The sequence below is a fragment of the Lissotriton vulgaris genome, chromosome 1_1 (genome assembly GCF_964263255.1).
Source record: "Lissotriton vulgaris chromosome 1_1, aLisVul1.2, whole genome shotgun sequence".
In the NCBI taxonomy this organism is placed as follows: Eukaryota; Metazoa; Chordata; class Amphibia; order Caudata; family Salamandridae; genus Lissotriton; species Lissotriton vulgaris.
In genome coordinates, this window is record NC_141685.1 from 774,071,919 (window position 1) to 774,144,007 (window position 72,089).

Consider the following 72,089-nt stretch of genomic DNA (forward strand, 5'->3'; position numbering starts at 1 on the left):
CCGTTCTCCTACAGAACTGTGCATAGAGACCTGGAACCTCGGTGAATTAGGATGGCCCAAAACTCACCTCAGTACCCAAAATCCCCTTACAGAGCTAGCTACAGTGTCTCATTGGTCATAACAAACTCCCAATGCTTAGAAAGACCAGAACATGAACTTAGAATACCTCAGGAATCATGGAACACATGAACACTTTTTCGTTATATAATCATCACAAACCAGAACGTGGAGTCAAAGAGGACACGTGCATGTTTGAAATATTTATTTACTAATGCAAGGTTCTCAAACGCAGTATCTTGTATAATACTAGCAAACATATTATAAGCAACAAAGTTATCAGCATAGTTATTAGTCCATAAAAGGCGAATGGAGACAGCATACTAAGATGCTGGAATGAATAGAAATTAACAACGTCTAATTCACACCCTCCCTATTTAGCATAGTACTTTATATTTATGAAGGTCTCATTTGGGTTTTAGCAGGGCGGGACCATACCTCATAATCTCAGTGGCAGGAGGATCACATCATCTTCCACCAGCTCTCTGCATGCGAAGCATATCAAGTGTGTTTTTGTGCGTTCAGCACAACAATATAAAACTCACCTAGAGCCAGATTTTGGCAACAGCATGTGTGTTATGTCTATAGGGGTGCAATCAGACCTTACAACAACACTGGGTTAAGTTATCCGTGTAGCCTTTAGCACTCACTGTGCAGACAGAGTGCAGAACAAAACTGATATCAGAGCAATAACATATTATTTCTCTAGTAAATCACGAAGCTCTTCTAGGTTGAAAGCTAAAACAACAACTATGTGTTGTGAGCAAAAGTGAAGCAAGAATGAAAACGGCGTGCAAACATTTTAATAAACTCATGCTAACGTAACACAGTATGTAGAAAAGAAGTAGCTATATGACAGAAGAAGTGAGACAGGACTGCCTCTGCACTTCAAGTCTCTTGTCCTCCCAAACCTTAGAGTCTGGCTTATCGCACAGGCTTCAGGAATCCATTGAAGGAGGTCAGCAGTATACATTGCTTGTCTGGTAGGCTACCTTCTTCCTCCAACTTTTACACCATCCCCACAAACACACACCAAATTGGATTTCGCTGTGTGCACAGTCAACCATGAGACACATACTCCTTACTCATTCTGCAACAAACACACAAGTGAAATCCACACACAAAGGGATACAGCTAAGGACACGGTTACAGGAAAGTTACACACTAATTTAGAGGATTGAGGCCAATACAGATCCTCTCTATGCAGGTTCCAGGCAGAGAGGCCTGTGCTTTCATATTAAAACCTCTTTATTCTGCCACCAATGTTAGTCCATTGCAATCAAAGAGGGACCACAAGGCATATAGTGTCTCTCAAGACTACAGAGCCTCTCTCTGGGTCGCATTTCAGGATACACTGGCAGCATATATGCATAATTGTTATGTTCATTGAGACAAAAGAAAAAGTGTAAAAAACACTAGAGCCTTGGGTAATTTACGGTGTAAGTACACGCTCTGATAGTCTTGTCCCAACATTTATCTAATATACATCCTTGACCATCCTCTGCTCTCATTTGTCTTCACTGTGTCCTGTTTTCTCTTCATTCCTTTCTTTAAATCTCTGAAGTAATTGATATTCACGACTCACATTGAGTTCTAGTAATTGTAATCTACTGATCTAGAACATGTGGATGATTAACATAGTCCACTCTTGGAGGTGATGTTTTAAAAAATATCAATGTGCTCTTGAATATTTAAGGTTTAAGAACGACGTGTAATCATAATTATTTTTTGACTCATGAATTCATTCAGATCAAGCTTGCTGTGCACATTAAATTAGTACTTTTAAAAGTTGGTGGGAACTTTGTTCTATACCAGTGCTTCCTAAATCTTTTATGACCACAACCCAATTTTTAAAACAACAACCTTATGCAACCCACCCAGCATTAATGAACATGAGGCGAGGGTGATTTTTTTAAATGCAATAACAGCAACTGTTTCTAAAGATCACAACCTTGACCAATCCCTTCGATATGTGTCTGTAGCCAAGATATTGATCCGCCCATAAAAGTGTCAGATGGTGCGGGCCTGTGACATCCGTTTACTAAAATTACAAGGCTTCTTCAAAATCTTGATGTTGATAGCAGTGATCCTAGGAAATTTGAAAAAAAGCCTTCTGCAGCAGAGTATGCAGTAAGGCCTCATATCCTTTTTTGTGTTAAAATGAGGCCCAGTGGTGCATTTTGGATTCCATAGATATGTAGATATTTACATTTTTTTATAGAACGAACACAGCACAATTGCATTGAAGCACTTTACAGAAGAGTCAACCAATCAATACATTTATAGAGCGCGCTACTCACCCGTGAGGGTCTCAAGGCGCTGAAGGGAGGGGGGTGCTGTCACTGCTCGAATAGCCAGGTCTTGAGGTGCTTCCTGAAGGTGAGGTGGTCTTGAGTCAGTTGTAGGTGTGCGGGGAGGGAGCTCCATGTCTTGGCGGCCAGGTAGGAGAACGATCTTCCTCCGGTTGTGGTTCTGCGGATCTGTGGGACGATGGCGAGGGCGAGGCTGGCGGAGCGGAGCTGGCGGGTGGGAGTGTAGAACGAGAGGCAGTTGTTGAGGTATTCGGGGCCCATGTTGTGGAGCGCTTTGTGTGTGTGGGTGAGGAGCCTGAACATGATCCTCTTGCTGACGGGGAGCCAGTGCAGGTTTCTCAGGTGGGGTGTTATGTGGCTGCGGCGAGGGATGTCGAGGATGAGTCATGCGGAGGCATTCTGTATGTGCTGAAGTTGTTTCTGAAGTTTGGCTGTGGTTCCTGTGTACAGAGCGTTCCCGTGGTCCAGATGGCTAGTGACAAGGGCCTGGGTGACTGTCTTTCTGGTTTCGGTGGGGATCCACCCGAAGATCTTTCGGAGCATGCGCAGGGTGTTGAAGCATGACGATGAGATGGCGTTGACTTGTTTGGTCATCGTGAGGGAGGAGTCCAGGATGAATCCGAGGTTGCAAGCCTGGTCCATGGGTGTCGGTGCGGTGCCCAGCGCCGTGGACCACCAAGAGTCGTCCCAGGCGAATGGGGATTGTCCGAGGATGAGGACCTCCATCTTGTCTGATTTGAGTTTCAGGCGGCTGAGCTTCATCCATTCCGCGACGTCTTTCATTCCTTCCTGGAGGTTGGTTTTGGCCGTGGCTGGGTCTTTGGTGAGGGAGAGTATCAGCTGGATGTTGTCGGCGTAGGAGATGATGTTGAGGTTGTGATTGCGAGCGATGGCGGCGAGGGGGCTTATGTAGATATTAAAGAGGGTTGGGCTGAGCTAGGACCCTTGGGGTACGCCGCAGATGATCTTGGTGGCCGTGGAGCGGAAGGGGGGAGGCGGAGTCTCTGGGATCTGTCGGAGAGGAACGAGGTGATCCAGTCCAGGGCTTTTCCTTGGATCCCAGCGTTGTGGAGGCGGGTTATTAGGGTGCGGTGGCAGACGGTATCGAAGGCGGCCAAGAGGTCTAGGAGGATGAGAGCGGTTGTATCCCCGTTGTCCATCAGGGTCCTGAAGTCGTCGGTGGCTGCGATGAGGGCGGTCTCGGTGCTATGGTTGGCTCGGAATCCGGACTGGGATGGGTCAAGCGAGTTGTTTGCTTCGAGGAATGCAGTCAGTTGTTCGTTGACGGTCTTCTCGATGACTTTAGCGGGGAAGGGAAGGAGAGGGATGGGGCGAAAGTTCTTGAGGTCTTTAGGGTCGGCTGAGGGTTTCTTCAGTAGGGCATTGATCTCTGCGTGCTTCCAGCTTTCAGGGAAGGTGGCTGACGCAAAGGAGTTGTTTATGATGTTCCGGAGGTGGGGTGCGATGATGGCGTCGGCTTTGTTGAAGATGTGGTGAGGGCATGGGTCAGAGGGAGAGCCAGAGTGGATGGTGTTCATGACGTGGGTGGTGTCTTCAGTGCTGACGGGGGTCCAGGCGCTGAGGGTGGTGGGTGTGATTGTTGTTTCGGTGGCTGGAGACGGGGTTTGGGTGCTGAAGCTGTCGTGTTTGTCTGCAATCTTGTGGTAGAAGAACGTGGCGAGGGAGTTGCAGAGGTCTTGCGACGGTGCAATGTCATTGTTGCTGGCCCTGGGGTTGGAGAGTTCTTTCACGATGTTGAAGAGTTGCTTGTTGTTATGGGTGTTGTTGTCCAGCCGGTCTTTGAACAATGTCCTTTCGGTGGTGCGGATCAGCTGGTGGTGTTCGTGAGTGGCGTTCTTGAGGGCTGTCATGTTTTCTGTTGTCCGTTCGTGGCGGCAGGTTTTTTCGAGGGTTTGGCAGGATTTCTTTGAGGCTTTGAGGGCGTGGGTGAACCACGTGGTTTTCCTGTTGCTGGTCTTGCCTGGGGGGGTTCTTGAGAGGAGCGAGTTCGTCGGCGCAGTTGGTGATCCATTGTGCGAGGTTCTGGGCTGCGTTGTTGGTGTCAGGTGTGTCGACTGGTGGGTTTAGGCTCAGCGATGTGGTTAGCTGGTCTGTGGTGACTTTGCTCCAGCATCTGCGGGGGATCTGTTGCGCGTGGTGTTGGGATATAGTCTTCTTGAAAGTGAAGTGGATGCAGCTGTAGTCTGTCCAGTGTAGTCCGGTGGTGTGGCTGAAGGAGACGTGGTTGCTTGTGGAGAAAATGGGGTCGAGCGTGTGGCCGGCGTAGTGGGTGGGGGTGTTCACCGGTTGCTTGAGTCCGAGGTTGGCAAGGTTGTCGAGCAGGGTGGTTGTGTTGCTGTCGTTGTTGTTCTCCAGGTGGAAGTTCAGGTCCCCTAGAAGGATGTATTCGGGTAATGCTAAGGCGTGCGGGCGGATGAAGTCGGCGAAGGTTTCGCTGAATTGTGTGCGCAGGCCCGGGGGTCTGTAGATGAGGGTTCCTCTGAGTGTGGTCTTGGGGTTGGTGTGGATCTGGAAGTGTAGGTGTTCAGCGGCGGAGATTGCATCTTCGGCGTTGGTTGTGACGCTGATGGTGTTCCTGTAGATGATGGCGATTCCTCCTCCGTTTTGGTTGACGCGGTCCTTCCGGGTGATTGTGTAGCCGTCCGGGATGGCTATGGCGATGTGGGAATCGAGGAGGCGTTCATCCAGGTTTCTGTGAGGTAGGCGACGTCAGGTGCTGTAGTATCGAGGAGGTCCCAGAGTTCGATGGCGTGTTTGTGGACGGAGCGGGCGTTGAGGAGGATGCACTTGAGGTTGTTGTTGTTGTTGCTTTGTTCGGTGGGCGGGGTACAGGTTCGGAGGCATGTAAATTTGCAGGTTTGGCAGGCGAAGGGTCCGTGGGTTCGTTTCGGGGTGGCTCGGTCGCAGGCGGGTGAGCGTCCGGTGTTGAGTGCGTTGGGGGTGGCGGTGTCGTATCTCAGTCGTGAGGCCTGGCTCCTGCGGGGGCCAGGGGTTCTGGCGCTGGGCGCGGTCCAGGTGCAGACAGGCGCAGACGGGCTTGCCTTTCCATATAAGGGGCTGTGGGAGGGAGGAGCAGCTGGGAGGCGGGAGTGGGGCGGCGAATGGGAAAAGCGGGGGGCGGGCCGCAGGGACGCAGCGGCGGGAAAGATGGCACAGAGGGAAACCGGGGAAAAGCGGGGAGAGGACAAAGAAGGCAATATGGGGGAAAGGAGGCACAGAAGGCAAAAAGGGGGTACAAAGGGCACAGCAGAAGTGAAATGGGGATTACAAAATATAAAAACAAACTCCAAGGCAACAGTAAAAAAACGAGGGGCAAGACCAGAGGAGACTCACACAGCACCAGGCAGCGGCAGGGGCAAGGTGACAGCGGGGGCAGCGTCACAGGAGGACCGTGTGGCGGCTGGGGGGTGACCTACCTGAGGACAGCGTCAAAGGTCGCTCCCTTCACCGCTGCACTGCATCCATATGAGGGGCTGTGGGAGGAGCAGCTGGGAGGGCGGCGAATGAGAACAGAGGGGGGTAGGGACGCAGCGGCGGGAAAGGTGGCACAGAGGGAAACCGGGGAAAAGCGGGGAGAGGACACAGAAGGCAATACGGGGAAAGGGGACATGGAAGGAAAAAAGGGGGTACAAAGGGCACAGCAGAAGTGAAATGGGGATTACAAAATACAAAAACAAACTCCAAGGCAACAGTGAAAAAACGAGGGGCAAGACCAGAGGAGACTCACACAGCACCAGGCAGCGGCAGGGGCAAGGCGACAGCGGGGGCAGCGTCACAGGAGGATCATGTGGCGGCTGGGGGGCGACCTACCTGAGGACAGGGTCAAAGGTCGCTCCCTTCACCGCCGCGCTGCATCCATATGAGGGGCTGTGGGAGGAGCAGCTGGGAGGCGGGAGTGGGGCGGCGAATAGGAACAGCCGGGGGCAGGGACGCAGCGGCGGGAAATGTGGCACAGAGGGAAACCGGGGAAAAGCGGGTAGAGGACACAGAAGGCAATACGGGGAAAGGGGGCACAGAAGGCAAAAAGGGGGTACAAAGGGCACAGCAGAAGTGAAATGGGGATTACAAAATACAAGCACAAGCTCCAAGGCAACAGTGAAAAAACGAGGGGCAAGACCAGAGGAGACTCACACCCACCAGGCAGCGGCAGGGGCAAGGCGACAGAGGGGGCAGTGTCACAGGAGGACCATGTGGTGGCTGGGGGGCGACCTACCTGAGGACAGGGTCAAAGGGTCAAAGAGTAAGTGGTTTACCCAGAATCAAAGGATGTTCTGCCAAAGGCAATATTTCAACCTGATTCCCCAGATCCAAAGTAAGCAGCACTGGCTGTTAGGCCACATCCATATTTCTCAATTATGTGTGAAAGTCATCAACAAGTGGCATGATGATGCATGTTCAGGTATAGTGACCACATTCTCAATTGAAATGGCTTTGCGACGATAAAAACTCACAGCAGCAATAAATACTCAGTGGTTCACCCGGAGTCTTGCTTTGGAATAGTTGCAAGCGTTTGTTTTAAAATGGGTCTCCGGAACATAGTCCAGCACCTTTGTACTGGTGCACAAACAAGGCTAATCATTTTAAATATTACATATAGACGAAGACGTTCACTACCCACCAAAAATTTGCTTGTGACCCATTAGTGGGTCATGACCCACAGTTTGGGAAATGCTGCTGTATATCCCTTGCACTCCAGGTGATGTTATTTCCTAAATGTGTGAAAATATCTGATTTTTCTGTTTCCTTGTTTTTCATCGCCATTTCCATCACTGTCCGAAATCAAGCCTGTGTTGTCCAAGAAGAAGTCACCAACACAACTAAAAGTTCTGTCTGTTCACATGAATTAACACTCTCTGTATCATAGAAAAAGGTGGAAATGTATATAACCTCTCCTCTCTCCAATTTTGAGGGAAAGCATCCAGCGCTATAACCCTTGGATCTGGGCTCCAACTGATATAGGGCCAAATGTATCAAGCAATTTAGCGAATGCAAAAAAAGCTTTCCAATGTATCAAACCCTATTTTGTGATTTAGTTTTCTGTTACCGAATCGCAAAATTAGTTTTGTGATTCGGTATTTGGAAGGGGCATATTCAGAATGTCCCTTCCAAATACTGAATCGTGATAGTAACGGTATGTATGAATGTTTTGTGACTGTGAATGCTTCAAGGTGGTGGCAACCCATTCGCAAACCGGAAGGGGTCCCCAAATGACCCCTTCCCCTTTGTGAAGGTATGCAAAAACCTTTTTTAAGAGCATTTAAAAATATAAAGAAAACTTTTCATTTTTCTTTTTGTAAAGCCTTTAAGGAAAACAGGCTACTTTACATGCGAAAAAAGGTTGCTTTTTTTAAAAGCAATCACAGGCATGGTGGTCTACTGACCACAGCAGGCAACCATCGCTGTGATTTTTGCGATTCCTAATGGGTCGCAAATTGCGACTCACCTCATTAATATTTAAGAGGTAGATCATTTATGACCCACTGGGAATCGCAGAAAGTGTTTAACACACTTTCATACGTGTCGTTTTGTGATTTAGCATTTTGCGCATCGGAAGGATTCACAATTAGGGAATCACAAAACGCATTCTTAATACATCTGCCCCAAAGTTCTTCAACTGAAAAGTCAATCGAGATGCAAACAGATTAACTCCAAATGGCCCTAAACAACTCTAAAAACCTCTGAAATAAACTTCTCCTTCAATTTCCAATCCCTAAAATCTATTACATTCCTTAAGTTTCACAGCCACTACATTGTTTATCTCAGGAAAATACTGGGCGCCTATACTAGTTTTGTATTCCAAACAGGATTTCCACATCTATAATGCTCAATCTGAAAATGTCTTTGATCTACTTCCTCCCAATTGTGGCAAATAACCCCGCACTCATCTCCAAACAATTTATGTGACCTTTCCTTTCCATCTCACTCCAAGTTCCTCCTGCTTCTTGTCCTGAAAACATCACTCCCCAACTGAGTTCTTTGCATCGGTTTCCAAGACATAACCTGTCCTTGCTTATAAAAATAGCTCGACCATTCCATGCCTCCAAATTTCCCATCCACCTTTTTAACTCCTCCTTTGGTTTCAAAAGCCATTACCATCTTGTCTCCATACCACAGTCCGTTTGAAAGACCAAAAGATTCTGTAGTATAAAGTAAGAGTAGGCAGAACTTGAGGGATTTCACTCAACAGAGTTCCGCAGGGTTACATAAAATCGTTTTGAGGTTCTGCAGATTTCTGCCAACAGACAGAAAATATATATGCATGTGTGTGCTCACACTGCAAATTAGCACCTGCATCGCATTCTGCACTGAAACATTAGCATGAATGGCACCACGCAGTGCGCAAGAGCACAAGGCCATTTGAGTTGATTTTGCTGCTGCTCGGGTAGAACCCTCTAGCGACAGCCCGCTTTAGAAAATCTTTCTGGATGTTTTACGAGCAGCCAGAAATTTCGCTAGGGGGCACCAAATCTTGCTGGCTCATGCTCGCCAGCTCCTATTTCTGGAGCCTTGCAGGAGACAAAATTCGGACACGTGGTGATTGGCAGATTTTGGCCGGAGCTCCGCATTACAAGAGTAACACAGAGTCACCACATTCCACCAATTCAGCAAGCAGAATTACATTTTCCACCCACCCTAGTATAAAGAGCCTGAAACAAAATGCCTGGATTGAGGAAAACAAAAGGCCAATTACATGTGCTTACTCTGTCAACTTCACTTCCTGTTTCCTTAATAAAAGCTTCACTTCCTCTCTTAGCATCCTGATCTTTTTAAAAAAAAAATCTCCTGATCTTTTTCTCTAGTAATAACAACTGTACTATCGTTGTTTTCTTTTACAACATTCATGCTCTGAGAAGGTAATAAAATATACTTTTCCTGATTGATATTGATAATTTAACTGCTATCTCAACACATCCATATTCAGATTCATAATCAGAATGTCATCCAAAGAAATAATTAACCTTATTCCCCTCTCTCTCAAAATCCCACTACTGATCTTATCACCTTTGTAAAACACCAGTGGGCTGCCCATAGTTCTAAGAAAGGCATTGAAACTAATACAACTGAGCCTTCCATCTGAATTGTAGGGAACACTGAAGGGCATATTCACAAGTAGCTATTGCCAAATTAATGGCACTTTACCGCAGCCAAAGTTGTGATAAATTTACCCTCCTATTCACAAGGTGGTGCTAACAGCCCACAGAAGCAATTTTCCCACTATAGCAGCCGCACAAAACATTGCCACAGAGGACCCCCACAACTATCACTAATGAGATGCAGAGTAGGCGTTCCCGTGCAAAAAGCCGCGACAACACCACACCTCAATATTCACAACAACCCACCAGATCGGCGATAAGAACACAAAAACGCGATATGGCGCGTTAACAGCAGGAAAGTAACACCTGCTCTGACATGGTGTAAAGTCGGACCACAGCCTGCACCACAGAAGGGAGCCCAGCCCACAGCCACATCTGAAGACAAACAGATGCCATGGAGCAACTGAACATGCAGAACAGACACCCAGAGGGCACGGACACCACCCCCAGGGACCACCCCTTCCTGGGAACCCCAACCAAAGACATGCCACATCAGCTACACCTAACCTTCTACATAATAATAATCTGCCTGATGTCACACAATCACAACTGGTGACATGCATGTGTCATCACAGAAATGAGCATCACACATTCACTTTCGAAGCAAACAACAAAACTTTATTGAAATTGACACAGAAATGAAATGAAGACACATGGCGGGTCCCCTCGGGACAATCCGTAGGTCACAGCCTGCATGACAAAAACATGATGAGAAGGTGTGTCCTGCGCACATCAAAGGACGGAGAGAGGGCGAAGGAGAGAGAGAGAGAGAAGAGAGGGGTAGAGAGAGAAGAAAACAGGAGGAGAGAGAGAGAGAGTAGAAGAGAGGGGGAAAAAGAGAAAGAGAGAGAAGAAGAGAGGGGGGGAGAGAGAGAGAGAGAGAGAGAGAAGACGAGAGGGAGAGAGAGACAGTGCCGACCCTGTGCACCCACGCCCCCCTGCTCTCCTGCTGCCACCGGTTTGTCTCCAACCACTTGCCGGTATGTATGACAGTACACCAAGTCACACATCAGAGTCAGAGCCGTCATCTGAAACAGAGTACAGATACATGACCGGCACAGTACACACACTTGCACAAGACAACGTCGCCCACCCATGCACACCAAGGCAGAGACATCCCAGCCCCACGTGTCGCTGCAAGCCACAAGCCTGGGCCCTCGGACATGGCACCCTCCACACCATGCAGCCAGGCAGTGCAGGCCACCAGGTCTCATGTCTGGTGCTGGGACTTGATTAAACCATGGCATAGGACATACCAGGGCTCCCGGCAACATCGCTGCTTGCACAGCCGCTCAGCCCAATGGGTGCCACTAACACTGTGATCCCGGAAGCGATGCTACGTGGTGGTAGGCCCGCACAGTCCGCTGGCTCGGCCTGCACTGCGGTCCAGCAAGGCACACAAATCCTGAGCAGTCCGGAGCACCGGGACGGGGCATCATCGCAGGCTGCACACCTGCTCAGCAGCCCAAGGTGCCAATGACTGAGTGCACCCAAAGTCACCGACCTGTTCAACCCCAGTCAACGACCCGTGGTGGTAGGCCTGTGCCAGCCTCAAGGCCTTGGGTGCCACAAATCCTGTTCAACCCCAGTCAGCAAAACGTGGTGGTAGGCCCGTGCAGGACTCAAGGCCTCGGGTACATCATCCAGTCATCACCGGCAGAGGCGTATGTGACGTCGTCGGCCTCTTATATTAGCGGGGTCACATGGCCTGTGATGCTTGCGCCGGATGGGTGTGGCTTGCATGCAAACCTGCCCTCAGGGAGTGGCTGTGACATGCTGACAACTAGACCAGTCACCTGCACACCACCGGCGAGTATGCCTGCGACAGGTAGCAATGAGGCCACCCTGGGAGCGTTAGCGGAGTGGTCTGGCCTGCCGTATGCCGTAAACAGTGCAAGGCTTGCAAAAATGACTCGTGGGCACTGGGCGTGGTTCAGTCCATGTCCAGACAAGAAAGTGGCGGATGTGTGCGCCCCTGTTGTCCACTCTGATTGGCATCCCACAGGATGAGCATCATTGACGCAAGGGAAATCACTGTACCTACATTCATCCATACATACATTCATGAATGATGAAAGACATGACACATCAGTGCGTCACTGGATGTTTATTGGACATCCAGTGCAGATCTGCAGCTGGAGCGGTACAGGGCACTGCCGAACACACCACACAATATGGGCCCATGGAGGGCCAGCCAGAGACCATCCGTGGAAGACAAGTACTGCGGAAGAGGAGGGGTGCAGTCCGCAGTCTGGTTGCCGTGACATTGGTCATCAAACAGGATGTGGCAGTCCATGTCATTGTCCAAGGTGAGTGCATCTGAGTGAATCAGGGGTCAGTGGAAGGTCATGAGGCCATCTGCTGGACCAAGCAGGAACAGGACAGGTGGCGGAAATGAATGCTACTAAGACCTTCTGATCACAGGCCCATCCACGTCCTCGACCTCGGATGTGTGTTCTGCCCCACCTGTGTGTGTTGCTGCATCGGCTGCGGCACTGTATGCCACTGACACTTCAGGGGCCAGAGGTGGATTGTCGGCCACACTGTATGCCACTGATACAATAGGTGCCAGAGTGGATAGGTCTGGCACACTGGAAAGCACTGACACACCAGGGCGCGGAGATGTAGGTGGTGTGGGGCCAGCAGCATTCATCATCGCCATGATGAGGATCTGCAGGGCATGGTAGATCCCAGCTACATTCCGCTGATGTGCAGTGGTGGCTGCCATCCTTTCTGCATCCATCCGCACCCTGTCCTCCATGAGCCCCCGCGTGAGTGCCAGCTGACGGCTGGTATCGCTGGAGCCACTCTGAGGGGACAGGTGTTCTTCTCTACATTTCATGACACCAGCGATGTCAGTCAGGGCTCATTGGATACCATGGAGCGGGGCTACACACCCAAGGGTGGCGTCAAGTTTGGTAGCCATGAGGTCGAACCCCACCCGCACCTGCTCAGCCGTCTCCTTCTGACCCTCCAGCACACGACGTTGTAAGGTCATGTGCTGTTCCTGGGGGTCTTGGGAGAGTGCCAGGCTGTGGGTGCCCCCTGCTGGGTGGTTTGGGTAGTGGGTGGGGTCTCCTAGATGCAGCTGGCCTGCCCTGAGTGGCGGATGAGGTCAATGATGTCTTGGATGGTTTGAGTGTTGATGCTGGTGTTGTCCTCCTCATCATCAGTAAAGAGTGGCTAGGACTGCTCTGCAGGAGGTGTTGATGGTGCCCTTGGTGCCCCTGCGATGTGAAGGGGAGATGGTGTATTACAATGGGTTCACATGTATGTAGCCGCATGGTACATGTTGACATTCAGACAGCATGGCATTGTACATTGTGACAGTCAGTAGATCTTGGTGAGGACCCAGAGACATTGTGGGTGTGCACTGTGCTCTGCTTGATTATACATGTGTGCCATTGTGCCCATCTCCACCCGTCCCCCCAGTACCTGGTGGTCAATCACCCTGCTGCGGTTGTGTTGTGTCCTGTCGAGCACTGTCCGATCCCCCGACTCCTGCCACAGTCTCCATAACTGATGACTGTCGACACCAGCTCCTCCATGTCATCCAGCATGAGCTGTGGCGCTGGACCACCACCTCCAGTCCGCATTGCTGCCTTCTGGTTGGCAGAGAGTTTCTCTTTGGTCCTCCGCTTGATTTCATTCCATTGGCTCTTGGCCTCGTCCATTGTCCTCTTGTGCTCTCCGATGGCATTCACCTTGTCCACGATGTCCTGCCATATTCCATTTTGGTGCCCAATGACATGTTGAGGTGACGAACAGTTGTTGATGGTGTTCCATCACCTCCGTGACTATGATTCTGTTCACCTGCGGACTGAACTTCGTCTTCCTCTTCTTCTTGTCCTTGCCCTTCCCTGTCCCCGAGGTACCAGGCTGGTCGTCCGGGGTGCTTGTGGGGTTGCACTCGTCCTGTGTACCTGCTTGAGCTGCCTCCATGGTGCTTGGGTGTTGGTCAGTCTGTGTTTGGGTGTTTTTTCTACTTTTATGGTGATTTTTCCCGCCTGCCAGGTGTGTGTTGCAGGCCTGGCACTCCTTATCGCTGATTTCCTCATTGTGCTTTGGCCCATCGCAAGATTTTTCGCGTTGTGTTTTTATCTCTGTCGAGGTGGTTGTATTGAGAACATTGGCCGCGGTTTCGGCAAACTATCGCATGCTACCGCCGTGTTGTAAATTCCACGTTGTTACCGGGTTGTTTTTCCACGATGGGCTGTGATGTTGAAAGTTGCGTTACGCTACTCTTGCAGTAGTTATCACACGTTCTTGTGAATATACCCCTGAGCTTTGAAAGCTGCCAGAATTGTACATTTTTAACCATCAAATCCAATTCCTGCAACACACCTCTCAACAAGTAAATCCATTCCATCTTGAAATGCTGCACTGTAAATTGTTGTAAACTAAACTAAAGTAAACTTAAAACCATCTTGAAATGTCTGTAGGTCACATAATAATTCAGTTCTGCCAAATGTATCGCCAGTCTCCAACCCTTGTCTTTTTTCCCCACCAGAACCTTAGTATTTACAAACCCAGTTTCAAAGAAAAGGGGGACCAGGAGTGCTTAAAGGTCCAGCATAAGCTTCAATTATAACCAGAACATAGGAATGAGGGTATGTAGTTCCTATAGCAAACAAAAAGAACACGTCAGTAGAATCCTGGGGAGTAGGCATGGAGTGTGACTCCTTAGGAGCAAGAGCCCTCACACACCCAGATTGGTGTCGTGCTTCATCATCGGGTGAGCTCCATGTCGGGTGCTCTGCAATTCCCAAGGGGCACCCACAAGGGGGCTTTTTACAGGAGATCTTTTTGGTTTGCTGTTAGTATTTTATGAAGCCTAGGTGTGGGGCTAAAGAAGTGTAGAAGGGTTGAATAATAAATATGTGTATCAAGAAGGTGCAAGTTAAAATAAGTCGGGAGGTACTCTAAAAAGGTTTTAATAAGTGGGTCCCCTTGCATATGTTACATACGTGCTCACTTGCATCAGAAATTAATGATCTATGATTCCTGGTGGGTCAACATGTTTCATGCCCTAATCTGTCAGCAAAGGATCTGGCGGCAATTCATCAGGACCTGTGTACCCTAATCTATACTGTGGCTGAAATCGTGAAGTGTTATGTAAGGCAATTTCCAAACACCTGATAACTATCAAAAAAGTGTATAGATACGTTTCAGGGTAGATAAAAACCGGCCTGTAACACAAATAAACAAATTGGAAGGGAAGAACATGACAATTCATTGGTGTGGCATGCATAGTACTGCAAGCAATGCCACTACTCTGTGCACGTCGACATGAAAATCAAATGTGACAGTCACCACAAACGAATCCCAACCACTGTAACCCCAGGGGTTGAACTCACCTTAATATAGTGCGGCTGGACTTCAACGAGTCAGAGCGGGGCCGCTCGCTAACTATGTGCGCGAAATAGAAACAAAAAAAGAAGTTTGAGCGGGGTAAGCACGACGAGTAAGCTGTAAATGTTTTGAATATTCCTTCTCCAAACAATAGGCCTCTGGCTTCTTCACTAGATTTTTCTTTAGCCCGATTTCCTAACATTTTGGTAATATGCTATTAGTATTGCTTTACGTTTCGTTGCAATTAGAACTGCATTTGCATTTCCAAGAAAGCATAGAACTCTTTGAAACCAACCTCTCAGCAAATGTATATCCAAATCAATCCATTTCATATATGTTCCTTCAAATATTCTAGCTAAAGGACCCAGCAGGTCCAACAGCTTATCTTCACTCTGCGTTAATGATCTTTCTAAGCCCTTCCTTGTGTCTCTACCCAACTTAAAGAGGTAAGTAATCAGTACTGATCTTGAACATTAACCCATCATAATATTTCTTTCCGCCTTTTCCAATGGCTTTCTTATCCAGAATTTAATATAATCTGGTAAGTGCTTTAGAGTCATCCAGTCTGAACTCCACATTTTTGTCTTATAGGATCTTTCGTTCACTTTTTTACCCTTATGTGTTTTGCTATTGCCTTCTCTAAACTCATTGTACAAGCAATCCTTATAGTTTAGATCCAAAATATATTAATCAATATCTATTTCACCTACAATCTGCTTCAAAGTTGTTAAATTAATGTCCTCATTTGCAAAGATGCTCTGCCTACCTTGTGTGCCGCTTTGAACACCCATTCTATGTGAGTCACTATGGATTCCCATTGTGGCAGAAACATTGTCTAAATGCATTCTCTTTTTTATACATTTTCCACCTTGGCTTTTATTAGTTGTTTCTTCACCTTCTGAAACAGATTACATTCTTAATCAACATTTGAATGCTTTCTTTTATCCCTTAAAACAGATGTAACTTTTTCCTGTACTCTTCCTTTAATTCTTGAGATATTATTTTCATAACTATTTTCTCCTGACGAGCATCACGTGTACCTTGGGCAGACATGTTAACAACTGTTTGTTATATATTCTTATTGAAAGAATGTGCCTTTATAAAAAAATAGACTCCCCAATTTTTATATTTGATTACAGGTTTTTCTCAAAATGTGTACACTCAGGGCTTCTACTGCCCTCAACGCTTGTAACTGTAATAGAGTGTTATGAGTACACAACCCCATATTGCAATAGAAACAAAAGCACTTGCACAAAACAAGTGCAACCTCTTTTATAAATGCCTTTTCAGGTAGAAGAGGAGAGCCTTTTCAAAGGAAATTGAACAGGGCTGGGGGAAGGCAAGATGGCGATCTGACTCGGATCGCAGTGCTCACGTACATGGCTCCTGACCGGTTATGCTGAGGAGCTCTGATGGCGTCAATATGAAGACCACTAACCATTACTAATCCCCTGAAGTGTCCCCGAAGGCTCAGAGATATGCGGGACCAGCATCTCGGCGATTAGAAATATCGGAGCATTATAATCAGCTCAATTACCGTTGATGGAGCAAGGATTCGCACGTTAAGCGACTTGCTCTCATTCAAGAACCTCGTCTAATGTATAATCATATTAATCCTACTGTACGTCTTGTAATTAGCATTTTCCCCAACACACGGGTGTCCCCACGAAGCTTGCCTGTGTGTCTTTTCATACTAACAAAGCTTGCACTAGAAGAAATGGCCGCTTCGCTGAAATTCAGTCTGCGCATGCGTCGGTCATACCCATGTGATGTGACGCACTCGCATTCTGGAGGGAATCTGTGCTCATGCGCACTGTGGCAAACATGGCCGCTTGTCTCTTACCACGCTCTACGCTTGCTACTGCTGCTTTAGCCTATCTGTCTTTTCGCACTAAAATGTAATACTATAGAAGTTTTAAAGTTAAGGGGTGTGTTTAATTTTAGCCTGGTATACAGTGTGATCATTTTATATGTGATTCTAATTTGTTCTCGCTTACTTTTCATGTATCGCGTCTCTGGGGCTGGGAAAATCGGGAGTGGAGCCATACTTGAGGCTCTGCTGGGCACCGTCATGTGACCGGGGAGAAGCTCCACTGCGCAGAAGCTGAAACAAGCCAGCTGGCTCCTGAAGCACAATGCGCCTGAGAAACTTCTCTGAGAGACCAAATCTTACCTTGAAAGATGCAATACTGTTGCTACCTGCTATGAACTATATTGTACTGCTGTATTCCTATGCATGGGAACGTGAACCCAAGGGGCGGGTAGGCAGAAATTATTATGTATGATGGGAACGCAAAATTCTAGGAGGTGACAATGATCTCATCACCTCTCCTGACCAATCATAGTCTGAAAAACTGTCACTTGCAACATTGGTGGGTGGTCTAAGGGTCCCCAAACAGTATAACTGCCCTAGTTTAGCTTAGGAAAATTGTCCGACTTGTCCGAGTAGCAGACCTGTCACTGACCCTACGAACTCTATAGGTGCCTAATCTTGAGTGCTGCGGAGCACTCTGTCCATACTTTCCACAAACTCCTAGGGGTGGAAATAGTCTTAAGTGCTGGCGAAGCACTTTGCTGGGAAATTCGAAAACCCAATCGGGGTTACTGGCGGATTACTTGCAGAAAGGGGTAACGCTGGCGTTGCTTCTGAAGCTGTGGGTGTTGGTCGTACCTTGGTGAGCCCAGTCCTGATCCCAAATCCTGAGGGGTATCCTGTCCTGTCTGCCCGTGAGCTGTACCTGCTCGCATTCTGGCATTCCTTTTCTGAGGGTCCTTGTCCCCGTCCTCCCAACTGACCCGTGGCCAGGGTTGGTCTTCACTCTGAATTAGGTAATTATTAGTCTGTGGGTTTGCGTCTCTCTCGCTCTCTCTCTCTCTCTCTCTCTCTCTCTCTCTCTCTCTCTCTCTCTCTCTCTCTCTCTCCATTTTCTTAATAAAGCACTCTTGCCTGTGATATTGCTCTATCACCTTGAGAAGCAAGTTATATGCAATTGTTTATTAGAATTGTTCCACTTCTCTCCCCACCTTTAGAGAATTGCCAAACTGTCATATTTCATTAGTATGTTCCCGTTTTTCCCCTTTCCCTTAGTGTGATTGCCGTGAACTTAGCAAGATAGCATAATAGCCTAGATAAATGTTATAGATCCCGTTCATATCCCATGTCCTAGTTTAACCTTTCAGTGACTAGTTGGTTCCTAATTTTTACCCTTAGTGTTTCCGTATACTCAAATGGTTCTTGCTTTAATTCACAGTTACCTTTTGGTGGTGATTATGATGCTTGATGTGTTACTTTGCATTTTGCTAATACTGACATATTCACTTTGAAATTTCCTACATAAACACTTAAACTTTTCAGGTGTCTGTGGTCATTTTGTGGAACATAGTGTGGACAAGTATAATTTGGGTTATAAAGTGTATTTTTCTTCTAGGACCCCTGTCACCTGTTCCCTGCTAGCTCCTGATTCATCTGGAGTAATGTGCCTGTGGTAAGTCAGGTACATGATCAGCAGTGGTGAGAAGTCACCCCCCGAATTACTCATAGTAGCGTGTATAAACTCACCCGGTTCACGCCAAACGCGAGTCAATGGTTTGAATACGCATGCCAGGGCCCAGTGCGTGTGAGAATCGGGAAACCCAGTGACCCGGGTGAACTGCGCGCTCTATCAGTAATTTTCTGGTAGCAGAGGTAATGGTTAGGACTAGTTAAATAGGTAGACAGGATAGTTGATAAACAAACTGTGAAAATTAAAATGTGCTGCTAAAATTTCTATGCTGCTGATTTCTCTATTTGTATTGGTTCAAAAAATTTTGAAATGTTTTAAGGATTTATATATAAATGTACATGATTTTTGCATTGCTGCTATAAATGTTACATGTCATTTTAACCCAGAACTGTTTGTAAGCGTTCAGTGTAGTCTGAATCCCCGGGGAAGTATATAGCTGACTGTGAGTAGAATCCGATCAGCTGGAAAAGTCACTGGTTTCGAGTCATTAGTGTAGGGTGAAGAAATACCTGGAAACACTAATTAGGATCTTCTTATATCTGAATAATTGATAGCCACGAGTCCTTTGTATAAAACTTCCCTTGTGATATCACCTAGAAAGGGTCACATGTGGGAGGAGTAATAGGGTCTCAGAGGCTTGTCTGGTAAGTAAGATAGTTCGCTGGTGAAATCCTGGCTCAGTACATATCCCCGACTAAGGTGGATGAGTCAGAAGAATAACGGGTTCTGTATTACTAGTGTGAAGGGACAGGCAAAGAAGTCTATCCAGAGTGAATGAAAAGTAGACAGAAGTGGTTTACTTGTAGTGAGAGAAAGTTTTTCTATCTATTTAGAACACTCAAACATAGTGGCAGACGTTGTGTGTTAGTTACTAAGTTTTGCACTCGCACTTTAGGAAGAGTTAAAAGTTTCCGTTACCTTGTGAAGGAGGGAGTCGGGCGGAAAGCTGCTCTGACGTCACTCCGTGCCGCGCTGGTATTGGTCAGAACAGCGGGTGTGTAGTAAAGCCGAATTTGTAAGGGAGGGGTGAGTGTCGGAGCGTGGGACTTGGTCTCGCGAAAGGCCGCGCACCCATTGGATAAGGATTTTTGTATTCACAGTGTTGATTGGTTCCTACAGAATAAAAGTCGCGCTAGCATTGGAAGTACAAAGGTAACCAAAATTAATCAAGCCGAGTTAGAAGCGAGCCTGGAAAGGCATATGTGGTATCCTGAGTTTTTACCTAATCCACAAAACTCAGGCTTCTATAAGGAACAGATTATACGAGGTAGACCACACATGATGTATGGAATAAAGTGAAAAATGTCATTTGCCGACAAGGTAAAGAATTTCTTCAAAACAGATAAGCCCATTAGAACGAGAGAGGGGGTGATCATTCCTCCACCGAATACTCCTGCTTCCTTCATGATGTTTGAAAAGGGGTATCATACTTGTATATGGCTAGAGAATTGGGTAAAGTATACTGCAGATGACGGAGTTCTAGCATTTCCTATTGATGGTACCTTTAATGGTAGGATCCTGTTTAACTTAAGGACCCGCATGAATGAATTGCATCCCAGACCCAGATTGACCCAGTACGAGGCCTTAGAAGAGTGGGAAATTGAGGCTTTGGAAAGAGATAGACCCCGGATGGACAAGGGAGTGAGTAAATGGTATCCAAGGGTCCATAGAGAGACCAAAGAGCAGAAAATGAAACATTGGAGACAAAGCATGATGACAGAGGGATTGTTTCCAATGATGGGAGTATTAGAACAAACGAAAGGAAAAAGTAAAGAAAAAACCCATCACACAATGCCCGTAGGGGACTCAGAAGATGAGCACCTAGAAGATCTATTGATGAAAAACCCCCCTCCCTATGCAGCCGAATCAGAGCCTTTGAGTTCACCAAACCCGTTTGCGAAATATCCCAGGTGTCGGAGGGATAGCGAGACAGATGGAACAGGTACAGACAGTAAAACCAGTGAAGGGGATGGGTTTTGCAGACCAAAATCTGCAGTCCCGAATTATCAGCCGTTTGGAGAGGGACCACCACGATTGGTCACTCCTACTGCCCCAAGTATTTACCCACCCTTGGTACCTCAAGTATTGCATGATAATTCTGCAGAAAAGGCTTTACGAGAGCAAGAGAAGGAAGCCCTGGCTAGGCAGCGAGATGATTTAGTCCGGACCATAGCCCAGATACATCCCCACCCAGATTCTCTGACTATCCCAGTAACCATTGGACCCGCTATTCCTCTTTATAGGGATAGCCTGGCTAGTCCTCGTCCTCCTGTTATCTCCCCAATAATGCCTACTCCTAGCATTCCACCCCCGAGAAAGGAAGTATTCATAGATGATGATCAAGAGAGTGAATGTGAATCCGTGGTTCTGATGGATTTGCCCATTAGGGAACCTAGGGGCTAGGACTAGCATGTCGGGGGCAAGAAGTCAGAATAGGCCAAAAGAGGTTTTGATTGAAGGTGCATCTGGGGTTAGGAGTGCCACAGTAGTGTCACCAGAAGAATTAGACAGATGGACCAAAGAGTTGGAGAAAGAGACCACTCCCCAATCCAGACCGTTAGAGATCTATAAACTAAGGATAGAAATAGAAGAAATGATGGCTGGAAACGTAGGATTAGAGCGCTTAAACTCCTACAGTGAAGAAGAGTTACTGTTTATCAGTAAAAATCTTACCCGAAATGCTAGATTGCTCCATGAAAGATTAATGGACACAGCCACAGAAATGGGAATCGATGTCAGTCGCTCCAAAATCCTTCAGAAACCCTACAGAGTAGATTTTTCGGACAAAGACTTAGAGAGCTTGAATGTGGTAGGAAAACAGATCCAGATAAAAGAATTGTTGAAACTCTTGCAGAAATGGGGAGAGGTGGGGAAATGGAGAACCCGGTGGGCAAAGAAAAAGGAAGACAGCAGGGCTAAGTCTAAGGCTTCAGAATTCGTGTTAAAAGAAGTAACCCCGACAGAAAAATTGTGCCCCATGAGAGAGGTCCCGGGAGGAAAATAGGTCCATGTCCCTTGGTCCCGACAGGATATTGTGTCATTTACAAATGACTTCCCGAAATTACGGGAAAAGCCTGTTGATTGGTACAGGCAAGTTGAACGCTTTATAAAAGTTCAGAAATGTCTTCTGAAAGACCTAGATGGGTTTTTCGACATTGTGGTCCCTGTAGATCTGTGGACCGAATGTAAAATAGAAATTAATTGGCCCAATGAAGAATATGCCAGAGATGAGAAAACAGGAGCTCCCTCACCTGATGTAATGAGGAAGTATGATCAGGTCATACAGTACCTCAAGAAAAAGGTGCCCGCAAAGGAGACAGACTGGACCAGAATAGATAGAACCACCCAAGAACGTGGTGAAACTGTCCATTCCTTTTATGAAAGGTTACTGCAAGTATTCAAGACTTACAGTGGTATCGATAATGTGGACATGAAAGACATGACCCATTTCAGTTACAGATTTGTGCTAGGATTAAGGCCTGAAATATCTCAATGGATTAGAGACAATAAAATAAGTTGGCAGGGAAAGCCCATAGATGATGTCCTGAAATACGCCAAATATTGCGAAGATGAAATCGAAAATAAAAAGAAAGCCCTCAAGGAAAAAGTGATGTGGGCACAAGTAAAATTGGCTGAACAGCAAGAAAAACAGTTAAGTACATTGAATTCCAGTAATAATGCTCAGAATGCCGCTGCTGGGGGAGGAGGGAAGCCCCGGGCAAAATTGAGTCGGGAAGAGGCTATGAAGAAGTTCCCCTGCCACGGGTGCGGCCAGTTAGGGCATTGGAGAGACGAGTGTCCACACCTGCAGGCCGGTAATGCCCCTATAAATGGTTTAAATTCACAGGTGCAGAAAGAGGGGACGAAAAGGAACCAGCAACAGGTAAAGCTACCTCCAGTACCTCGCGCTCCTAGACAGAATTATAAGAACCAGGGCCAACAGAATGAAAGGGCGGAAATATGGGAGGGAGAGAATGGAAGCAATGCAGCAATTCCACAGTACCTGTTAAATGATTCGTTCCTCTGTGATGAACAAGATTGACGAGGCCTGAGAGGGGAGGACAGGGAGTGCGTGCTTGGCGCCTCCTTACCGGTAGACCAGACTGGACCATACATTGAAGGGAAGGTTGAGGGAAAAGACATCACCTTTCTGTTGGACACTGGTGCTACCCGGTCCACTGTGAGAACAGTGGATGTTCCTAACCTACCCCTCTCGGGAGAAGCTATCCAAGTAGTGGGTGTCTCAAATCAGATAATAAGTACTCCAGTAACCGAGCCTATGGAAATCTCCATAGGAAACTTTAAAGAAATGCACAGATTTGTGGTCTGTGATTCCAGTCCTGTGAACCTGTTAGGACGCGATTTGTTGTGCAAAATGAATTGCACCATCTTTTGCTCACCAAAAGGCGTCGAAGTTCAGACCCCCGATGAAGATGGTTTGTACAAACTAATGTTAGTAAGACCTGATGCTGACATTAAAACCTTGTCAATCGAAGACTTGCCTGAAGAGCTTCAGTTAAGAGTAGTTCCAGAAGTGTGGGATTTCTCAGGAAAGGATGTAGGCTTCTTAATGGCGAATGTGGACCCAGTTAAAATAGCAATAAAGACAAATGCGGTATATCCCAAAACAAGACAGTACAAAATGAGTGCAGAAGTAAAGGCAGGAGTCGCAACTGAAATTACCCGATTGCTCGAAGCAGAAATCATAGAAGAAGTAATGAGCAGTCCCTGCAATTCGCCTATCATTGGGATTAAAAAGCCTAGTGGAAAATACCGAGTAGTGCAGGACCTGCGCAAGGTAAACCAAATTGTTGTACCTTGCTGTCCCATTGTGCCCAACCCTGCAGTGATCTTGTATCAGATTCCTTGGAATGCGGAATGGTTCACTGTCATTGACCTGTGCCATGCATTCTTTTCCATTCCATTGCATCCCGAAAGTAAGTTCCTTTTTAGTTTTGAATTTGACAACCATATCTATGTCTGGAATCGTGTCCCCCAGGGGTACACTGAAAGTCCTTCGATTTTCAACCAGATATTAAAGAAATGTCTTGAGACCTTAATATTGCCTGGAGAGTCCGTTTTGGTGCAGTACATAGATGACCTTCTAGTGGCATCTAAAACTCAAAATGACTGCGTCACCGACACCATCGCCTTGCTGAATCACCTAGGAAAAGGGGGACATAAAGTATCCCCTGACAAATTGCAGTTCTGTAAGAACTCAGTAAAATATCTGGGGCACCAGATAGAGAAAGGGATCCGAAAGGTCACCACAGAAAGGATCAAGATAATTAAAGCAATGGACCTACCCCGAACTCAGAAAGAGGTGAGGATGTTCCTAGGAGTTGTGGGGTACTGCAGACAGTGGATTGTGGGATTCGCAAATCTAGCCAAACCTTTGATAAAAATGACCAAGAAAGGAGTGGAAGACCCAGTCTGTTGGGACAGCGAAAGCATGTCCGCATGGGTAACATTGCGAAATTGTCTATGCACCGCACCTGCATTAGGTATGCCAGACTATTCCAAGCGTTTTGAGCTATTCTGTGACACCAGAGAAAATTGTGCGCTCTCAGTCCTGACCCAGGAGCATGGGCTGGTCAGACGTCCTGTAGCGTATTTCTCTGCCACTCTAGATCCAGTGGCTGCTGGATTACCCGGATGCCTAAAAGCAGTAGCTGCTACTTGCGTCAGTCTGGAGCAGAGTGAGAATATTGTCATGGGACATCCTGTCACCGTATATGTTCCACATTCTGTTGTAATCCTACTGACAAGAACCAAGACCCAGTATCTCACACCTAGTCGGCTGACTAAGTATGAGAGAATTTTGATTGGTGCTGAGAATGTAACGATTTCTCGGTGCAATATCCTAAACCCAGCAACTCTGTTACCTGTTCCCCTGGATGTAGACGACGAAGGTGAAATGGAACATAATTGCATTGATCTAACAGAATTCAGCACTAAGCCCCGTCCTGACATCAGAGAAGTAGCATTGCTTGATGGGGATCATACAATGTTCGTGGACGGCTCATGTTTAAGACATGAGAGTGGGGGTCTGTGTGCTGCCTATGCTGTTGTCACGTTGACAAACACCATAGAAGCCTCTTACCTATGCGAAGTGAAATCAGCCCAGGTAGCTGAGCTCATCGCCTTGACAAGAGCCTGTAGGAGGGGAAAGAACAAAAGAATAACTGTTTATACCGACAGTCAGTACTGTTACGGGGTTGTTCATGACTTCGGCCAACTGTGGTTACAAAGAGAATTCATGACTTCCTCAGGTACCCCTATCAGAAACGGAAAGGTGGTACAGGAATTATTGGAAGCTATTCAATTGCCCAAAGAATTGGCTGTGGTCAAGTGTGCGGCTCACAGGTCAGGAAATGATGATGTGACAGCCGGAAATAGATACGCTGACCAAATTGCCCAATTTTGTGCCCGACACCAAATGTCCCTCCAAATTGGGTTGTGGGGTGGAAACAGCTGCCAACTGATGTTGTTTGATAATGTGTCAACGTGGGATGAATTGAAAGACTTACAACAGTCAACAGGCAGGGAAGAAAAAGCTAGATGGAGTGAAAATGACTGCAGAATGAGGAATGACGGTGTGGTGGTAGACAAAAGTGGAATGCCCGTGCTGCCCGACAGTCTGATAGATCCCATGGTCCGAATGATACATGAACCAACACATATGGGAAGGGATGCCATGTGTCGTGTGTTTGACAAGGTGTTCTATAATTCAAAGTTCAGGAACCAGGCGGAAAGGCTTTGCCAGAGGTGCCTAGTGTGTCAGCAATTCAATGCAGGAAAGAGGACTGTAGTAGAGCAGAGTACCATCGGCAAGGCAGTAGGTCCCTTTGTCAGAATGCAGGCAGACTTTATAACAATGCCCCAATGCAAGGGATATAGATATATCCTGGTCATAGTTTGTCTATTCTCCCGGTGGGTGGAGGCTTACCCAGCTAAGAAAAATGATGCCCTAACTACAGCCAAGCTATTGCTCAGGGAGTTGATACCTAGGTTTGGGATCCCTGAGACGATTGAAACGGACCAAGGTGGGCATTTTGCCAACGACGTCCTAGAAGAGCTCTGTAAGGCTTTTAAAATGAAGCAAAGACTGCACTGTGCCTACCATCCCGAGGCATCTGGGGTGGTGGAACAGATAAATGGCACGATAAAGTCCAGGCTGGCGAAGATGTGTGATTCCACAAAAATGAAATGGACAGACGCTTTGCCCCTCGTGCTGATGAGTCTGAGAAGTATTCCAAATCGAAAAACAGGCCTGAGCCCCCATGAGGTACTAATGGGGAGAGTGATGCGACAAGCATGGGTACCTGGACACAAACTGCTAAGCATTACTGATGATTTGGTGCTAGAATACTGCAAGCAGCTGGGTGACCAAGTGCGTTCTATCTCCCACCAGATTGGAGAGACAGAAGACGAATGGCCCAAGACTCCAGCACATAAGCTACGACCAGGCGATTGGGTGGTGTTAAAGAAACACACCCGGAAGAGTTGCCTTGGACCAAAGTGGGGAAAGCCGAGACAAGTGATCCTTGTCACCACTACTGCTGTAAAGTGTGCTGGTGTGCCGAAGTGGATCCATGCCAGCCACACAAAGCGGGTAACCGGAGAAAACGCGACTGAAGCTGAAGGCAGCACCGCTGAGGAGACTCCCGAGGAGAGTCCGGATCTTGATGACATCGAACTGCCGAGCACCAGTCGAGACGTTGAGTGGTACCCCGCCGACGACCAGGTTCATGATCCAATACGAACCAGGAAATATTCCTATCTAGACAGTGAGTGGGATAGTCCAGGTGAGACAGAACTAGAAGAAGAAGGTCAGGTCAACAAGACACACCTCACACCTGATCAGGAAATAGGCCAAGTAGGGACAGATCAAGACGTCGACACTCCACCTGAAACTCCGGAGTCTGGAAAGGGACAGATAGTGGTAAGGGCTGAAGTTCATGCAGAAGAAAGTGAAAAGAACGAAGTGCATGAACCAGAGCAGATAGAAATAGATGAACGTGTTCAGGAATCAGACTCCAGTTCACCTAACAGCAAAGAAAACCTGCAAAGCGAACCTGAACAGGACCAGATTGAGGACCAGGCAGAAGAAATAGATATAAGACCTGGAACTAGTCAGACAGGGAGGGAAATAGACTCTGCCAAGCACAAGCAGAAAAATAAGAGAGTGCACGAGGAAGGCAAAGTGTCCTCGACCACTGGAAGTCACCGAAACAAAAGTACACCCAGGTACGTCAAAAGGCTAAGACTCCGAATAAAAACAGTTGAGGAGAAACTGAAAGACCGTGAAAGGGCTGAAAGTGAAAGAAAACCAGCCCGAGGCAAGTTTCTGAGAAAAAGCGACAGATTGAAAAAGCAGAACAAACTGTATCGGAGCCCCGAATGGACATACCTGGTGCTGGAAGAAATTGATGAGCCCCATCACAGTGGGAAAAGTGACGAGGAGTCCGTCACTGATCAGAGTTCGGACGAAGACCCTCCTTGAGACAAAACAGAACGAAGCCTTGCATAAAGAGAAGGAGAGGGGTCGCAAAAGCCACCTGTAAGCTAAAATGTCTGATTCAAGCGTAGCTGGGAGGTCCAGATGTGGGTGTCTTAAAACTTGCTGTAAGATATGCTTGTGTAGTATAGCAATGCTAATAGTAATGTGGATAGGATTAACCGTCTTTTTACCTTTTATGATAAGTAAAAATCCTAACCTGTCCCCTACTGAACCTGAAATACTAGACACAGACGTTGCACGGACTGCAGAGACTCCACGGAGTTTAGGTCGACATGACACTCTAGATAGGCAAAGACAAGCACGACAGAACTTAGAAGCATCAGATGAGGATGAACTGCACTTTCACAAAATGAGAAACCGGACGCATTTAAATGTTTTTGCTAACTTGTTAGTGCATTATGTAGAAGCTATGGAAATAGAAGATTGCTATGTCTGCATGAAGCTACCTACCTCTGTAGCTGAAGGCGTGACATATCACCACTTACCCTTGACCTATGGAATTTCCTGTAGTATATTAGCTAGCTTGTTTTATAGAAGCACTTTACAGTACTACTATTCAAATGCTGACGTAGTCTTTTCTGAGCTTCCTATTAGAGGACACCTGAACCTTGTACATATTAAAAGTGACGTAACTCGTTATATGGGAGAATATTTCCTGACTATAGGTGACATAGACTTAGATGAGGCACGACAGGAAAATCTGACCTGTTCTTTGCAAGAGCAGGAAAAGATGTTCATAAAAATGGCAGACCGAAGGAGGGAAAAGTTTCAGAAAAAGGCAAATGATGAAAAGAATAGAGTCCCTAGGTGGGCTGACCACATGGATAACACCTCACAAGGCGAAGCTAATCCTGCTTTGTTGCTGGATTTTGAACGAAAAGGAAAACTTTGTCTCCATAGAGAAAGGACAGAATACTATAACAATGTATTCATTGGTTCCAGCGAGTGTGAACATAATTATAAGGTAATTGGAGGTTGGGGTTTCAAAAATGGGTCAGAACCTGTGTTTCCCGGAATATATTATATATGTGGGAACAAGGCTTATTTCAAATTGCCGGATCACTGGTATGGAAGCTGCTACTTTGGCATTGTTTTCCCGAAAATATACCATGTGAATAACGCTGCTGGAAGCAATGATGAAGAAACTAATGGCTTAGTGCGTAGTAAACGCGAAAGTGTAGGTGAAATTATAGGTGATATCTTTAGTGCACTAATACCTGGAATGGGGGTAGTTCTGAACACTCATAGAATCTGCAAATTGTCTACAGTAGTGGATCGGTTATCTACTGACACTGCTGCTGGATTCCTGCTGGTCAATACTGAAATGGTTGCGATCAGATCAATGGTTTTGCAAAATCGCCTTGCTCTTGATACCTTATTGGCAAAAGAGGGCGGAGTCTGTAGAATGCTGAAGGCGCAACATTGTTGCACCTACATTCCTGACAAAAGTATCGAATTAAAACAATATGTGAAGAACATAACTAATTTGGAAAAAGAGCTCAAACCATTGGAGGTTGACAGTGCCTGGACGAGACTGACTGGAGGTCTCTCCTCTATAGGTAGTTGGTTTTCTAACCTAGGTAGAAATATCCTGTGGAAAATATTGATGCCAATATTTGGAATAGGTGTGATTGTGTTGATAATTTTCATCTGCTGTAAATGCCAAAAGTGCAAAAGAAAAACTGCAAATAAGAGAGGAGTGAAGAGAAACATTGATGAATTAGAATTAGAAGAATTAAAGAATGAAATTTACAAAAAGGTGAAGAATCACCACTCTCATAGAGAAGCTGAAAGAAAAATAAACAATAAGTTCATCGAAATTGAAATGAATGATATGGAAGAATGAGAGTTGGCATCTGTTTCCTTTGTAGTGATGATAGTAAATATCATCAAAGAGGGGATTGATGGAGCAAGGATTCGCACGTTAAGCGACTTGCTCTCATTCAAGAACCTCGTCTAATGTATAATCATATTAATCCTACTGTACGTCTTGTAATTAGCATTTTCCCCAACACACGGGTGTCCCCACGAAGCTTGCCTGTGTGTCTTTTCATACTAACAAAGCTTGCACTAGAAGAAATGGCCGCTTCGCTGAAATTCAGTCTGCGCATGCGTCGGTCATACCCATGTGATGTGACGCACTCGCATTCTGGAGGGAATCTGTGCTCATGCGCACTGTGGCAAACATGGCCGCTTGTCTCTTACCACGCTCTACGCTTGCTACTGCTGCTTTAGCCTATCTGTCTTTTCGCACTAAAATGTAATACTATAGAAGTTTTAAAGTTAAGGGGTGTGTTTAATTTTAGCCTGGTATACAGTGTGATCATTTTATATGTGATTCTAATTTGTTCTCGCTTACTTTTCATGTATCGCGTCTCTGGGGCTGGGAAAATCGGGAGTGGAGCCATACTTGAGGCTCTGCTGGGCACCGTCATGTGACCGGGGAGAAGCTCCACTGCGCAGAAGCTGAAACAAGCCAGCTGGCTCCTGAAGCACAATGCGCCTGAGAAACTTCTCTGAGAGACCAAATCTTACCTTGAAAGATGCAATACTGTTGCTACCTGCTATGAACTATATTGTACTGCTGTATTCCTATGCATGGGAACGTGAACCCAAGGGGCGGGTAGGCAGAAATTATTATGTATGATGGGAACGCAAAATTCTAGGAGGTGACAATGATCTCATCACCTCTCCTGACCAATCATAGTCTGAAAAACTGTCACTTGCAACATTGGTGGGTGGTCTAAGGGTCCCCAAACAGTATAACTGCCCTAGTTTAGCTTAGGAAAATTGTCCGACTTGTCCGAGTAGCAGACCTGTCACTGACCCTACGAACTCTATAGGTGCCTAATCTTGAGTGCTGCGGAGCACTCTGTCCATACTTTCCACAAACTCCTAGGGGTGGAAATAGTCTTAAGTGCTGGCGAAGCACTTTGCTGGGAAATTCGAAAACCCAATCGGGGTTACTGGCGGATTACTTGCAGAAAGGGGTAACGCTGGCGTTGCTTCTGAAGCTTTGGGTGTTGGTCGTACCTTGGTGAGCCCAGTCCTGATCCCAAATCCTGAGGGGTATCCTGTCCTGTCTGCCCGTGAGCTGTACCTGCTCGCATTCTGGCATTCCTTTTCTGAGGGTCCTTGTCCCCGTCCTCCCAACTGACCCGTGGCCAGGGTTGGTCTTCACTCTGAATTAGGTAATTATTAGTCTGTGGGTTTGCGTCTCTCTCGCTCTCTCTCTCTCTCTCTCTCTCTCTCTCTCTCTCTCTCTCTCTCTCTCTCTCTCCATTTTCTTAATAAAGCACTCTTGCCTGTGATATTGCTCTATCACCTTGAGAAGCAAGTTATATGCAATTGTTTATTAGAATTGTTCCACTTCTCTCCCCACCTTTAGAGAATTGCCAAACTGTCATATTTCATTAGTATGTTCCCGTTTTTCCCCTTTCCCTTAGTGTGATTGCCGTGAACTTAGCAAGATAGCATAATAGCCTAGATAAATGTTATAGATCCCGTTCATATCCCATGTCCTAGTTTAACCTTTCAGTGACTAGTTGGTTCCTAATTTTTACCCTTAGTGTTTCCGTATACTCAAATGGTTCTTGCTTTAATTCACAGTTACCTTTTGGTGGTGATTATGATGCTTGATGTGTTACTTTGCATTTTGGTAATACTGACATATTCACTTTGAAATTTCCTACATAAACACTTAAACTTTTCAGGTGTCTGTGGTCATTTTGTGGAACATAGTGTGGACAAGTATAATTTGGGTTATAAAGTGTATTTTTCTTCTAGGACCCCTGTCACCTGTTCCCTGCTAGCTCCTGATTCATCTGGAGTAATGTGCCTGTGGTAAGTCAGGTACATGATCAGCAGTGGTGAGAAGTCACCCCCGAATTACTCACATAGTAGCGTGTATAAACTCACCCGGTTCACGCCAAACGCGAGTCAATGGTTTGAATACGCACGCCAGGGCCCAGTGCGTGTGAGAATCGGGAAACCCAGTGACCCGGGTGAACTGCGCGCTCTATCACCGTGACTACATAAACTGAATGGATCTCAGCCCCTCTCCTCGGCAAGCGATCTAGGCTTGCTATTCCTATATTGGCTGGGCAATCATTAAACATATCTTGCTACAGCAAGCAGCGCCCCTAAGCAAACAGGTCGCAGAAGTCACCCGCACTCACCTCATAGCGACCACGGCGGCCCAGCACGCAGACATGCACGCCTCAGCGCCGGCTCCAGCTTCAATTGAGAAAGCTCCCAAAGTCACCGCTCCACCCATCCTATCGGCGGCCGCCCGGGCGAGGGCGGCAAGGCAGGCACAACGAGAGGCTGCGGAGCGCCGTGGTTTGGAGAAACCCACAGCCGTGCAGGAGAGAGCCGATAGACCTGCACGTCCAAACAGGCACGAGACCTCGACAACACCCGACGCTGCCAAACAGGGAGCCGTGACCCAGAAGAAAGATACACGGAAAGGCGCAGCAGCAGGACTGTCTGTTGTGGAACTAATGCATAGAGGCTCCAGTACGCTTCCGGGCCAAGAGAGGCAATGTCAGGTATCTCATGCTGGCAGTGCGAGTGAGAGCATCACCAGCCCAGCTCCGAGTAGCTCTGCTTCTGTCTCCCCAATGCAGGGGATTGAAAATACAACTACTGAAGGGGAAGCCCCTACGAGGAACGACAAAGCCACAGACAGTTTGACTACATTACAGACATCAGCTGCTACTGAGGTGAGCTCTGTAACAATTCTCAGTGTTAACAGCAATATTGTTGAAATATATGAAAAAGAGATACCCCCCACAACAGCTGGGGATCTTGACGCCGTGGCTAATTTTGATGCAGACACCAACACAGGCACAGGCACCGACACAAGACCCGGTCCAACAAACAACCAAATACCATCTCAGTCTGACCTGATAATAATCGAGCAAGACACTTCAAACCCCCCTGGGGGGGAAATTACTAACCCCACCTCTGATCCGGAAAACAACGAGGATATGCCCAATACCAATGCCAAGGGGGAAATAACAACTAACGCTCCACTCGAACCAGCCAAAGTTAGCTCTATACATAGCGACCAGGAAAAAGAAGTCAGTGATTTTTTCTCTTTTTCTGATGAGGCAGAATTAGAAGCAGAATGGGGAATTCCTCAGCCTCCTATCTAACTGATGAATCGGTTAGCCTGACCGACGCTGGTGAAGAACCGGCTACTGTAAAACCAAAACAAAAAATTGCAAAAAAAACAGGGGAGCAAGCCTCATGGGGTAGTTCTAGATTGGGACCATACACATACGGAACAGCTAACCCCAATAGCCCAAATGACCCCAACACCTGCATCCATCGACGCAGTTTTACAGGCAATAGCTGCACATCGCGAGGATACTTCGCAGGATGGGCGCAAGGCGCAAGCAGCTCTACGCAAGGTACAAGGCGTAGTACGGAAGCTGGTAAAAACCTGTAGCTCTATTTTGAGACCGACTTACTGAGGTTGAGGCAAGAACCCTCTCCAACGAGGCCGAAGTTGTGGCCATTGAGGAGCGGGTTAAATCAAATGAGGCACAAATTGGTGACATAAGATGGAAATTGGAGGATTTTGAAAATTGGCAGCGCAGAAACAACTTGCTCATTTTGGGGGTACCTGAAAAATCCGAGGGGGGTGACACCCGTGCTTTCGTGATAAACCTCCTCCGCGACTTAATGCCGGAGCTGTCGAACTGGAACTGGGATAATGAAATACAGCGCGCCCACCGTATGCCGCTCACTCTAAAAACCCCTGCAAAACCCGGAGCATATCCGAGGGCTATCCTAATCTACTTTGGCAATTTTCTTCTTAGACAGGCTGTGTTGAGAAGGCCAGGCCCGAAGCTAGACGTACCTCCAAAGATATTACATATTTTTCACGCCCCGATTTTTGCCATACCACTGTTGAGAGAAGGTGGAGGCTGCGCCAACTTATAAAACTGTTCCAAGACAAAAAGGCAACAGTGTATCTCAATAACCCAGCGTGGCTCAAGGTTATATACGGGGGCGAGACAAGGTTCTTTGTCTCCGAGATTGCAGCACAAGAATATCTCGAGAGTCTAAATTAACTCTACAAAGACAGAGTGCAGCTGGAGTTTTGGATAAATCAATTTTGACTTTGATGTGCCCATTTGTGATCACGAAACTATACGGAGATATACTAACACTCTTCACCTTGTTAATAATGTCACCTTCGGGGAGGGTTGGTGGGTCGGTGGGGGTTTTTTGAATTTTTTAGTATTAGCATATGGTGGTGGTCACTAGCACAAAGGCGGTAAGATAGGCATTTTCTATTCGTAACGAGAAGCACCTTGTAGCTTATACTACAATACGTGCTATCTGCTCTGTATTGAGCTCCTTAAGTTCTTTTTATGTTTTTTCTTCTTCCTTTTTCAAACCTTAGCGTATAGGTTAGGACCAGGTAACGTGTTGCACTTCCATCACTTTTAGACTCTCATAGAGTCCTTTTGCCTTAATTTGGGGGGAAGGGGGTGGGAAAGGGCGGGTCAAGCATGGGGAGGCTGGGTGGGAAGGGGAAAAAAATTCTAAAAATGCAAACAACTCCATATCAAATAACTCGAATAAAAGCAATAATTGACAAAAATATGTCTTCTGACACAATTGCGAATATCAGCAGAAGCATGGGAAAATATTCTGTAGACCCATGGGGAGGATAACTATCTGCAGCTGGAATATCGCAGGGCTACATGATAGTGATAAACGTGGACGGCTTTCTGAGATAATCAAGCGGAATTCTCTAGACATTATATGTCTTCAAGAGACTCATCTACCCTGCGCAAAACAAAGTTTACTTAAAATTCAGGGGTATAATGTTCTCGCTGCCACAACTCAAACAACAAATACCCGAGGGGTAGCCATACTAGGTAAAAACCATATAGGGAAACCCGTACGTTTTGCCTCAGATCAACATGGTAGATGGGTATTTGTAGAGCTAGCGCTAGGACTCACCCTTTGCTCTGTCTATGGCTCAAATTTTGATGAACCATTGCTGTTTGAGAGCCTAGAATTGGAACTGGCAGGTTGGCCCGGTCCATTGATCTTTGCTGGGGACCTTAATATTACACTCGACCCTATCCGTAGTGATTTAACGAAACAAAACTACTCAGGTCGTAAACCTAGGGTATTCAAGGCTATTAATTCTCTTATAACTAGCCACAATCTGGTTGATATCTGGTCTCTTAAACATCAACGGGGACCAGGGTACACATTCTACTCATACCCCCATAGTACATACACCAGGATCGACTGCATCTTTACTACCAAAGACATCTCTGCCCAATCAACCATTATCAAACACCCAAAGCTAATTTCTGACCATAATGCCCTGGTTCTCACTGTAAATTTAACCAATACCACTAAAAACCCCTCAGTATGGACATTTGATAGAAAACTTCTGGTCAATAGAGAATATATTAACTTCATTAGAAATTGAGCTCAGGGCTACTTCGATATAAATCGCTACAGTGCTCCAAGAAACATCGTATGGGACTGTTTTAAATCTGTACTCAGGGGAGAGACTATTAGTTATGTAGCCAGACTTAAGAAACAGCAGGCTACTGAATATGACAATAAAATAGCGGAATTAGCAAGGTTTGAAGCTGCTCATACATCAATAATTGCTCAAAAATCCGATGGGTCTAACTTACTTCACCAGATCCTAATCCTCAAAACTGACTTAAATAAAGGACTAACTCAGAAGTCTGCCGAAACATTTAGAACTCACCAAAAAGACCTTTACGAGAATGGGGAAAAGGTTGGAAAGCAACTAGCTCTACGAACAAGACAAAAAATGACCCGCAATGCAATCTCATCTATAAAAATAAATGGCCAAGAATATACACAAAGGGAAGAAATAGTGGAGATTTTTCAAGATTACTATGAGAAATTAAATAAGGACGATATCGCCCACAATAAAGAAGATATAAAGAATTTTCTCAAAGATTTCCTAACCTCTCCTGATAATAGTTTAGACAGCACTACTAAAAACGACCTGGAAAAAGAAATCTCAATGTCAGAGATTGAACTTGCACTTGCAGAATTAGCCTCGGGGAAAGCAGCAGGCCCCGACAAGATACCCTTGGAACTATACCAAATTCTAGGAGATATTATATTACCACTGTTATTAGATCTATTCCGGGGGATACAGTGGAACGGTATTACTCCCGCGTCTTGGAAAGATACTAATATTATCATTTTTGCCAAAAAGGGAAAACCTACTGATTCCCCATCATCATACCGTCCGATCTCACTGATCAACTCAGATTCAAAATTATACGCAAAAGTCTTGGCCAATCGACTAAGGGGGATCATTGCGCATCTGGCTAGTCCGTGGCAACATGGTTTCATCCCAGGGAAGGGTACCACCGAACACACTCGTAGAGCAATATCACTTTTTGATATTATGTCAGTAACGGGCGGCCAGATGTCAATGGTCCTTCTTGATGCCGAGAAGGCATTCGATAGAGTGTCGTGGAAATTCTTGTGGGCTATATTAGAACACTACAACTTTGGACATAGTTTTATTATGTCAATTAAAGCCATGTATATTGACCCAAAGGCTAAGCTCCAAATTATGGGGGGCGAATCGGGTATTATTAACATCTCAAGGGGAACAAGACAGGGCTGCCCATGTTCCCCAATATTATTTGCCCTCTATATTAACCCCCTGATATTGAAAATTCTTGATAACACCAGAATCATTCCAGTGGTGACATGACTTTTTGAAACAAAAGTCTTAGCCTACGCTGATGACGTAGCAATCTTAACTCCAGACCCAGATATAGCTATAACCGAGGTAGAGGCTATTACCCACCAGTTTGGGTCATATTCAGGCTATTCTCTTAATGAGAGTAAAACTATTATATTATGTACAGACAATATTGACTTGATTGATGCAAGAAGAACTAGCAAAGCGACATTCTTAGGGGTCTGTATATCTGCCAAGGTTGATAGCATCATTAAAAGTAACTACGAACCACTTATTACTTCTATTAAACAGGATCTTACCAGGGTGAATAGCCTTCATTTATCAATCATAGGGCGAGGAAATTATATAAAAATGACTATCTTTCCAAAAATATTATATTTATTCCGGGCAATCCCTTTATTAGTTGAAGACAAATATATTAAAATTCTCGATTCCCAGAGTTCCAAATTCATATGGCAACACGGCAAGATTAGGAGGTCGCTCAAATTCTTATCCCTACCGTTTGACAGAGGGGGCCTTGCAATCCCAAATCTACTCTTATATTTTTGGGCAGCCTTTTTACAACAATTCGCTCCCTTGCTTAATCCAGCAATCAATGGGGAGGAATCGGGAATACCATCAATTTACGAACAATCTCTTGGTCACAAAGCCAGAGGACTACTTTTAAGACAACTTGAACCTAGTTATTTAAAAAAAACTAAATTTAAAACTATTATTGGGGCATGGAAAGTATGGTCAAAAATTAGCAAACATATTCAAATTCCCAAACTAACCCGGTACACCCCACTTTGGCACTCATCTCTGCTTCCTCAAAATGTGAACAATATGATTTCACCTAGCTGGGAAAGATTGGGAATTATCTCCCTTTCTGACCTCCTTGGTATTGATATGAAGGCTAATTTCGCCACCCTTCAGAACAAATTTAATATACCCGTCACAGATTACTTAAAATACTATCAAGTAAGAACTATCATAAATCCCAAGTTGTCAGGTATAAGTTGGGATAGAATACCCCTTATTGAAGATATCATGAGACCTTCCACCAGAATTGGCACAATTTATTCTCTCCTACACCAAAAATCCCCCGATGACATAGAACACACAGAATTATTATGGACAAATAGACTTGAAAATCCAGACATAGATATTGATAGGTCTTGGCAATGATGTCACAACTATTACTCTCTACCAATCTAAAAACACAACTTTATAAAACAATATTCAATCTTTATTACACCCCAGCAAAACTGTACTCATGGGGCAAAAGTAGTAACGATCAGTGCCCTAGGTGTAACTATGGACCCGCCACACTTTTACATATGTTCTACGAATGCAAAAAACTGACACTATATAGAAAAATGATTTGGGAATTTTGGCAGGAGGTTTTTGGTCGAGCCTTGCCCGAGTCACCCACTATTTGCTTGCTTGGATACGATGGCACACTAAATCTGAACCCCAGGGAAGAAGCTATGCTTTTCATTGGAGCTGCTGTGTATCGAATAATATTGGCCGCACAGTGGAAAGATATTGACCCCCCGAGCTTCCAAATGTGGCTCACACGCTTTCTGGGTGTTTACAATCACGAAATAGCAATCTATGCCACCAGGGGTTTGAAATATAAAAGACAAGGCGAAAAAATCTGGTCCCCTATTACAGCTTGGGCAGCTGCGGCTAATTCTTAATAATAGTTAAAAAAAAAAATGTGCAAAATACTACCTAGCTAAAACAATTAAGCATGGGCGTAAAATCCGTTCTGCTCGCGGATTTAGCGGATTTTCGGTAAATTAGCAATCCGCGAGATTCGCGAATTTCCCGCAAAATCCGCAAATTCGCACGCAGCGGATTTTTTTTTTCTTGGTGATACAATTTTGCGGCGCGCGGCGTCATTCATCGTTTGCCGAGTTATTTTTCTTGATATTTTGCGAGTGCTGCGCCATTTTGGATCTTGCTGCGGGATCCCGCGGGTATTTGGCAAGCGTGATAACGTAATCGCGGCTTGCCAACTTTTACAGCGAGAGTTTGTCAACGCGAGTACGCCGTGATCACGTATCGCGGTACTTCGCAATTGCGAGCTTTGAGATGCGGCGAGCAGCAACAATCTCGCACACGCGAAAATATAAAATTTGCAATTCTGCAAAAGAAATCCACCAGCAAGCAGCATAAACCTTCTGGAAATGATGGTTTTTATCTGAATAACTCCTTAGGTTGACATTTTCCTGCACTTTTTTTTGCGAGGAGTCCATTTTGGGGAGGGGGGGTGTGGGAGGAAGGAAGTGCCCCACAGTCTTCAACTTCCTGTTCCTGTCCAGCAGGCTCCTCCCAGTGCTTTGTCCATCTCCTGGTCACTTTTCATTTGGATCTGGAGCTGGAAGGATTACTTTTTGTGGATGCTGCTGGATATTTGGATTTGAGGCCTTTTTAACTTTCTTTGGATCACTTTTGGATTAGAAATTTCACAAGTAAGTTTGTTTGGGGCATTACAGTTGCTGCAACTACAATTTTGGAATTTTCGATTTTTGGGCTGTTTTGGGGCCTTTTGCCCAGGGGTACTCAGTGGTGGGTGCACTGAGTCTTTCTGTGGGGTGTTTTGAATTTAAACATCATGGAGGGGCTGGATGGCTTGGGATTGTGCTGATTTTTCTGTGATTTTCGTTTTTTTGGCCTGTTGTGGTCTTTTCACCCGGGGTAGTGAGTGGTGCATGTGCCTAGTCTTTCTGTGGGTTGTCTTGAATTTAAACATCATGGAGGGGCTGGATCATGGCATGGGATTGTGCTGATTTTTCTGTGATTTTCTTTTTTTGGGCCTGTTGTGGATGGACAGGCCATGTGGTTGGGGGCCATTTTGAGTACTGCTATAGGCCCTGGCCATGTGCTGTGATGGAGGGGGCCATTTTGAATTCAGGCAGTGTTCTCAGGCCTGCACCCATTTTGCCTAGCTTTCATCCATTATGCCCAGGGCCCAGGGGTAGTGAGTGGTGCATGTGCCTAGTCTTTCTGTGGGTTGTCTTGAATTTAAACATCATGGAGGGGCTGGATCATGGCATGGGATTGTGCTGATTTTTCTGTGATTTTCGTTTTTTGGGCCTGTTGTGGATGGACAGGCCATGTGGTTGGGGGCCATTTTGAGTGCTGCTACAGGCCCTGGCCATGTGCTGTGATGGAGGGGGCCATTTAGAATGCAGGCAGTGTTCTCAGGCCTGCACCCATTTTGCCTAGCTTTCATCCATTATGCCCAGGGCCCAGGGGTAGTGAGTGGTGCATGTGCCTAGTCTTTCTGTGGGTTGTCTTGAATTTAAACATCATGGAGGGGCTTGATCATGGCATGGGATTTTGCTGATTTTTCTGTGATTTTCGTTTTTTGGGCCTGTTGTGGATGGACAGGCCATGTGGTTGGGGGCCATTTTGAGTGCTGCTACAGGCCCTGGCCATGTGCTGTGATGGAGGGGGCCATTTTGAATGCAGGCAGTGTTCTCAGGCCTGCACCCATTTTGCCTAGCTTTCATCCATTATGCCCAGGGCCCAGGGGTAGTGAGTGGTGCATGTGCCTAGTCTTTCTGTGGGTTGTCTTGAATTTAAACATCATGGAGGGGCTGGATCATGGCATGGGATTGTGCTGATTTTTCTGTGATTTTCGTTTTTTGGGCCTGTTGTTGTGGCCTTTTCACCAGGGGTAGTGACTAGTGAGTGTTGCATGTGCCTAGTCTTTCTGTGGGGTGTCTTGAATTTAAGCATCATGGAGGGCATGGGATTGTGCTGATTTGTCAGTTTTTTTTCGATTTTTTGGGGGTGTATAACGGAACTGATGTTCCTCTGTCTTCCATTGCTTTTAGGTGCACAAGACTCAAGAGAACCACCAGTGCCAGGAAGAAGTCCTGCAGCGGTGTGTGTGTGCAGCATAACGTCACGCGACGTCACATCTGGCCTCAGACAACTCTACAATTCGTGCAACTGCTGCCTGCTGTCTGACCTGCTCTGAAGAAGATGGCCCCAAAAAAAGGTCTCCGTAGCTCCTCTAGCAAGAAAGTTGCTAGTGAGGAGCAGAAGAAGAAGTTACCAAGGAGGCTGGTGTGCCCGCCGCCGCGTTTTTTGGGAGCAAAAAGAAAAGTACGCCTGCAGCAGCAGCAGGATCTGCTGGGGACCAAGCTGGGAGCAGCACCCCCGCTCCATTGGGTTCAGTGCCTCCACCACCACGCCAACTTAAGTCAAAGCCCTTGAGTGCTTCAGAGGCAGTCAGTGTACTTCTCCAATCACCATCGACCAGTGATGTTGGCTCATCGCAAGAAAGTAGCAGCAATGTCCCTGAATCAACACAGGTTGTTGTAACTCATCTGACAAGTGTTGAACAACCACAGCCGCAACAACAACACCATGTGCAAGTACAAGCCCAAGTACATGTGGAAGGAGAGGCAGCGCAAGGAGATGCACAAGCAGAGGTGCATGGAGGGTCACAAGTGCCCACAATAGTTGTTCCTCCCGAAGTAGGGGCACATCAGGAAATCGACAATCAAGCCGAGGTATCATTGGAAGCCACTCCTCCTGATGATCATTCATTGTCTTCCACATCCCTAGCAAGGAAAAGATCAAGGTTGGTGTCTACATCTTCTTCAAGCCCACCTCCTTCTGATGAAACGGATCCCAATTGGGAACCAGCACCACTGCCGTCTGAGAGTGAGGCACACCATGATCTGACAAAGGTACCTAAGCGTAAAAGGAAGGTCGTCGAAAAACTCATAGCTATGGAGTGTGATGAGGCTCAACAAGAAGTGAGGGATACTGCTGCTGATGAAGCCTCTCACGATGACGACGAGCCAGTCATCATAAAGGTCACTGCAGCCCCAGCGGGCATGCAGCAAAGAGACATTTTGACCCTATCCCGAGAAGCTGCTGAGCGTGATGATGATGTTGACGAGGAGGCAATGGAAATGGAAACACAACAATCATTAGATTTGGAGTTAACTAGTACACCAACACCTACCGCTTCCATATTTCTTTCTCGCAAGAAGGGACCTCCATCCACCTCGACCTCAATTAGTGGTGGTGAAAGTGCAAAACGTACTGAAGTTCGGCAATCCACATCCTCCACTTCATCTGGCATTAGCAGCAGGACCACCACCACCAGTATCGCCGCCTCCTCCGGCCCCCAAAGACATTTCAAGTCTCCAGTTTGGGACTTCTTTAGTGTTTGCCCAAAAAAGGAAAACGTAGCCATTTGTAGCATTTGTAAGCTTCAAGTTAGTCGTTGGAAGTTTGGTAGCAACTATGGTACCGGAGGCCAGAGAGGTCATCTTGAGAGACAGCACGCTGTCCAATGGTTTGCGCACCTACAGGCGATCAAAGAAGCCCGAATTGCACGTAATGAAAACGTTGATGTTTCATCTGATGATGACAAGGAGGAAGAAGACGTGTCAAACACTTCACTTACACCCAGTACCCCTGTCAGCAGCACACCCCATGTGAGCCACACTAAGAGTGTGGGAGAGAGTGAGATACCAATGCGAAAAAGTTCATCAGCGAGCGTAACTGGGTCGAAGATATCATCATCATCATCCCGTAAATCCTTGGTCCAGGGCAACATTAAAAAGATGTTGTTTACAGAAGCGCAATATGAACGCAACCACCCACTGACGCGTCTGTATAACACTAAGCTGGCTAAAATGCTAGCTCTGGACCTTCTCCCTTTTTCTTTTGTAGAAGGGGTTGGTTTTCTAGAATTAGTGGCAGCGCTCTGCCCTAAATGGAAGGTTCCTAGCCGGTTCTATTTTGCCCGAGTTGCGGTTCCAGCACTACATGAAGATGTTCTGGAGGTGATTGGGGCAGCTTTGCAGAAGAGTGCTGTTCACACTATACATCTGACAACAGACATGTGGACCAGTGGCGCAGGCGCTGATTACATGTGCATCACTGCACACTGGGTCTCTTTTTCAGGGGCTAAAGCAAAGCTAAACGCAGGTGTTGACCCGGACATTGTTTTTAAAGCTGCTCGGAAACATGCAACACTAGCCATGTTTGGTTTGGAGAAACGTCACACAGCACAAAACATTTTGGATGTCTTCAACACAAAGGTCCTTGACTGGCTGTCCCCAAAAAAACGCCAGGTTGGTTATGTTTCCACGGACAATGGCTCCAATATAGTTAAGGCCATGCAGCTGGGTGACTATTTCAGAGTGCCGTGTTTGGCGCACTGTATAAACCTTGAGGTAATTGAAATTTTTATGGTCAAGTATGTCCCCTAACATGTACCCCAACGTCTCCATTCAGTATAGAATAGCCTCTGCCCGAGAGACCTTCTACTCCAGATAATACATCCTCCAAACATAAGATACCAGATATGTTATAGGTCCAGGTCGTTCTGACATCCCAGACTTCTGTCTCCTCTACTAGTGTTAAAGTTCTCCCCAGTTACACGTCTATGTCACGTCATGCTAGCTGCGCGCGCATCCATACTTCCTGCTGACTCTGCAGATTACCTCTGTGCATACACCCACTTATGACACTTTCTGTGACGTCTACATTACGTCCACATCATACGCCTCCGTGTACGCCTATTACACGCCTTCTTTCACGCCCCCTGCTACGCACATGTGTTCTTATCTTCTCCTTTTCACTTGTTACGCCTCTTCAATGCAATGCTAATGTACCGTTTTTACTATATATATGGAGCACTGTTAATATAACGTTGACTTGTCCTGATTTCCTGACACCCTGTTGACTTGTCCCATGGCTCGAGCCATTGTATTAAAAACCCGTATGACTCAGATACCACGGACTCTGCCTCTCATTTAATTGAGCTATTCTTGTACTTGTCACTAAAAAATGATACGGTAAATTATTTACCACAACCTGGTTGTCAAAAAATTCTTGGGTGATAAAGACAGTGCAGCGTACAGAGTAGTGGAGACCTGCTGAAAAATGTGCAACCATTTCAGCCATTCTTTTAAGGCCCGGAAGCATCTGAGGAGCCTGCTATATGAACGTCAAATGCCAGTGAAAGCACTCATCCAGGAGGTGGAAACACGTTGGAACTCAACCTTCTACATGCTTGAGCGTCTGTATGAGCAGTATACGGTACTCAATCACTATTTCTTAACACAGGGTACAGCTCAGAAGGAGGACCTGAGGATGGGTGCGGCGCAATGGAACATAGTTAAAAGCCTGACACGCATGCTTCGTCCTTTTGAGTTCTTCACGCGTGCAGTCAGCAAGGAGGACTGTAATTTGGGAAAAGCTATCCCATTGTTGTACATGCTGGAGCACTAACTGAAGGAGGTGTGTTCTGTGTTTGAAAAAGATGAAAAAAACCAAGACCCTTTTGTTCTGGCTGAGAAATTATTAGAGCACCTACAAGGTGATGAACGTCTTAAAATGATCCACTCAAACCAGCATTACATTTGTGCTACTATTCTGGATCCACGCTACAAAAAGGCACTGGCAGGCCAAGCATTCTTTCCTTTTGCTGATGAAGATGTTACAAAGTACAAACAGTGGATAGCCTCCTCAGCCAAGAGGTTTGAAAGAGAACGGCAGCAAATTGAAGGAAAAGGCAGTACATCAGCATCAGCAGGCCATCCCCAGTCACAACAATCCACTTCTGCACCTGTGGCTGCGGCACAAGTGACCTCTCAGCCGTTTTTTTTTTTTTTAACTTATTTTTATTATTTCCATACTTTGCACAGTTTACACATCATACATTTACACATTACATATAATCCATTTCATATTATTTGCCTATAAGTTAAAACATAGGATCAGCAATAACGACTCATTTGTTATATGTATAGCAAAAAACAAAACACAATAGGGCGAAAACAACAAAAAACAAAAGAAAGCCAACAGCAAAGGGATAGCCCTTAACCTTACTGCGGCCCAATATTCTCTTTCCATCTAGTTATGGGTTCCCATATTTTTAATCCTCTCATTTTACCTCTTATCCCTTTCCGGGAATAAATAGGTTTCTCCAAATTATAGGCTGCCAATAAATTAGCCAACCAGGTTTGCATGATAGGTGGATTTTTATCTAACCAGGCTCTAGCTATAGTCAGTCTATAAACTGCAGCAGCCACAAAGATAAACTCTTTATGTACTATACCTCCATTCTGCTCCAACCCCAACAATAATATTGATGGTGTGAGGGTTATGCTTAACTTCAATGACCTATTTAGAAATCGTTCTATATTTTCAATCAGAGTATACAGTTGTGGACATGAGGCGAAAACATGGATTATATCTGCCTCTGGATGATTGCACCTTGGACAAGTGGTACCCGTAGTGCCTCCCCATTTAGCTATTCTTGCTGGTGTAAAATATAAAAAGTACAGCGTTTTATAGTGCTGTGACTGTAGCGGTGCCGAACATAAAACTGTACGTGCAAGCTCAAGTGACTCTTGAAATAATTCTTTCGGAATACTCAATTTAGATGCCCATTTATTACTAAATTTCTCCATATCATCAGCTTTTCCTTTCACCAGGCAAGCGTACAGGCTCCTAATTGTACAGTCTGCAGAGATTTGGATTTTCTCTAAAATTTCATTACTCTGATATCCTGCAGGTCCTCCTTGTTTATTACCCAAAAAGCTCCTAACCTGAAGGTATTTAAAAAAAGATCTCCTATCAATGTCGAATTTCGTCACAAGATCTGTAAACTGTAGCATCGCTTCAATCCCTCTGAGGTCCCCAATCTGATCAATTCCCCTTTCAGCCCAGCCGGCCATTGTACTATCCGCAAAAATTGCTGCAGGCAATGACCTATTCTTGTATAATCTGACATATCTATTAAACCTACCAAGGCCTAATTTCTTTAAAAAAACATTCCAGATTCTAACAGCAGCATTTAGTGTTTTAAACCTGGTCCTTTTATAATACCCAAACTCCGTACAATTTAAAAAACAATTTTCTGCTTCTTCGCCCAAAACAGCCTTGTAAATTTCTGTCGACATGCTTGTAACTTTTTGTGTCTTACCACCTCCCCCAATTAACCCCTGCATATACTGCAGGGCCGCAGCAACATAATACATCCTGAAATCAGGCACTCCCCACCCCCCTTTTTCTCTCGACAAAGCCATAAATCTATAAGCCCTTCTAGTCTTGCCTTGTGCCCATATAAATTTATTCAGAATAATCTCTAATGAGTTAAACCACTTATTCTCGAAAAACAGGGGGATAGCTCTAAAAAAATAGAGGAACTTGGGAAGAATTAACATTTTTATAACATTTGTAGTTCCTACCAGAGACAGATGTAAATTGTTGAGCCTTTCTAGGTCATTTTTGACTTTTGCCAATAGGGGGGCGATATTATTTCCAACAACATTATCAAGGTCTGCCGAAATAGCCACCCCTAAATAAACTGCCGAGGTAACCACACGTGGATCATTACAGTTAGAATAACCATTTTCTATTATCTGGGTCTTTGCTTTATTAAGACTATACCCAGAGATTTGCCCGAATAACTCCGCTTCCCGTTCAACTTGACCAATCGACCTTTGAGGATCGGGGGTAAGTATTGCCACATCGTCTGCATAGGCGAGGGATTTAACAACACACCCATTCAGCCTAACTGGCTTGATCAAAGGATTGCCTTCTAATCTGTGGAGCAGTGGTTCTAAATACAGGGCAAATAACAGTGGGGATGATGGGCACCCCTGTCTTGTCCCTCTTCCTATATTAACATTTGCTGAATACCCCCGATTGACTCTGATTCTGGCTATAGGATCATTATATAGCGCCTGTATAGCCCCAATAAATCCCTCGCCTATCCCAGACCACCTCATAGTTTGCCATAAGTACTTCCAAGAGACCCTATCGAATGCCTTCTCGGCATCTAAGAAAAGTGCTGCCATAGGGTCTCCCAGGCCACCTGCCGCATCGAACATAGTTAGCACCGTCCTGGTATGCTGTGTTGTCCCTTTACCAGGTATGAATCCATGTTGGGCAGGGCTTACCAGACTCTCAATAACCCCTGACAACCTTGTGGCTAATATTTTAGAGTAGATCTTGACGTCAGCATTCATCAATGTGATCGGCCTATAAGATCCTGTGCTTTTTGGGTCTTTCCCCTTTTTTAGGATTACAATGATATCTGCTCCTCCCCAAGATGGGGGAGCCCCTTCACCTTTTTGTGCTGAAATCATAATATTAAACATATCATTAAACAATACATCTTTAAATACTTTATAAAACTCCACCGGAATCAAGTCCGGCCCTGCAGCTTTACCTGATGGTAGGCTATACAGTGCGGTGTTAAACTCCTTTAGTTGTATTGCCATCTCAAGTTCTTCTCTTCTATCTTCAGACAATTTATAGGACTCAACTCCCCTTAAGTACCTCTCTATATCAGTAACACTCTCTTCCTTCTCTGGGGTATAGAGGGTAGTGTAATACTCCCTAAAAACCTCTCTCACTTGTTCTATCTCGCTTACCGTGTTACCCTGGCTATCCTTAATTTCTTTAATATCCGAAGTAGCCATTCTCTGTCTCGTACGGACCGCCAAAATATGTCCTACCCTCTCGCTTAATTCGTATGCGCTCTCCTTTTTGGACAGATAATTATTTGCCTCCTTCTCTACTATGCCTTCTACCGCTTCTGCTTTCACAGCTATAATTCTGAACAGATGTGATTCCACTGGGACATTCTGAGTTAAGGCTAAAGCAAGCTCTTCTTCCTCCTTTATCAGTCTCAATCTTACCTCCTCCAGTCTCGCCCTCTCCTTCTTCTGTTTTGTCAGGACAAAACTAACTGTCTCCCCCCTTACTCCCGCTTTAAAAGCGTCCCAGACGATTCCTGAACTGGCAGATCCTCTATTAATTTCCCAATAGAATTTTATCCATTTTTCCATATGAGCTCTGTATGCGTCGTCTGTTAATAATGATCTTTCAAACGTCCATTGTGACCTGATATTCAGACCCTGTCCTAGTTTAAAAGTTAAAATCAACGGACTGTGATCTGATACTATCCGAGGTTGTTTCTCGATTTGGACATCCTGTAGTATTATACTAGAAATTAAAAAATAATCCAACCTAACCAGAGTCCTATGCGGGGCCGAGAAGAATGTGCTACCATCTACCTGTTGTGGTAATTTAACCCAAGGATCTACCAGGGAGTTATGTGAAACCAGATCTACTAAAGCTTTATATACTTTCTTCTTCCTACCACCATAATGTCCACCCATGTGAACTCTCAGCCGTTAAAGAGACCGGCAACCAGATCATCTGCACCACCAGACACAACAGTAACATTGGAGGCTGAAAAGGATTGGCTAGCTCGGCTTGGGTTTGGTTCTCAAAAGGTCACAGCAACAGCTAAGCAAAGTGGAGGAACCTTGGAGGAGAACCTTGATTCGATGGTCAAGGACTATCTGAATGACTCAACAGAGGTCTATGTTAATGCTGACCCATTGGCGTATTGGCATGGGAAAAAATAATTGTGGCCACAGCTCACCAACCTGGCTTTAAACTACTTGTCTTGCCCACTCGCAAGAGTGTCTTCTGAACGTGTTTTCAGTGCTGCTGGTGGCATTGTAACTTCCAAACGGAGCCGCCTCTCGCCCAAAAATGTGGAGAGGTTAACAATGATCAAGATGAATCAGCACCTCATACCACCAGATTTCAGAGTACGAGAAAGCGCGCCGGATGAAGACGAGGTGGACAGCAACATAGATGAGGGAATTTCTTCTCTGTCAGGTGACACTGACCTCACCCTGCCTGAATTCGCAGAGTATGATGACGAAGCCTTTTTCTTATTCACGGACCGTGATACCGAGCCCTGAAAATGAGACAACGAATCAATAACTTTCTTTTTCGTCCTTATTCACTTTTATTCCTGTGTGTCTGTCTTTCTTTGTTGTGCACAGTTAATATAATTCAAACTTTAATCAGATAATCACAAAAACAAGCCCATCTGCAGAACTGTCTTCACTTGTTTGCTAATTGATTTGAAGGTGCCGCAGTCTGCATTCCTCAGGTTCACAAGTTCAGAAGAACATGCTCCTCTATCCTCCTCCTCCAGACTCCTATTTCCATCAAAGCAGAGGGCTGGTTTACGCCCATGAAGAAAGACTCAGCACTTGTGGGGGTGTTGTTCTACCTCTTTGCAGGTGAGTTGACGGCTCTGGGGCCATTGCTGGGAAGCTCTAATACCGGATAAAAGTGGTTTGGACCAAATCCGAGGCGGAATTTTTTTTGTGTTTTTGCTGACTTGCTTGCCTTTGAGGTGCTCTTAGGGGGGGTTCCGTCTGTTTGTGGGTGAGTTTCGGGGTCTGTGAGCACTGCTGGGACACTCTAATCTTGGTTGCATTTGCTTTTCAGGAAATCCGTGGTGGCAAACCAGACTTATGGCCTAGCTACGCAGCGCGTTTGGACCGAAGGCCGAGAAATATTGTAAGTAGGAGATGTTGCTTTTGGCCTGTTTGGGGGTGTTATGCTTTTTGGCGGGTGGGTTGGCGGGTCTTGGGCCATTCCTGGGATGGTCTAATACCGGGTAGAAGTGGTTGGGACAAAATCCACGCCGATTTTTTGTTGTTGCTATTTCTGACATTTTGCTCAATGTAGCGTTTTCGGGGGCCTGTTTGGGGGGCTTCCTGGTGTTTGTGGGTGGGTTTCGGGGTCTGGGAGCACTGCTGGCTATGGATACTTTACTTTGCAAGAGGTTTGAAGCAAATCCATGGTGGTAGAGGGGAGTTAGGGCCTAGCTGCAGAGCACGCGCGGAGTGATTTGGGAAATTTGGGAAAAAATGACTAAGTCCCCATTTTTGTACTTTTGCTCTTTGGCTGTTTGGGGGTCTTCTACTCGTTTTCTCCTGGGTTGACGGCTCTGGGGCCATTGCTGGGAAGCTCTAATACCGGATAAAAGTGGTTTGGACCAAATCCGAGGCGGACATTTTTGTGTGTTTTTGCTGACTTGCTTGCCTTTGAGGTGCTCTTAGGGGGGGTTCCGTCTGTTTGTGGGTGAGTTTCGGGGTCTGTGAGCACTGCTGGGACACTCTAATCTTGGTTGCATTTGCTTTTCAGGAAATCCGTGGTGGCAAACTAGACTTATGGCCTAGCTACGCAGCGCGTTTGGACCGAAGGCCGAGAAATATTGTAAGTAGGAGATGTTGCTTTTGGCTTGTTTGGGGGTGTTATGCTTTTTGGCGGGTGGGTTGGTGGGTCTTGGGCCATTCCTGGGAAGGTCTAATACTGGGTGGAAGTGGTTGGGACAAAATCCACGCCAATTTTTTTTGTTGCTATTTCTGACATTTTGCTCAATGTAGCGTTTTCGGGGGCCTGTTTGGGGGGCTTCCTGGTGTTTGTGGGTGGGTTTCGGGGTCTGGGAGCACTGTTGGCTATGGATACTTTACTTTGCAAGAGGTTTGAAGCAAATCCATGGTGGCAGAGGGGAGTTAGGGCCTAGCTGCAGAGCGCGCGCGGAGTGATTTGGGAAATTGGGAAAAAATGACTAAGTCCCCATTTTTGTACTTTTGCTCTTTGGCTGTTTGGGGGTCTTCTACTCGTTTTCTCCTGGGTTGACGGCTCTGGGGCCATTGCTGGGAAGCTCTAATACCGGATAAAAGTGGTTTGGACCAAATCCGAGGCGGACATTTTTTTGTGTTTTTGCTGACTTGCTTGCCTTTGAGGTGCTCTTAGGGGGGGTTCCGTCTGTTTGTGGGTGAGTTTCGGGGTCTGTGAGCACTGCTGGGACACTCTAATCTTGGTTGCATTTGCTTTTCAGGAAATCCGTGGTGGCAAACCGGACTTATGGCCTAGCTACGCAGCGCGTTTGGACCGAAGGCCGAGAAATATTCTAAGTAGGAGATGTTGCTTTTGGCCTGTTTGGGGGTGTTATGCTTTTTGGCGGGTGGGTTGGCGGGTCTTGGGCCATTCCTGGGAAGGTCTAATACCGGGTAGAAGTGGTTGGGACAAAATCCACGCCGATTTTTTTGTTGCTATTTCTGACATTTTGCTCAATGTAGCGTTTTCGGGGGCCTGTTTGGGGGGTTTCCTGGTGTTTGTGGGTGGGTTTCGGGGTCTGGGAGCACTGCTGGCTATGGATACTTTACTTTGCAAGAGGTTTGAAGCAAATCCACCTTGGCAGAGGGGAGTTAGGGCCTAGCTGCAGAGCGCGCGCGGAGTGATTTGGGAAATTTGGGAAAAAATGACTGTCCCCATTTTTGTACTTTTGCTCTTTGGCTGTTTGGGGGTCTTCTACTCGTTTTCTCCTGGGTTGACGGCTCTGGGGCCATTGCTGGGAAGCTCTAATACCGGATAAAAGTGGTTTGGACCAAATCCGAGGCGGAAATTTTTTTGTGTTTTTGCTGACTTGCTTGCCTTTGAGGTGCTCTTAGGGGGGGTTCCGTCTGTTTGTGGGTGAGTTTCGGGGTCTGTGAGCACTGCTGGGACACTCTAATCTTGGTTGCATTTGCTTTTCAGGGAATCCGTGGTGGCAAACCGGACTTATGGCCTAGCTACGCAGCGCGTTTGGACCGAAGGCCGAGAAATATTCTAAGTAGGAGATGTTGCTTTTGGCCTGTTTGGGGGTGTTATGCTTTTTGGCGGGTGGGTTGGCGGGTCTTGGGCCATTCCTGGGAAGGTCTAATACCGGGTAGAAGTGGTTGGGACAAAATCCACGCCGATTTTTTTTGTGCTATTTCTGACATTTTGCTCAATGTAGCGTTTTCGGGGGCCTGTTTGGGGGGTTTCCTGGTGTTTGTGGGTGGGTTTCGGGGTCTGGGAGCACTGCTGGCTATGGATACTTTACTTTGCAAGAGGTTTGAAGCAAATCCACGGTGGCAGAGGGGAGTTAGGGCCTAGCTGCAGAGCGCGCGCGGAGTGATTTGGGAAATTTGGGAAAAAATGACTAAGTCCCCATTTTTGTACTTTTGCTCTTTGGCTGTTTGGGGGTCTTCTACTCGTTTTCTCCTGGGTTGACGGCTCTGGGGCCATTGCTGGGAAGCTCTAATACCGGATAAAAGTGGTTGGGACCAAATCCGAGGCGGACATTTTTTTGTGTTTTTGCTGACTTGCTTGCCTTTGAGGTGCTCTTAGGGGGGTTCCGTCTGTTTGTGGGTGAGTTTCGGGGTCTGTGAGCACTGCTGGGACACTCTAATCTTGGTTGCATTTGCTTTTCAGGAAATCCGTGGTGGCAAACCGGACTTATGGCCTAGCTACGCAGAGCGTTTGGACCGAAGGCCGAGAAATATTCTGAGTAGGAGATGTTGCTTTTGGCCTGTTTGGGGGTGTTATGCTTTTTGGCGGGTGGGTTGGCGGGTCTTTGGCCATTCCTGGGAAGGTCTAATACCGGGTAGAAGTGGTTGGGACAAAATCCACGCCGATGTTTTTTGTTGCTATTTCTGACATTTTGCTCAGTGTAGCGTTTTCAGGGGGCCTCCTGGTGTTTGTGGGTGGGTTTCGGGGTCTGGGAGCACTGCTGGCTATGGATACTTTACTTTGCAAGAGGTTTGAAGCAAATCCATGGTGGCAGAGGGGAGTTAGGGCCTAGCTGCAGAGCGCGCGCGGAGTGATTTGGGAAATTTGGGAAAAAATGACTAAGTCCCCATTTTTGTACTTTTGCTCTTTGGCTGTTTGGGGGTCTTCTACTCGTTTTCTCCTGGGTTGACGGCTCTGGGGCCATTGCTGGGAAGCTCTAATACCGGATAAAAGTGGTTTGGACCAAATCCGAGGCGGACATTTTTTTGTGTTTTTGCTGACTTGCTTGCCTTTGAGGTGCTCTTAGGGGGGGGTCCGTCTGTTTGTGGGTGAGTTTCGGGGTCTGTGAGCACTGCTGGGACACTCTAATCTTGGTTGCATTTGCTTTTCAGGAAATCCGTGGTGGCAAACCAGACTTATGGCCTAGCTACGCAGCGCGTTTGGACCGAAGGCCGAGAAATATTGTAAGTAGGAGATGTTGCTTTTGGCCTGTTTGGGGGTGTTATGCTTTTTGGCGGGTGGGTTGGCGGGTCTTGGGCCATTCCTGGGATGGTCTAATACCGGGTAGAAGTGGTTGGGACAAAATCCACGCCGATTTTTTTTGTTGCTATTTCTGACATTTTGCTCAATGTAGCGTTTTCGGGGGCCTGTTTGGAGGGCTTCCTGGTGTTTGTGGGTGGGTTTCGGGGTCTGGGAGCACTGCTGGCTATGGATACTTTACTTTGCAAGAGGTTTGAAGCAAATCCATGGTGGCAGAGGGGAGTTAGGGCCTAGCTGCAGAGCGCGCGCGGAGTGATTTGGGAAATTTGGGAAAAAATGACTAAGTCCCCATTTTTGTACTTTTGCTCTTTGGCTGTTTGGGGGTCTTCTACTCGTTTTCTCCTGGGTTGACGGCTCTGGGGCCATTGCTGGGAAGCTCTAATACCGGATAAAAGTGGTTTGGACCAAATCCGAGGCGGACATTTTTTTGTGTTTTTGCTGACTTGCTTGCCTTTGAGGTGCTCTTAGGGGGGGTTCCGTCTGTTTGTGGGTGAGTTTCGGGGTCTGTGAGCACTGCTGGGACACTCTTATCTTGGTTGCATTTGCTTTTCAGGAAATCCGTGGTGGCAAACTAGACTTATGGCCTAGCTACGCATCGCGTTTGGACCGAAGGCCGAGAAATATTGTAAGTAGGAGATGTTGCTTTTGGCTTGTTTGGGGGTGTTATGCTTTTTGGCGGGTGGGTTGGTGGGTCTTGGGCCATTCCTGGGAAGGTCTAATACTGGGTAGAAGTGGTTGGGACAAAATCCACGCCGATTTTTTTTGTTGCTATTTCTGACATTTTGCTCAATGTAGCGTTTTCGGGGGCCTGTTTGGGGGTCTTCCTGGTGTTTGTGGGTGGGTTTCGGGGTCTGGGAGCACTGTTGGCTATGGATACTTTACTTTGCAAGAGGTTTGAAGCAAATCCATGGTGGCAGAGGGGAGTTAGGGCCTAGCTGCAGAGCGCGCGCGGAGTGATTTGGGAAATTTGGGAAAAAATGACTAAGTCCCCATTTTTGTACTTTTGCTCTTTGGCTGTTTGGGGGTCTTCTACTCGTTTTCTCCTGGGTTGACGGCTCTGGGGCCATTGCTGGGAAGCTCTAATACCGGATAAAAGTGGTTTGGACCAAATCCGAGGCGGAATTTTTTTTGTGTTTTTGCTGACTTGCTTGCCTTTGAGGTGCTCTTAGGGGGGGGTTCCGTCTGTTTGTGGGTGAGTTTCGGGGTCTGTGAGCACTGCTGGGACACTCTAATCTTGGTTGCATTTGCTTTTCAGGAAATCCGTGGTGGCAAACTAGACTTATGGCCTAGCTACGCATCGCGTTTGGACCGAAGGCCGAGAAATATTGTAAGTAGGAGATGTTGCTTTTGGCTTGTTTGGGGGTGTTATGCTTTTTGGCGGGTGGGTTGGTGGGTCTTGGGCCATTCCTGGGAAGGTCTAATACTGGGTAGAAGTGGTTGGGACAAAATCCACGCCGATTTTTTTTGTTGCTATTTCTGATATTTTGCTCAATGTAGCGTTTTCGGGGGCCTGTTTGGGGGTCTTCCTGGTGTTTGTGGGTGGGTTTCGGGGTCTGGGAGCACTGTTGGCTATGGATACTTTACTTTGCAAGAGGTTTGAAGCAAATCCATGGTGGCAGAGGGGAGTTAGGGCCTAGCTGCAGAGCGCGCGCGGAGTGATTTGGGAAATTTGGGAAAAAATGACTAAGTCCCCATTTTTGTACTTTTGCTCTTTGGCTGTTTGGGGGTCTTCTACTCGTTTTCTCCTGGGTTGACGGCTCTGGGGCCATTGCTGGGAAGCTCTAATACCGGATAAAAGTGGTTTGGACCAAATCCGAGGCGGACATTTTTTTGTGTTTTTGCTGACTTGCTTGCCTTTGAGGTGCTCTTAGGGGGGTTCCGTCTGTTTGTGGGTGAGTTTCGGGGTCTGTGAGCACTGCTGGGACACTCTAATCTTGGTTGCATTTGCTTTTCAGGAAATCCGTGGTGGCAAACCGGACTTATGGCCTAGCTACGCAGAGCGTTTGGACCGAAGGCCGAGAAATATTCTGAGTAGGAGATGTTGCTTTTGGCCTGTTTGGGGGTGTTATGCTTTTTGGCGGGTGGGTTGGCGGGTCTTTGGCCATTCCTGGGAAGGTCTAATACCGGGTAGAAGTGGTTGGGACAAAATCCACGCCGATGTTTTTTGTTGCTATTTCTGACATTTTGCTCAGTGTAGCGTTTTCAGGGGGCCTCCTGGTGTTTGTGGGTGGGTTTCGGGGTCTGGGAGCACTGCTGGCTATGGATACTTTACTTTGCAAGAGGTTTGAAGCAAATCCATGGTGGCAGAGGGGAGTTAGGGCCTAGCTGCAGAGCGCGCGCAGAGTGATTTGGGAAATTTGGGAAAAAATGACTAAGTCCCCATTTTTGTACTTTTGCTCTTTGGCTGTTTGGGGGTCTTCTACTCGTTTTCTCCTGGGTTGACGGCTCTGGGGCCATTGCTGGGAAGCTCTAATACCGGATAAAAGTGGTTTGGACCAAATCCGAGGCGGAATTTTTTTTGTGTTTTTGCTGACTTGCTTGCCTTTGAGGTGCTCTTAGGGGGGGGTCCGTCTGTTTGTGGGTGAGTTTCGGGGTCTGTGAGCACTGCTGGGACACTCTAATCTTGGTTGCATTTGCTTTTCAGGAAATCCGTGGTGGCAAACCAGACTTATGGCCTAGCTACGCAGCGCGTTTGGACCGAAGGCCGAGAAATATTGTAAGTAGGAGATGTTGCTTTTGGCCTGTTTGGGGGTGTTATGCTTTTTGGCGGGTGGGTTGGCGGGTCTTGGGCCATTCCTGGGATGGTCTAATACCGGGTAGAAGTGGTTGGGACAAAATCCACGCCGATTTTTTTTGTTGCTATTTCTGACATTTTGCTCAATGTAGCGTTTTCGGGGGCCTGTTTGGGGGGCTTCCTGGTGTTTGTGGGTGGGTTTCGGGGTCTGGGAGCACTGCTGGCTATGGATACTTTACTTTGCAAGAGGTTTGAAGCAAATCCATGGTGGCAGAGGGGAGTTAGGGCCTAGCTGCAGAGCGCGCGCGGAGTGATTTGGGAAATTTGGGAAAAAATGACTAAGTCCCCATTTTTGTACTTTTGCTCTTTGGCTGTTTGGGGGTCTTCTACTCGTTTTCTCCTGGGTTGACGGCTCTGGGGCCATTGCTGGGAAGCTCTAATACCGGATAAAAGTGGTTTGGACCAAATCCGAGGCGGACATTTTTTTGTGTTTTTGCTGACTTGCTTGCCTTTGAGGTGCTCTTAGGGGGGGTTCCGTCTGTTTGTGGGTGAGTTTCGGGGTCTGTGAGCACTGCTGGGACACTCTAATCTTGGTTGCATTTGCTTTTCAGGAAATCCGTGGTGGCAAACTAGACTTATGGCCTAGCTACGCATCGCGTTTGGACCGAAGGCCGAGAAATATTGTAAGTAGGAGATGTTGCTTTTGGCTTGTTTGGGGGTGTTATGCTTTTTGGCGGGTGGGTTGGTGGGTCTTGGGCCATTCCTGGGAAGGTCTAATACTGGGTAGAAGTGGTTGGGACAAAATCCACGCCGATTTTTTTTGTTGCTATTTCTGACATTTTGCTCAATGTAGCGTTTTCGGGGGCCTGTTTGGGGGTCTTCCTGGTGTTTGTGGGTGGGTTTCGGGGTCTGGGAGCACTGTTGGCTATGGATACTTTACTTTGCAAGAGGTTTGAAGCAAATCCATGGTGGCAGAGGGGAGTTAGGGCCTAGCTGCAGAGCGCGCGCGGAGTGATTTGGGAAATTTGGGAAAAAATGACTAAGTCCCCATTTTTGTACTTTTGCTCTTTGGCTGTTTGGGGGTCTTCTACTCGTTTTCTCCTGGGTTGACGGCTCTGGGGCCATTGCTGGGAAGCTCTAATACCGGATAAAAGTGGTTTGGACCAAATCCGAGGCGGAATTTTTTTTGTGTTTTTGCTGACTTGCTTGCCTTTGAGGTGCTCTTAGGGGGGGGGTCCGTCTGTTTGTGGGTGAGTTTCGGGGTCTGTGAGCACTGCTGGGACACTCTAATCTTGGTTGCATTTGCTTTTCAGGAAATCCGTGGTGGCAAACCAGACTTATGGCCTAGCTACGCAGCGCGTTTGGACCGAAGGCCGAGAAATATTGTAAGTAGGAGATGTTGCTTTTGGCCTGTTTGGGGGTGTTATGCTTTTTGGCGGGTGCGTTGGCGGGTCTTGGGCCATTCCTGGGATGGTCTAATACCGGGTAGAAGTGGTTGGGACAAAATCCACGCCGATTTTTTTTGTTGCTATTTCTGACATTTTGCTCAATGTAGCGTTTTCGGGGGCCTGTTTGGGGGGCTTCCTGGTGTTTGTGGGTGGGTTTCGGGGTCTGGGAGCACTGCTGGCTATGGATACTTTACTTTGCAAGAGGTTTGAAGCAAATCCATGGTGGCAGAGGGGAGTTAGGGCCTAGCTGCAGAGCGCGCGCGAAGTGATTTGGGAAATTTGGGAAAAAATGACTAAGTCCCCATTTTTGTACTTTTGCTCTTTGGCTGTTTGGGGGTCTTCTACTCGTTTTCTCCTGGGTTGACGGCTCTGGGGCCATTGCTGGGAAGCTCTAATACCGGATAAAAGTGGTTTGGACCAAATCCGAGGCGGACATTTTTTTGTGTTTTTGCTGACTTGCTTGCCTTTGAGGTGCTCTTAGGGGGGGGTTCCGTCTGTTTGTGGGTGAGTTTCGGGGTCTGTGAGCACTGCTGGGACACTCTAATCTTGGTTGCATTTGCTTTTCAGGAAATCCGTGGTGGCAAACTAGACTTATGGCCTAGCTACGCATCGCGTTTGGACCGAAGGCCGAGAAATATTGTAAGTAGGAGATGTTGCTTTTGGCTTGTTTGGGGGTGTTATGCTTTTTGGCGGGTGGGTTGGTGGGTCTTGGGCCATTCCTGGGAAGGTCTAATACTGGGTAGAAGTGGTTGGGACAAAATCCACGCCGATTTTTTTTGTTGCTATTTCTGATATTTTGCTCAATGTAGCGTTTTCGGGGGCCTGTTTGGGGGTCTTCCTGGTGTTTGTGGGTGGGTTTCGGGGTCTGGGAGCACTGTTGGCTATGGATACTTTACTTTGCAAGAGGTTTGAAGCAAATCCATGGTGGCAGAGGGGAGTTAGGGCCTAGCTGCAGAGCGCGCGCGGAGTGATTTGGGAAATTTGGGAAAAAATGACTAAGTCCCCATTTTTGTACTTTTGCTCTTTGGCTGTTTGGGGGTCTTCTACTCGTTTTCTCCTGGGTTGACGGCTCTGGGGCCATTGCTGGGAAGCTCTAATACCGGATAAAAGTGGTTTGGACCAAATCCGAGGCGGAATTTTTTTTGTGTTTTTGCTGACTTGCTTGCCTTTGAGGTGCTCTTAGGGGGGGTTCTGTCTGTTTGTGGGTGAGTTTCGGGGTCTGTGAGCACTGCTGGGACACTCTAATCTTGGTTGCATTTGCTTTTCAGGGAATCCGTGGTGGCAAACCGGACTTATGGCCTAGCTACGCAGCGCGTTTGGACCGAAGGCCGAGAAATATTCTAAGTAGGAGATGTTGCTTTTGGCCTGTTTGGGGGTGTTATGCTTTTTGGCGGGAGGGTTGGCGGGTCTTGTGCCATTCCTGGGAAGGTCTAATACCGGGTAGAAGTGGTTGGGACAAAATCCACGCCGATTTTTTTTGTGCTATTTCTGACATTTTGCTCAATGTAGTGTTTTCGGGGGCCTGTTTGGGGGGTTTCCTGGTGTTTGTGGGTGGGTTTCGGGGTCTGGGAGCACTGCTGGCTATGGATACTTTACTTTGCAAGAGGTTTGAAGCAAATCCACGGTGGCAGAGGGGAGTTAGGGCTTAGCTGCAGAGCGCGCGCGGAGTGATTTGGGAAATTTGGGAAAAAATGACTAAGTCCCCATTTTTGTACTTTTGCTCTTTGGCTGTTTGGGGGTCTTCTACTCGTTTTCTCCTGGGTTGACGGCTCTGGGGCCATTGCTGGGAAGCTCTAATACCGGATAAAAGTGGTTTGGACCAAATCCGAGGCGGAATTTTTTTTTGTTTTTGCTGACTTGCTTGCCTTTGAGGTGCTCTTAGGGGGGGTTCCGTCTGTTTGTGGGTGAGTTTCGGGGTCTGTGAGCACTGCTGGGACACTCTAATCTTGGTTGCATTTGCTTTTCAGGAAATCCGTGGTGGCAAACCGGACTTATGGCCTAGCTACGCAGCGCGTTTGGACCGAAGGCCGAGAAATATTCTGAGTAGGAGATGTTGCTTTTGGCCTGTTTGGGGGTGTTATGCTTTTTGGCGGGTGGGTTGGCGGGTCTTTGGCCATTCCTGGGAAGGTCTAATACCGGGTAGAAGTGGTTGGGACAAAATCCACGCCGATGTTTTTTGTTGCTATTTCTGACATTTTGCTCAGTGTAGCGTTTTCAGGGGGCCTGTTTGGGGGGCTTCCTGGTGTTTGTGGGTGGGTTTCGGGGTCTGGGAGCACTGCTGGCTATGGATACTTTACTTTGCAAGAGGTTTGAAGCAAATCCATGGTGGCAGAGGGGAGTTAGGGCCTAGCTGCAGAGCGCGCGCGGAGTGATTTGGGAAATTTGGGAAAAAATGACTAAGTCCCCATTTTTGTACTTTTGCTCTTTGGCTGTTTGGGGGTCTTCTACTCGTTTTCTCCTGGGTTGACGGCTCTGGGGCCATTGCTGGGAAGCTCTAATACCGGATAAAAGTGGTTTGGACCAAATCCGAGGCGGAATTTTTTTTGTGTTTTTGCTGACTTGCTTGCCTTTGAGGTGCTCTTAGGGGGGGGTCCGTCTGTTTGTGGGTGAGTTTCGGGGTCTGTGAGCACTGCTGGGACACTCTAATCTTGGTTGCATTTGCTTTTCAGGAAATCCGTGGTGGCAAACCAGACTTATGGCCTAGCTACGCAGCGCGTTTGGACCGAAGGCCGAGAAATATTGTAAGTAGGAGATGTTGCTTTTGGCCTGTTTGGGGGTGTTATGCTTTTTGGCGGGTGGGTTGGCGGGTCTTGGGCCATTCCTGGGATGGTCTAATACCGGGTAGAAGTGGTTGGGACAAAATCCACGCCGATTTTTTTTGTTGCTATTTCTGACATTTTGCTCAATGTAGCGTTTTCGGGGGCCTGTTTGGGGGGCTTCCTGGTGTTTGTGGGTGGGTTTCGGGGTCTGGGAGCACTGCTGGCTATGGATACTTTACTTTGCAAGAGGTTTGAAGCAAATCCATGGTGGCAGAGGGGAGTTAGGGCCTAGCTGCAGAGCGCGCGTGGAGTGATTTGGGAAATTTGGGAAAAAATGACTGTCCCCATTTTTGTACTTTTGCTCTTTGGCTGTTTGGGGGTCTTCTACTCGTTTTCTCCTGGGTTGACGGCTCTGGGGCCATTGCTGGGAAGCTCTAATACCGGATAAAAGTGGTTTGGACCAAATCCGAGGCGGAAATTTTCTTGTGTTTTTGCTGACTTGCTTGCCTTTGAGGTGCTCTTAGGGGGGGTTCCGTCTGTTTGTGGGTGAGTTTCGGGGTCTGTGAGCACTGCTGGGACACTCTAATCTTGGTTGCATTTGCTTTTCAGGAAATCCGTGGTGGCAAACCGGACTTATGGCCTAGCTACGCAGCGCGTTTGGACCGAAGGCCGAGAAATATTCTAAGTAGGAGATGTTGCTTTTGGCCTGTTTGGGGGTGTTATGCTTTTTGGCGGGTGGGTTGGCGGGTCTTGGGCCATTCCTGGGAAGGTCTAATACCGGGCAGAAGTGGTTGGGACAAAATCCACGCCGATTTTTTTTGTGCTATTTCTGACATTTTGCTCAATGTAGCGTTTTCGGGGGCCTGTTTGGGGGGTTTCCTGGTGTTTGTGGGTGGGTTTCGGGGTCTGGGAGCACTGCTGGCTATGGATACTTTACTTTGCAAGAGGTTTGAAGCAAATCCACCTTGGCAGAGGGGAGTTAGGGCCTAGCTGCAGAGCGCGCGCGGAGTGATTTGGGAAATTTGGGAAAAAATGACTGTCCCCATTTTTGTACTTTTGCTCTTTGGCTGTTTGGGGGTCTTCTACTCGTTTTCTCCTGGGTTGACGGCTCTGGGGCCATTGCTGGGAAGCTCTAATACCGGATAAAAGTGGTTTGGACCAAATCCGAGGCGGAATTTTTTTTTGTTTTTGCTGACTTGCTTGCCTTTGAGGTGCTCTTAGGGGGGGTTCCGTCTGTTTGTGGGTGAGTTTCGGGGTCTGTGAGCACTGCTGGGACACTCTAATCTTGGTTGCATTTGCTTTTCAGGAAATCCGTGGTGGCAAACCGGACTTATGGCCTAGCTACGCAGCGCGTTTGGACCGAAGGCCGAGAAATATTCTGAGTAGGAGATGTTGCTTTTGGCCTGTTTGGGGGTGTTATGCTTTTTGGCGGGTGGGTTGGCGGGTCTTTGGCCATTCCTGGGAAGGTCTAATACCGGGTAGAAGTGGTTGGGACAAAATCCACGCCGATGTTTTTTGTTGCTATTTCTGACATTTTGCTCAGTGTAGCGTTTTCAGGGGGCCTGTTTGGGGGGCTTCCTGGTGTTTGTGGGTGGGTTTCGGGGTCTGGGAGCACTGCTGGCTATGGATACTTTACTTTGCAAGAGGTTTGAAGCAAATCCATGGTGGCAGAGGGGAGTTAGGGCCTAGCTGCAGAGCGCGCGCGGAGTGATTTGGGAAATTTGGGAAAAAATGACTAAGTCCCCATTTTTGTACTTTTGCTCTTTGGCTGTTTGGGGGTCTTCTACTCGTTTTCTCCTGGGTTGACGGCTCTGGGGCCATTGCTGGGAAGCTCTAATACCGGATAAAAGTGGTTTGGACCAAATCCGAGGCGGAATTTTTTTTGTGTTTTTGCTGACTTGCTTGCCTTTGAGGTGCTCTTAGGGGGGGGTCCGTCTGTTTGTGGGTGAGTTTCGGGGTCTGTGAGCACTGCTGGGACACTCTAATCTTGGTTGCATTTGCTTTTCAGGAAATCCGTGGTGGCAAACCAGACTTATGGCCTAGCTACGCAGCGTGTTTGGACCGAAGGCCGAGAAATATTGTAAGTAGGAGATGTTGCTTTTGGCCTGTTTGGGGGTGTTATGCTTTTTGGCGGGTGGGTTGGCGGGTCTTGGGCCATTCCTGGGATGGTCTAATACCGGGTAGAAGTGGTTGGGACAAAATCCACGCCGATTTTTTTTGTTGCTATTTCTGACATTTTGCTCAATGTAGCGTTTTCGGGGGCCTGTTTGGGGGGCTTCCTGGTGTTTGTGGGTGGGTTTCGGGGTCTGGGAGCACTGCTGGCTATGGATACTTTACTTTGCAAGAGGTTTGAAGCAAATCCATGGTGGCAGAGGGGAGTTAGGGCCTAGCTGCAGAGCGCGCGTGGAGTGATTTGGGAAATTTGGGAAAAAATGACTGTCCCCATTTTTGTACTTTTGCTCTTTGGCTGTTTGGGGGTCTTCTACTCGTTTTCTCCTGGGTTGACGGCTCTGGGGCCATTGCTGGGAAGCTCTAATACCGGATAAAAGTGGTTTGGACCAAATCCGAGGCGGAAATTTTTTTGTGTTTTTGCTGACTTGCTTGCCTTTGAGGTGCTCTTAGGGGGGGTTCCGTCTGTTTGTGGGTGAGTTTCGGGGTCTGTGAGCACTGCTGGGACACTCTAATCTTGGTTGCATTTGCTTTTCAGGAAATCCGTGGTGGCAAACCGGACTTATGGCCTAGCTACGCAGCGCGTTTGGACCGAAGGCCGAGAAATATTCTAAGTAGGAGATGTTGCTTTTGGCCTGTTTGGGGGTGTTATGCTTTTTGGCGGGTGGGTTGGCGGGTCTTGGGCCATTCCTGGGAAGGTCTAATACCGGGCAGAAGTGGTTGGGACAAAATCCACGCCGATTTTTTTTGTGCTATTTCTGACATTTTGCTCAATGTAGCGTTTTCGGGGGCCTGTTTGGGGGGTTTCCTGGTGTTTGTGGGTGGGTTTCGGGGTCTGGGAGCACTGCTGGCTATGGATACTTTACTTTGCAAAAGGTTTGAAGCAAATCCACGGTGGCAGAGGGGAGTTAGGGCCTAGCTGCAGAGCGCGCGCGGAGTGATTTGGGAAATTTGGGAAAAAATGACTAAGTCCCCATTTTTGTACTTTTGCTCTTTGGCTGTTTGGGGGTCTTCTACTCGTTTTCTCCTGGGTTGACGGCTCTGGGGCCATTGCTGGGAAGCTCTAATACCGGATAAAAGTGGTTTGGACCAAATCCGAGGCGGACATTTTTTTGTGTTTTTGCTGACTTGCTTGCCTTTGAGGTGCTCTTAGGGGGGGGTTCCGTCTGTTTGTGGGTGAGTTTCGGGGTCTGTGAGGACTGCTGGGACACTCTAATCTTGGTTGCATTTGCTTTTCAGGAAATCCGTGGTGGCAAACCGGACTTATGGCCTAGCTACGCAGCGCGTTTGGACCGAAGGCCGAGAAATATTCTGAGTAGGAGACGTTGCTTTTGGCCTGTTTGGGGGTGTTATGCTTGTTGGCGGGTGGGTTGGCGGGTCTTTGGCCATTCCTGGGAAGGTCTAATACCGGGTAGAAGTGGTTGGGACAAAATCCACGCCGATGTTTTTTGTTGCTATTTCTGACATTTTGCTCAGTGTAGCGTTTTCAGGGGGCCTGTTTGGGGGGCTTCCTGGTGTTTGTGGGTGGGTTTCGGGGTCTGGGAGCACTGCTGGCTATGGATACTTTACTTTGCAAGAGGTTTGAAGCAAATCCATGGTGGCAGAGGGGAGTTAGGGCCTAGCTGCAGAGCGCGCGCGGAGTGATTTGGGAAATTTGGGAAAAAATGACTAAGTCCCCATTTTTGTACTTTTGCTCTTTGGCTGTTTGGGGGTCTTCTACTCGTTTTCTCCTGGGTTGACGGCTCTGGGGCCATTGCTGGGAAGCTCTAATACCGGATAAAAGTGGTTTGGACCAAATCCGAGACGGAATTTTTTTTGTGTTTTTGCTGACTTGCTTGCCTTTGAGGTGCTCTTAGGGGGGGTCCGTCTGTTTGTGGGTGAGTTTCGGGGTCTGTGAGCACTGCTGGGACACTCTAATCTTGGTTGCATTTGCTTTTCAGGAAATCCGTGGTGGCAAACCGGACTTATGGCCTAGCTACGCAGCGTGTTTGGACCGAAGGCCGAGAAATATTCTAAGTAGGAGATGTTGCTTTTGGCCTGTTTGGGGGTGTTATGCTTTTTGGCGGGTGGGTTGGCGGGTCTTGGGCCATTCCTGGGAAGGTCTAATACCGGGTAGAAGTGGTTGGGACAAAATCCACACCGAAAAGCCTTTTGGCACTTTTTGTAACTTAGGGTTCGTTAGGGTTAGCCCTAGCAGCAGGATTGCATGTGTTTCGGGGTGTTCTAGATTTTTGCAACTGAGTTCTGGGGTCTTAGAGCACTTGTGAGAATGTGTAATTTTAGTTGCAAGTCATTTGAAGAAAATCCATGGTGGGAAAGGGGGGATTTGGCATAGTTAAAGAAAGCCTTTGCCACTATTCTTAACTTAGGGTTCGTTAGGGTTAGCAGTATTTCTATTGCATGTGTTTGGGTGGGGGGGTTTTCGAGTCTTGGAGCGATGCTGGCTATGGATACTTTTGCTTGGTTGCTTGCAAGTGGTTTGTTTGCAATACACGGTGGGTAAGGGGGTATTTGGGCCTACTTTTACTTTCAAAGTACTTTTTGTCACCAGTTTTCTGCTAGGCCTCGTTTTTTGCGATTTGATTGGGGGTCTTCTACATTTTTGCGACTGGCTTTAGTAAGGGTCTGGGTGGGAGCACTGCTGGGAAGATCTAATTTTGTTCTAAAACACAGTTTACAGTACACCTAGCTTGAGGGGAAAGATCCGCTACATTAATTTGCCCATACTTATTTATCCTTCAAAAGGTGACTCAGACAGAGTACGCACTGTCAAAAATATTGTACTGCATACTAGGAAAATCAAAGTGTGACTTTTTGCACTCCACAGCCTACATACCTTATATTTATTTATCAGTGGTGTTGTAATATTATATCACTTCCTGTTTTTCGTTGAATAATTACAGGCCGGGTTTCAGTCTGTGCAATGGGGAAAAAAGGATGGAGTCAGGCTTCACATTAGCGAGCCGCAATTCAGCATCCGCTAGGCAGGCAGTGGACAGGGTGTCTTCTGGTCACCAACATTGATGGACGAAGGGTCAGATGGAATGGAGGAGTGCCGCTAATAAGAGGAATTTTTTTCTGCATGCAACTTACTTACCAAATTCAACAGGACAACTACAACAACATACAGATACAGTATCCATTGTGTTTTTCTATGACTGTGACTGCATTTCTTGGATCTCTCTCTGCTTCTAAATTGATCCCTTAACACATCACTTAGTCCACTCCACTATCACATCTGCACCACACATAGTCATTTGTAAGTGCTCCTACGTAATTCGCAAGTCGCAGCACGCCCCAGCCCGTAGAGGACTGGGATGGCCCCAATGATGAAGCATGTCACCAAGGGGCAACCCTGGTGAGTGAGGGGACACCTAGAAAAAGAGCAATTTCTCCTTTTCTATCTACTACACCTTCCAGACCAACCCCATTGAGTGTTGTGAATGGATTTATAGTGACCAGCAAGGCTCTCAGGTATCTGGCAAAATAGACCTTATGTTGAATATAGTTATCAATAATTCCACACACGCCCTGTACTGTCGCATTCTTTCTTCCACAGTTGTCGAAAGTACTACTTACTTTTCACTGACATGCATGCAGTAGTGCATGCACTTTCAAAGATTGATGGATAGGTTTGTACCCAAAGATTTGTTTATGTTCAATTGTTTGTCCATGCTGTGCTTTTCTTACAGGGTGTCTTCTGGTGGTGACCAACATCGATGGACGAAGTGTCAGCTGCAATGGAGGAGTGCCGCTAATAAGAGGATTTTTTTTCTGCATGCAACTTACTTACCAAATTCAACAGGACAACTACAACAACATACAGATACAGTATCCATTGAGTTTTTCTATGACTGTGACTGCATTTCTTGGATCTCTCTCTGCTTCTAAATTGATCCCTTAACACATCACTTAGTCCACTCCACTATCACATCTGCACCACACATAGTCATTTGTAAGTGCTCCTACGTAATTCGCAAGTCGCAGCACGCCCCAGCCTGTAGAGGACTGGGATGGCCCCAATGATGAAGCATGTCACCAAGGGGCAACCCTGGTGAGTGAGGGGACACCTAGAAAAAGAGCAATTTCTCCTTTTCTATCTACTATACCTTCCAGACCAACCCCATTGAGTGTTGTGAATGGATTTATAGTGACCAGCAAGGCTCTCAGGTATCTGGCAACAGAGACCTTATCTTGAATATAGTTATCAATATTTCCACACACGCCCTGTACTGTCGCATTCTTTCTTCCACAGTTGTCGAAAGTACTGCTTACTTTTCACTGACATGCATGCAGTAGTGCATGCACTTTCAAAGATTGATGGATAGGTTTGTACCCAAAGATTTGTTTATGTTCACAATTGTTTGTCCATGCTGTGCTATTTTTTCTTGTCTCACAAAACCTTTCCCAAAAACCCCCGTACCCATCCATTTTTCAAACCCTAACCCTCTTCCCCCGGGCTGTGTGGTTTTGATTGATGTGTGACTAAATTACAGCAATAAATCCACACACTTGCTGGGGAGGATAAGGTGATACCAACAGGCTGGTGAAGAAATCCGAGGATATATTCTTACTCTGCTTGACAAAGACCCATGGCTAATGTCAAAGAACTTCAACCGAATTAGTAGTTATACTTTACCATTTGTTAGGCTACAATGTGGCACTGTTCTAGTGTACTGTCACCTGCTATATTCTCTATTGTACTGTTGTATTGCTCAGGAGGACAAACCAGATTTCATTTTCTTTTTTTTCATAGGCATGCAACTGCCACTGTGTCACACCACTAGTACCACCGCTATGAGGAAATTTTATCCGCCCAGGATTGCCAACCTTATTCGCTGTTTCCCGTGGAGCCAGCCCTGGGCCTAGCCCTACTTGCAAACAGAAATTACAGGTAAGATAGGCGTTTGGTTGGAGGTAGTATAATGGAGTATTAGGAGAGACGAGAGATTGACGGTAGTACTACTAAAGTCCTAGGACTATTCAGGAAAACAAACTTACTGTTAAACCCCCACCCACCAGACTCAAAAGCAGTGAAAAACAGGTATGGTCAGATAAAGTTTCAAAAAGTATATTTTTATAGCCCTAACAAAATAATCTCCCGCAAGACCCTCCCTAACCCCAACGATTGTCCTTCAAAAGTCCCCAAAAAACCCAACTCCCAATTCCCACCCCCCAAAAGTCTCTAAAAAAGGGGCAAGGGACACTATGGCAGGGTGCTGTTGGCTTTAGCAGCCAGGGCATCATGCTCCTTGCGGAGGGTGGCAAGTTCGAAGCGGAGGCCCTCCACCAAGTTCTTATAGTTCAGGACCTCCTGCTCCAGGTAGGACAGTCTGAGGGATAAGCGGCGCCGGTGTGCCTTGCAAATCCTGTGGGGGGCAGCTGCTGTCTTTGCTGCTCGGTGTTGGCGTTTGGCTTTGGTAGCCCGGCTCCGTAATGCTGGAGCACTGCGCTGGCTGGCAGCCCGCACGGAGGAGGATGCAGCTGTCCCCGTGGACGTTGATGTTGTACCAGACTGCGTCTCCTCCACCTCCAGGGCCACCAGCCGCCGATATTCAGCGACAGTGGCATCCAGCCTCCGTTGCCGGGCCATTCGAGCCAGCTCCTTCCTCCTTGATGGTGTCTTGGATTTGGAAGGAGCAACTACATGAAGAAAGAAAGACATAGTCTGTAACCAATGCTCCTTAAGATTAACACAAAATAGCAGAAAGTTGTCACAGTACAAGTAGCAAATTGAAGGCACAGTACATATCTATTGAGGACAGTATCTATGTAACCTCCGACTTCTTCATCCTTGCTCTAACATTAGTGGGAGTTTAAGCAACAAATTCTACAAGCACTATGGACTTCCATTACAGTCGACTATGACAGTACACCAGTCTTATTCTTCTTCTTCTCTCTTGTCTAGGAAAATTGGTACGTTATCTTATGCAAGCCGGCATAATGCCAGCGCAGTGAACTTGCACCCGAGAAAAACAGACGCACACCATGGTGAGTGAGACAGACTTGCGTTACTGTACCGGTCCAGTACATGCAGGTGGTGAAGCTCTTACTTTTGTATTACGGGTGGCACTGAGAATACTCTGTTAAAAGGGCTACTGCTTAATTAATTTAGCTTTCACCCTACAGTGCAAATGAGTATTAGAAAAGGAAAATAAAGAAGCTAAATAATCTGATTATCTATCACTTCACATGGGATGTATTTGATGACATATGGGATGACTTTAGGTGCTTTGCTTATTATTGAGTGAACATGATACCCCCACACATGAATGACGTACTACTACTAAACTAAAGTTATTAAGAGAGGTAGGGAGTGTCCACCGTAATAACCGGATATATGCTGTGTTTGCAGTTGCAATACAAACTACTGCTACTATTCATGGTAGTATTTGGACAAAATTACAACTTCTTTTCCTTGCCTTTCCTACACTGGAACGGACGTGCGGGAGCGGTGAAACATGCTCTTCAAAGTAACACTTAGTTCATCCAGTGACCGTCTACTCTCTCTAGATACACATATGTTATCTAAGAGTCAGATAGTACCATGAATGATCCAGGCATCCATCCATTCAAAGTATATGCACACATACAGTTTCTGTTTCACCCACCCAGGCTGTTCTCCTTACACCCATCCTTGCTTCATCATTCATCCAGCCATGCACCATACCATATTCTTTCCTTCCCAGCCACCTCGGGGACCAAGCAAACACATATCATTCTTCTTTGCCAGTCATCATTACATTTCTTGTCCTTCCACACTTACTTACACCCTTCTTTCGCTTTTCGTTCATCCCTTCCATCAAGCTCACCTCAGATCTGATTGGGATTCTTCTCGCCAAAAACTTCACAGCTAAGTCGAAGTACATTTAGAGGAGGCTACTACCTGGTTTATTTATAATACACCCGTGCAAAAAGCACACTCTGCAGTCTTCAATCTCAAATGAGTAAGGAATGTATAGCTTACCTCTGCCCGCCACCACCGTGTCATCCCCCACAGATTTGTCCGGCACTTCCACCGCCTCCTCCCCAGAGTTGTCCTCGTCCAATGCCACCACCACCTCGACGCTGGCCCCGCCTCCAGATGTTCCACCTACAAAGTACATTTAATAATGTTAGAATACACCACTCACTACTATATAATATTTGGTCTAGGAGGAAGAAAGAAATGTGAAAAAAACAGTATACAATTTAATAATTTGTGACTGTCTACTGTAAAGTAAAAATGTCCCTTTTTCCAGGGAAGGCTGTTGTCTTGCTGCACTTTTTGGCACAACTGATGAATGCTTGCTTTTTATTTTTAACACGCACCACTTTTTCTCCTAACAGACAGAAGCTTGACTTCTAAGAACACGAGCAGGCTCAAGTTCAAACCAGGTGAGAGCTCGGCTCGACCACAAGAAATGTGCCCAATTAATCGTCAGCACTAAGCACTTTTCCATTTCCAGTTAAACGTTTACTTTTATGACAAACTTGATTTCAATAAATGTGTTTACTTTTAATAAAGCTTTTAAACTTAAATATACTCTGTGGTTTTTGGTCCTCCAGACTAGAGTGGATGAGCTAAAGGTTTTGGAATTTTTGCAAGCATAAGTCCGTGCCTCTGCCATCGGTGACTTTGGGAGCTAAATGACTCTGCCACACTATCTAGTCAGTAAGGAGATTGGGGGTTCAACTACAAAGTCTGTTATCACTGAGGTATGTGGAAAGTCTAACAGCACCTATTATAATTGATAAGCTAAGCAATGCATTATTTAGTGTCCATAGTTCTGTTTGTGCAGATTTGTCCCTGCAACAGTAGTAGAATGGATTGTCCTTCTATCCAAACCAAAAGTAAAGTAGTATCTTATTCTTTCTTGGTGGTCATTCACCTTTTTATTGTTGGCAATTGTCAAAGCATAAACATTTAGAATACTTGAAAAGACATTATGGACAATCCCAGAGGACTGCACTCAGTGCATAGAGCTATTGCTGACTAGAATGGGAGTCCAATGGAAATGCCAAATGTGCAATCTTAGTTAGCTACACAGACAGACTAATAAGAATAATCTAGTAATACCACACGGAGTCATAGTTGAGGCAGGATAAGAATTTAGATCCTGTCTACAAGAAGCTCAAAGACGATTTCGGAAAAATCGAATGAGGAACGCTAGGAAAAAATAAGTACTCTATATTAAAATTAAAACTTACTGGGGCAAGCAAAGGAGCCCTCGCCTGCCCGGTCCTGGCCTGCATCGTCAACAGCACCCTTCTCCTCCTCCTGTGTCCTCCTCTTGCCCCTGGGGGAAGCTGATGTACAACATGAAAGAAAGAAAAACAGAAAACATGGATGATATTTGTCAACCAAATCAAACATTTCAAAAGAACTAACAAAATATTTTTGCGAAATAGCAAATAGACAACTACTCCACGGGATATATTATTGACCAATCTCATGTGGTCGACTACGTTATTACTTTAGTATTGCTTGATTTGCGGACCGTCGAATTGGAAATTACCTTATGTAACTCACTAAACAAAGTACTAAAAAGGTTTGCCTAGGATTGGCAGGCAGCAGTCCGCAGCACGCGAAGTGACAGCCAAAGTCCATCGTGATTGAAGATCAGCGACAACACTAAAGTTTCCTACTACATTAACCAGTCATTAAAATACTCAAACTATCAATCCACCACCACTATTTCTTCTTATCACCATGTGTACAAAGGAAGGACTGGACTTGAGTCTGTAGGGGCTGATTTAGAAGCCCCTTGCGGCTCTTTTGCTCCATTGTTGCGTGACTTTTGTGACCCAGCGGCAGCACAAAAGAGGCGCAATGGTGCGGCGTATATTAACAACGTGACGCATATGGGAGATGCATCACGTTGTAAAGCCCTGCGCCAATAGGGGGCGTTCCGGCGCAAGGGAGGGCGTTCCTGCGCAGGAACGCATCCTAAAAGTGGCTGAGGGAAATTTACAAGATTTCAATCAGTCACTTTGAGGACAATGATGCGTGACTCAAACCATGCGCCTGCTTGAAGCAGACGTACGGCTTGACGCAGCATTGGGGAGATAGGGCACCCCAGAGCATTGATGGAGCTGCACCATCGTTGCGACGCAACTCCAGCAATGCGCCGCCTTTACGGCACAGATGCGTAACGCTTTGGAGACGTTTTGGGCCCATGGTGCGCCGCATTGTAAATACGGCGCACCATGGGTGATGGTGGCGTGACGCACAATTACTGGCGCATCCCTGCTACTTTGCAGGGATGCGCCGGTAATTAAAAATCTGAACCTTAGTGTGTAGCATTACGCAGTTCTTTAAACTACACTCATACATAATTTCACAGGCCAATGAAATGAACACAAAATCTAAAACAAATAAGCATAGTAGCAACACTACTGAGAAGAAGGAGAGCAGTGTACCTGAAATGCACAGAAGATTTTGAAATATAATTTACCTACAATGTAATGAGCAGCATTATTGCTCTTGGTAAAAAACAAAAACTTGCAATATAATAACACAGCAGGAGAAAACATAGTAGTAAAGAAATAGCTACTACTACTCACCAAGCCCGGGGATCTCAAGGCCAAGGAGGTCGAGCAGATCTCGCTCACGGGTCAGGACATCCGTCCAGCGGTGGGTGGCCTGGTTGTAGGTGCGCCAGACCCGAGAGTGGTGGTAAATGGCCTGGCACACCTTCTCCCACCGCTTCCGGCGCTCCCAGACCCCGTACCCGGCACTGATCTTGCCGCCTCCCATGATGGTCCTGGGGAGGCGGCGCTGAACATAAAAAATGAGTTGGCCCACCTCCTCCGGGGTAAAAATCTCCCTGGGTACGACCTCCTCCCCCCTCAAACGCCCGCACGGGAGCCGGACACGGGGTGTGGGACCCTTCCCCTTCTCGGGATGCTTCCCGGCTCCCTTCACCATGGTCTGGGCGGAAAGGAATAAAGAAAATAGAATAGGGAAGAGAAGAAAAGAAAAGAAAAGAGTTTAAAAAAGTAGTTTACAATTAACCAAAAGTAGCAGTAAACACAAAAATATAGGGCTAGAAAAATAGAGGGATAGATAATAAGTAAAATAGATCAAAAAAAACTTCAAACAAGCAAAGGATGGCAGAGATTTAGAGAGGATACAAAGACCATGCCCAGAACCATAGCAATGAATGAGAAACAAGATGGCCGCGCCCGTTCACGACCGCGCGGGTAAGTTCGCGCGAGATTTTCCTTGCGAACACTCGCGAAACTGTACTGGCGAGCCGCACACTTTGCGAGATTACACTTTGCGCCCGGAAACGGAAATACGTCAGGCAAACAAGATGGCCGCGCCCTTGAACGACCGCGAGGGTAACTTCGCGCCTTGCGCTACGAGCGGCTCGCAAAAACGCACAAAACCTTGCGAACTAACACACCGCAAAAAACAAATTGCATATTCACACGAATTCGCGGCTTCCGATCTCGCGAGTGTTCGCGCCCCGCAAATCCCGCGAAATTGCAGTAAAACGAGTTTTGCAAAACTGAAAACACTCGGCAGGTGCAAGAGTTCAAACTCATCATTAGTAACAATTCCCTGTAGTGCTTCCTGACTGGGGCCCCTCCAGAATTCAGTTGCTAGTTGCAACAATTGTATGACCCTGCTCTTACCCTCACAGCAGGCTCATAGAATAGCTACAAGTAGGCCACAAAGGTCCTGGAAAAAAAATGCGCTGCAACAGAAAGCAAATTACAGATAAGGAAGCAGGTGCCAGACTGGAATTTTAAAACAGTGACACATTAATAAACTAACCCCAAATTAATTCATGTCAGTTGAAGCAGGGCTGGTGTGCTTGCTTTTCCCCCCCATAATCTACAGTGATGATGAACCAGAGGGTGGCATTGATGTAACAGAGGGTGGCAGTGGTGAAACAGAGGGTGCTGGGAACCTGTGATGATGAACCAGACGTAGAAACAACATAATCGCGACCATTGCGAGCCGAAATGTAAGTTCGCAATTGAGAACTGGTACGAAACCCTCGCGAACTGGCAGAAATCCTTGCGAACACACAAAAAAAAAATCCGCAAATTCGCAAGAATTCGTGGATTTTGCGGATTGCGAGTTCACAAATCCGCAAAATTCGCGAACGCGAGATTCGCAAAATTCGCCCATACTTAAAAACAATCATTCAATAGCATAGGAAGCTTTAGACAATTTTGTATTTTCTGACCTCTGCATTTAATATCATGTTCTTTGATTGTTGTCTCTTTCACCTATGATGCTTATATGATTTGGTTTTTGATGTAATTTGAAAAGCTTATTTGTTGTATTGGAGTTGCATATAAAAAAAAATAATAATAATAATAATAATTCTTGAGATATTATTTTCATAACTATTTTCTCCTGACGAGCATCACGTGTACCTTGAGCAGACATGTTAACAACTGTTTGTTATATATTCTTATTGAAAGAATGTGCCTTTATAAA